Genomic DNA, 72,089 nt, shown 5'->3' with positions numbered 1-72,089 from the left:
ACAGAAGCATTATGACATCCATCATTTTATTTGTCATTCCCACCCTTGATTACTCTCCCTTTCAGTACTCAGATTCAGATAAATTTATTGGCATGACAGTTTTAAAAGTGTTGCCAAAGTAATATACACTAAATTCTCCATTTTCTCTCTTTGTCTTCCATTCCTCCTAATTTTCTACATCTCTGTTTCACGTCCTTCTACCATTTTTTTGGGACTCTGACTTCTCTATCACTCATTCTCTCCCATTAACATCTCATTCATCCAATTCTCTCTGTTTCTCTCTCCTCCAACATTCCTCCATCTCTTCTCCATCCACTCTAACATTCTTTCACCTTTCTTGGCTCTCACTGACCTCTTCATCACTCTCTCCCCAATTTCACTCTCCCCCTTCCTTCCCCCTCTTCTTGGGAATCTCCCCTCCACTTTATGTCCCTCTCCATTCTTGACTGTCTCCATTGCTCTACAATTTTGTTCTACCTCCCCTCACTCTCAATACTCTTCACACTGTCTCTTTGTACTCTCACTCTCAATACTCTTCACTCCCTGTCTCTTTCTATTCTCTCTCAATACCCTTCACTCCCTGACTCTTTCTACCCTCACTCTCAATAATCTTTACTCCCTGTCTCTTTCTACCCTCACTCTCAATACTCTTCACTCCCTGACTCTTTCTACCCTCACCCTCAATACTCTTCAATCCCTGATTCTTTCTACCCTCACTCTCAATACTCTTCACTTCCTGTCTCTTTCTACTCTCACTCTCAATACTCTTCAATCCCTGACTCTTTCTACCCTCACTCTCAATACTCTTCACTTCCTGTCTCTTTCTACTCTCACTCTCAATACTCTTCACTTCCTGTCTCTTTCTATTCTCTCTCAATACCCTTCACTCCCTGTCTCTTTCTACCCTCACTCTCAATACTCTTCAATCCCTGATTCTTTCTACCCTCACTCTCAATACTCTTCACTTCCTGTCTCTTTCTACCCTCACTCTCAATACTCTTCACTCCCTGACTCTTTCTACACTCACTCTCAATACTCTTCACTTCCTGTCTCTTTCTACTCTCACTCTCAATACTCTTCACTTCCTGTCTCTTTCTACCCTCACTCTCAATACTCTTCAATCCCTGACTCTTTCTACCCTCACTCTCAATACTCTTCACTCCCTGACTCTTTCTACCCTCACTCTCAATACTCTTCACTTCCTGTCTCTTTCTACTCTCACTCTCAATACTCTTCACTTCCTGTCTCTTTCTACCCTCACTCTCAATACTCTTCACTTCCTGTCTCTTTCTACTCTCACTCTCAATACTCTTCACTCCCTGTCTGTTTCCTCTCTCCTCTTTGCCTCTCTCCTTCCCATATTTCTCTCTCCTTTATTAGAACCAGCAATAAGACGATTTGTGTAAAGTATGAAGGTCCATGCAATCGTAAACGTATTGAGGTAATTTTCAGTAATAAATGTTTATTCATTTTCTTTAACCCTCCAACAGTTACCTTGAGTCATTTCCTGGGACAGGAAAACCAAGAGTGTGAATGTCCTGGCTATAATTCCAGCACTCACACACAGGAAAGCCCTTCAGGACCTTTCCTGGCGGAGGGACCCCCTCCTCAACTCTCTTCTCTTCCCTTTGGAGCTCACATTAATGCACATAAATCTCTTTGAAACATCTGTGGGTAAAAAAGTTACCACAGACTTTACCCTTTGAGGACTGCATGAAAGTGATTCTCCTGAAGACATCTCAGATAAATTACTTTATCCCCTTATACCTGAATCCTAAAACCTGCATCTACCACTGATAAATATATGTGTGTGACCTCAGGGAGAGTCACTTTATCCCCCTGTACCTCAGCTCTAATCCCAGCTCTGTCACTGACTCTCTGTGTGTGACCTCAGGGAGAGTCACTTTATCCCCCTGTGCCTCAGCTCTAATCCCAGCTCTGTCACTGACTCTCTGTGTGTGACCTCAGGGTGAGTCACTTTATCCCCCTGTGCCTCAGCTCTAATCCCAGCTCTGTCACTGACTCTCTGTGTGTGACCTCAGGGTGAGTCACTTTATCCCCCTGTACCTCAGCTTCTAATCCCAGCTCTGTCACTGACTCTCTGTGTGTGACCTCAGGGTGAGTCACTTTATCCCCCTGTGCCTCAGCTCTAATCCCAGCTCTGTCACTGACTCTCTGTGTGTGACCTCAGGGAGAGTCACTTTATCCCCCTGTACCTCAGCTCTAATCCCAGCTCTGTCACTGACTCTCTGTGTGTGACCTCAGGGTGAGTCACTTTATCACCCTGTACCTCAGCTCTAATCCCAGCTCTGTCACTGACTCTCTGTGTGACCTCAGGGTGAGTCACTTTATCCCCCTGTGCCTCAGCTCTAATCCCAGCTCTGTCACTGACTCTCTGTGTGTGACCTCAGGGAGAGTCACTTTATCCCCCTGTACCTCATCTCTAATCCCAGCTCTGTCACTGACTCTCTGTGTGACCTCAGGGTGAGTCACTTTATCCCCCTGTACCTCAGCTCTAATCCCAGCTCTGTCACTGACTCTCTGTGTGTGACCTCAGGGAGAGTCACTTTATCCCCCTGTGCCTCAGCTCTAATCCCAGCTCTGTCACTGACTCTCTGAGTGTGACCTCAGGGAGAGTCACTTTATCCCCCTGTGCCTCAGCTCTAATCCCAACTCTGTCACTGACTCTCTGAGTGTGACCTCAGGGAGAGTCACTTTATCCCCCTGTGCCTCAGCTCTAATCCCAGCTCTGTCACTGACTCTCTGTGTGTGACCTCAGGGTGAGTCACTTTATCCCCCTGTGCCTCAGCTCTAATCCCCAGCTCTGTCACTGACTCTCTGTGTGTGAACTCAGGGAGAGTCACTTTATCCCCCTGTGCCTCAGCTCTAATCCCAGCTCTGTCACTGACTCTCTGTGTGTGAACTCAGGGTGTGTCACTTTATCCCCCTGTGCCTCAGCTCTAATCCCAGCTCTGTCACTGACTCTCTGTGTGTGACCTCAGGGAGAGTCACTTTATCCCCCTGTGCCTCAGCTCTAATCCCAGCTCTGTCACTGACTCTCTGTGTGTGACCTCAGGGAGAGTCACTTTATCCCCCTGTGCCTCAGCTCTAATCCCAGCTCTGTCACTGACTCTCTGAGTGTGACCTCAGGGAGAGTCACTTTATCCCCTGTGCCTCAGCTCTAATCCCAGCTCTGTCACTGGCTCTCTGTGTGTGACCTCAGGGAGAGTCACTTTATCCCCCTGTGCCTCAGCTCTAATCCCAGCTCTGTCACTGACTCTCTGTGTGTGACCTCAGGGAGAGTCACTTTATCCCCCTGTGCCTCAGCTCTACTCCCAGCTCTGGCACTGACTCTCTGTGTGTGACCTCAGGGTGAGTCACTTTATCCCCCTGTGCCTCAGCTTTAATCCCAGCTCTGTCACTGACTCTCTGTGTGTGACCTCAGGGTGAGTCACTTTATCCCCCTGTGCCTCAGCTCTAATCCCAGCTCTGTCACTGACTCTCTGTGTGTGACCTCAGGGTGAGTCACTTTATCCCCCTGTGCCTCAGCTCTAATCCCAGCTCTGTCACTGTTTCTCTGTATGTGACCTCAGGGTGAGTCACTTTATCCCCCTGTACCTCAGCTCTAATCCCAGCTCTGTCACTGACTCTCTGTGTGTGACCTCAGGGTGAGTCACTTTATCCCCCTGTGCCTCATCTCTAATCCCAGCTCTGTCACTGACTCTCTGTGTGTGACCTCAGGGTGAGTCACTTTATCCCCCTGTGCCTCATCTCTAATCCCAGCTCTGTCACTGACTCTCTGTGTGTGACCTCAGGGTGAGTCACTTTATCCCCCTGTGCCTCATCTCTAATCCCAGCTCTGTCACTGACTCTCTGTGTGTGACCTCAGGGTGAGTCACTTTATCCCCCTGTGCCTCAGCTTTAATCCCAGCTCTGTCACTGACTCTCTGTGTGTGACCTCAGGGTGAGTCACTTTATCCCCCTGTGCCTCAGCTCTAATCCCAGCTCTGTCACTGACTCTCTGTGTGTGACCTCAGGGTGAGTCACTTTATCCCCCTGTGCCTCAGCTCTAATCCCAGCTCTGTCACTGTTTCTCTGTGTGTGACCTCAGGGTGAGTCACTTTATCTCCCTGTGCCTCAGCTCTAATCCCAGCTCTGTCACTGACTCTCTGTGTGTGACCTCAGGGTGAGTCACTTTATCCCCCTATGCCTCATCTCTAATCCCAGCTCTGTCACTGACTCTCTGTGTGTGACCTCAGGGTGAGTCACTTTATCCCCCTGTGCGTCATCTCTAATCCCAGCTCTGTCACTGACTCTCTGTGTGTGACCTCAGGGGGAGTCACTTTATCCCTCTGTACCTCATCTCTAATCCCAGCTCTGTCACTGACTCTCTGTGTGTGACCTCAGGGTGAGTCACTTTATCCCCCTGTGCCTCATCTCTAATCCCAGCTCTGTCACTGATTCTCTGTGTGTGACCTCAGGGTGAGTCACTTTATCCCCCTGTGCCTCAGCTCTAATCCCCAGCTCTGTCACTGACTCTCTGTGTGTGACCTCAGGGTGAGTCACTTTATCCCCCTGTGCCTCATCTCTAATCCCAGCTCTGTCACTGACTCTCTGTGTGTGACCTCAGGGTGAGTCACTTTATCCCCCTGTGCCTCATCTCTAATCCCAGCTCTGTCACTGATTCTCTGTGTGTGACCTCAGGGTGAGTCACTTTATCCCCGTGTGCCTCAGCTCTAATCCCCGGCTCTGTCACTGACTCTCTGTGTGTGACCTCAGGGTGAGTCACTTTATCCCCCTGTGCGTCATCTCTAATACCAGCTCTGTCACTGACTCTCTGTGTGTGACCTCAGGGGGAGTCACTTTATCCCTCTGTACCTCATCTCTAATCCCAGCTCTGTCACTGACTCTCTGTGTGTGACCTCAGGGGGAGTCACTTTATCCCCCTGTGCCTCATCTCTAATCCCAGCTCTGTCACTGACTCTCTGTGTGTGACCTAAGGGTGAGTCACTTTATCCCCCTGTGCCTCAGCTCTAATCCCAGCTCTATCACTGACTCTCTGTGTGTGACCTCAGGGTGAGTCACTTTATCCCCCTGTGCGTCATCTCTAATACCAGCTCTGTCACTGACTCTCTGTGTGTGACCTCAGGGGGAGTCACTTTATCCCTCTGTACCTCATCTCTAATCCCAGCTCTGTCACTGACTCTCTGTGTGTGACCTCAGGGTGAGTCACTTTATCCCCCTGTGCGTCATCTCTAATCCCAGCTCTGTCACTGACTCTCTGTGTGTGACCTCAGGGTGAGTCACTTTATCCCCCTGTGCCTCATCTCTAATCCCAGCTCTGTCACTGACTCTCTGTGTGTGACCTCATGGGGAGTCACTTTATCCCCCTGTGCCTCAGCTCTAATCCCCAGCTCTGTCACTGACTCTCTGTGTGTGACCTCAGGGTGAGTCACTTTATCCCCCTGTGCCTCATCTCTAATCCCAGCTCTGTCACTGACTCTCTGTGTGTGACCTCAGGGTGAGTCACTTTATCCCCCTATGCCTCAGTTCTAATCCCCAGCTCTATCAGTATCTCACAACCTTCATATTTTATACTTGCAGGCTGATTGTTCTTCATACGCACAGCGCAGAGGCTGCTTCCGAATTTATATACCTGTCTGCGGCAGTGATGGGGTATCTTATGGGAATATATGTTTATTCTGCCAAGAGAAGAAAGTGTGAGTATGAAGCGCCTGCTAAGGGTGAGGGAATGATTCAGGATATCACTGGATCCCCTGGCACTGGTGAAGGAAGAGTGGGTCCAGTGTATTTCTGCAGAACTGGGTGCTTATTCCTTCCCCTCCCCACCTCAGACAGCTTCACATTTACTGAAATTCACAAGAGGAGTCCAGTCCTCAAAACACAGAAACTTCATGACAACGAAATGAGTGTTCAGTGCTGTTACTGTACTCAGAGGGGACCGGGACTCCTCTGCCAGCTCTCTGCTGTTACTGTATTCAGAGGGGACCGGGACTCCTCTGCCAGCTCTCTGCTGTGACTGTATCCAGCGGGGACCGGGACTCCTCTGCCAGCTCTCTGCTGTGACTGTACCCAGCGGGGATTGGGACTCCTCTCCAGCTCTCTACTGGGACTGTACCCAGTGGGGATTGGGACTCTTATGTCTGCCCTCTACTGGGACTGTACCCAGCGGGGATTGGGACTCCTCTCCAGCTCTCTGCTGTGACTGTTCCCAGTGGGTATTGGGACTCCTCTGCAGCTCTCTGCTTTGACTGTACCCAGCAGGGATTGGGACTCCTCTCCAGCTCTCTGCTGTGACTGTAACCAGTGGGGAATGGGACTCCTCTCCAGCTCTCTGCTGTAACTCTACCCAGCGGGGACCGGGACTCCTCTCCAGCTCTCTGCTGTAACTCTACCCAGCGGGGATTGGGAATCCTCTCCAGCTCTCTGCTGTGATTGTACCCAGCGGGGACTGGGACTCCTCTCCAGCTCTCTGCTGTGACTGTACCCAGCGGGGATTAGGAATCCTCTCCAGGTCTCTGCTGTGACTGTACCCAGTGGGGATTTGGACTCCTTTGCCAGCCCTCTGCTGTGACTGTACCCAGCGGGGATTGGGAATCCTCTGCAGCTCTCTGCTGTGACTGTACCCAGCAGGGATTAGGAAACCTCTCCAGGTCTCTGCTGTGACTCTACCCACTGGGGATTGGGACTCTTCTGCCAGCCCTCTGCTGTGACTGTACCCAGCGGGGATTGGGAATCCTCTCCAGCTCTCTGCTGTGACTGTACCCAGCGGGGATTGGGACTCCTCTCCAGCTCTCTGCTGTAACTCTACCCAGCGGGGATTGGGAGTCCTCTCCAGCTCTCTGCTGTGACTGTACCCAGCGGGGACTGGGACTCCTCTCCAGCTCTCTGCTGTAACTCTACCCAGCGGGAATTGGGAATCCTCTCCAGCTCTCTGCTGTGACTGTACTCAGTGGGGATTAGGAATCCTCTCCAGCTCTCTGCTGTGACTGTACCCAGCGGGGATTGGGACTCCTCTGCAGCTGTCTGCTTTGACTGTACCCAGCAGGGATTGGGAATCCTCTGCAGCTCTCTGCTCTGACTGTACCCAGCGGGGATTGGGACTCCTCTGCCAGCCCTCTGCTGTGACTGTACCCAACAGGGATTGGGACTCCTCTGCCAGCCCTCTGCTGTGACTGTACCCAGTGAGGATTGGGACTCCTCTCCAGCTGTCTGCTGTGACTGTACCCAGCGGGGATTGGGAATCCTCTCCAGCTCTCTGCTGTGACTGTACCCAGTGAAGATTGGGAATCCTCTCCAGCTCTCTGCTGTGACTGTACCCAGTGGGGACTGGGACTCCTCTCCAGCTCTCTGCTGTGACTGTACCCAGCGGGGATTGGGAATCCTCTCCAGCTCTCTGCTGTGACTATACCCAGCGTGGATTGGGACTCCTCTGCCAGCTCTCTGCTGTGACTGTACCCAGCGGGGATTGGGACTCTCACACTGTAAATGTATCATGACTCTACAGTCTCTTTGCCTTTGCTGTGCCCAGGACTGGCTTAGTCAGTGAAAGACCAGCAAGGTTTAGGGCTCCCTTCCTCTGGCTGCATGTCTGACTTTTCCCCATGACATGAGATGCCCGTCTTCCACTGTGCGGGTATTCAGGGTCACGGCTGAAGGGTTAGTGGCCATTTGATATTGAGGTGCGGCTACTCCCCGTGGTTACTGTGCTTTGCTCATGGTGTCCCACTTCTCTCTCATATTCTAGTGAGCCGGACCTGTTCTTGATATCTGAGGATCACTGCTATTATCGTGAGAAACTCTGCTGAGCGGCGGACAAGACCACGTCGAGCGGTGAGGACGCCATCACAGCCCTCTGGGGATTCCTGCTGGTATGACAGGAGCTCCAGATTTATTCTTACAGAACATTAAATTATACCAGAAAAAGTGAACACCCGAGCAGGAGCTCCAACCCCCAGCTATTGTGCATTCATGCATCTTTCACATACGTTCATAAGTCGGACATCTGAAGAGTAAATCTGTCTAAAGTGGAGAGTGTGTCTCACATTTACTTACCCCCTGCTTGCATCAGTAAATAATCTTTTACTGCATCATGGCTGCTGCTGTCTGACTGATTTTTTTTAATACGCTGTTCTCACCCTGGGTAGCTCCTTACCAGTCTGCTGGAGATGGTTTCATCACCTACCAGAGTCTCTAGCATATCCTTCTTGCCCCCCTAACCCCCACTCTCTAGGACTTCCTGCACACCCCCAAGGCAACACTGTCCTTCCTCTTTCTCTTCCTTCCCATGGTCACAGAAAATCCGGATAAGAGTGTTCCCCTTATGCACGCGGCTTTGTCGCGCCGGCGGCGGCGTGCCTCACACCAGCCGACATTGAGGGCTCGCTCAAAGCGCTTCAGATGGCCTCAGCACGAGGGAATGGCCAGACTGTCCGCCTCCCTGCAGAACCTTGGGAGAATCTTCCAAGCCTGCTTTTTTTTTTTTTTTTATTTCTTTTGAATTTTAATCAAGATATACAGAACATTTGTTCTTGGATAATAGATAATTAGTAATATACTTTTAACTAACAAAATAATCCTATCAGGACCTAATATTTTTTATATCTGTAATAATCATAGGTAAATGGGGAGTCCAGTACACATTGAGCCGAGGAAAAGAAGAAATGTTTTTAACTTAATTATCACGCCCTAAAGAGTTAGGCTCCTGAGCATAACTAAATTACCGAATCCTGAAACATATTTCAGGAATGTGAATCTAAATATACACAATAGAGATGTGAATCGTGTGATCGATCGTCTTAACGATCGATTTCGACTGGGAGGGGGAGGGAATCGGATCGTGGCAGTTTGGGTTTTTTAAATATCGTGTAAATCGTGTAAATCGTGTAAATCGAAAACCGGCACACTTTATTGTCAGAAATACACTGAAAGGAACAAACATGAAAATCCCATGCAAAAAAAAAGATCACGAGGTAGCACAATGCAAAAATCCGATTCCAAACGAATAAAACGCAAGGCTTAAAGACTGCAGATGAATAATGGGGAAAAGAGCCACATTTAAAAACTATATAGGAGGCAAGATTCATAAAGCTCGTCACAAGATAATTAGGAGTGGAGAAGTCAGATTTCAGCGGGGTGGTCAGTGGCAGGTAAAGTTGCCAGATGTGACATCCCCCATGCTAGCACCAGAGTCACCCAGCTAACTTCCACTGCACGGTGTTCAATGTTTGGATCACAGGTTTAACTTAATCCCCAGCCATGCAATGTCCCGGAAGCCACCCCCGTTTCCTCCAGGTAATGAATTCATGCTGAGAGGGGGCCAGGAAACCGAAATGCCAGGATTTACCCAGCTAAGCCCCAAAGCTGGTCCCACAAACCTGCTGAATGTGGATATCTACATTCCCTAGACTAACCACATCTGGACATCCACACATCATGAGTAGACAGTTGTGCATTTTTCCAGTAATAATGTATGTAAGCTTTTAGCACAGATCTTCATAAAACAGCTGCTACAAGAACCAACAAGAGGGGAAACTATTTTAGACTCAGTCCTTAGTGGAACACAGGATTTGGTGCGAGAGGTAACAGTGACAGAGCCACTTGGCAATAGTGATCACAACATTATCCAATTTGACTTAATAACTGGAAGAAGGATCTTAAAGAAATCTACTGTGACAGCATTTAACTTTCAAAAAGGTGATTATGATAAAATGAGGAAAATGGTTAGGGGAAAAACTGAAAGGAGCAACTGCAAAGGTTAAGAGTTTATCTCAGGCATGGACGTTGTTTAAAAAAAACATCTTGGAAGCCCAGACCAGATGTATTCCACGCATTAGAAAAGGTGGAAAGAAGGCTAAACTATTAGCATGGTTAAAAGGTGAGGTGAGAGAGGCTATAATATCTAAAAGAACATCTTTCAGGAAATGGAAAAGGGATCCGAATGAGGAAAACAGGAAACAGCGTAAGCACTGGCAAGTCAGAGGCAAGGCATTGATAAGGAAGGCAAAGAGAGAATTTGAAAAGAAGCTTGCCGTGGAAGCAAAAACTCATAATAAAAACTTTTTCAGGTACATTAAATGTAAAAAGCCTGCAAGGGAGTAAGATGGACCATTAGATGATCAAGGGGTAAAAGGGGTACTCAGGGAGGACAAAGCCATAGCAGATAGACTAATTGGATTATTTGCTTTAGTCTTCACTAAGGAAGATGTAAGAGAGATACCCATGCCAGAAATATATTCAAATGTGATGATTCAGAGGAAATGAAACAAATCTCAGTGTACCTGGAAGATATAATAGGACATAGGGACAAACTAAAGAGTAGCAAAGCACCTGGACCAGATGGCGTACATTCCAGCGTGCCGAAAGAACTGAAAAATTACACTGCAGTTCTTCTGTTGATTATTTTATTTATTTATAGGTTCTTCTATACCGCGGTACGTATAGTAATACATCACCTCGGTTTACAGTGAAACATTAATTTAGCAACAGGCTTTACATGTAACAGTATAAAATAAACATTAAAACAATTAATAGCAACAGGCTTTACAGAAGCCTGTTGCTATTAATTGAAGGTATCATTAAAATCATCTTGTTAGATCATGCGGTCCCCAGCTGCTCCCTCCCAGCGTCACCCTTGGAAGATGTCACCCACCTCTGCCTATTTGCATTCATTCAGCCCTGCAGTCCTTGCCTTGGCAACAGGTCTCCTGAGTGATCTGCTCCTCAGTGCGTGTTGCTTATCCCTACGTTGTCTGCAGGTGTTCCTGTTCACTTGTGTTCCTGAGTTACTGCCTCCTTCTGTGATTCTGTGTTCTGGTCGGGCTCCCCCTACCTGGTCCTGCTCCTCTCTGTGGTGGTTTGTTCCCAACCTCACCCTGTCTCCTTGGCTGGACTTCCTTGTTCTCTGACCTTCCTGATTGCCTCCTGGACTTTGGACATTGGACATGACCCATGCCTGTCTGCTGCTTGTCCCCAAATTGTGCCTTCTCTACTTGATCTCACTGTCTGCTGCCTTCCCTGGCTGTTCACCTGGGCCTGGAATCTCACTCTCTGGCAATTACCCCAGGGGCCCTCCCAAAAGCCTAAGACCATCGGAAGCAAGGACTCAAGCTGTGGTGAGACGGTTGGTAGAGGTGAAGCTCCAGCTATTCCCACTCAGGGTATGTCTACCAGCCCTCAGTGTGGGCTGCACAGGCTCACCTGTCCAACTGCACTAACCACAACACCCCCAATCTCAGTATCTAATAATGCCATTGAGGGTGCCAGAGCCTCAGGACCCACCTAAAGAGCTCATGCAGGTGGATCACCTACGCCTCTATCCAGAGGTGCGTTAACAAATGCAGACTCCTCAATCTGTGCATGTATTTTGCTGCAGCTGGGCATTTCACTTGTAACTGTCCCATTAAGCTGGTAAATTCTCGGGCCTAGTATTGGTGGGAGAGGCCACCCTAGGTCGACGGAGATAGACTGCAGGAGGTCGTTCAGCGAGGGTTCCTGACCCCCGCTGAACGACCTCCTGCAGTCGATCTCCTGCCGGCGCCATTTTCCGTACGGAAAACGATTCGCGGCAGGAAATCGCTCCTTGACCCCCGCTGGACACCCAGGAACTTTTGGCCAGCTTGGGGGGGCCTCCTGACCCCCACAAGACTTGCCAAAAGTCCAGCGGGGGTCCGGAACGACCTCCTGCGTCGAATCGTTTTGGTCTATGGCCGCCGCCATTTTGCGGCAGCCATTTTGCAAAATGGCGCCGGCTGAAGACTACACGATTTAGTGTGCCGGTTTTCCTGCTCTCCCCCTTCCCCTGATTTAGCTACGGACCGCCGCTACGGAGGTAATTTAAGCTATGGACCGCCGCTACGGACCCCCAGGTAATTTAAGGCATTTGGGGGGGGATTTAATTTAAAGGGTCGGGGTGGGTTTTAGGGGGTTTTAGTTGCCGTGTTTTAGTGTGCCGCTGGACCCCCAGGTAATTTAAGGCATTTGGGGGGGGGTTCGGGAGGGTGGGGGATTTAATTTAAAGGGTCGGGGGTGGATTTTAGGGGGTTTTAGTGTGCCGGCTCACGATTTTAACGATTTTCACGATACTTTACACACCCAAACGGCAACAATACGATTCCCTCCCCCTCCCAGCCGAAATCGATCGTTAAGATGATCGAGGACACGATTCACATCTCTACTATCTATCCCCCCCCTTTTTTTGTTTTGCTACTTACTGCTTCTCCGGAGCAGAGGTAATCTCCGTGTGCAGGCCGGCTGCTGGCGCGCACTTCCCCGGGACAGTGTAGAACGGCGCTGTCCTGGCCCGCCCCCATCATTCTTCGGCCTGGCACTTCGGCACGTATCGGGGGGGGGGGGGGTGGGGGGTTATGTGCCTGGCTGGGCCTTTTGTAAAATGTACGCAGCTCATTCAAGCCCCGGCCACGCGTGAAACCCCCACAATCTTACGCATGCCAGGCTTTTAGAATTTGGGCAAATATGTCTAAGACAACCTGGAGAGAGATTTTACTCATCTGTCCTCCTCCCCTGAAGGGGCTGGAGTTTTCTTTTGGGGAAGAAAGGTGGTCTTTTCACCCGCGCATAGACTACCGTGGCCTTAGTGTGATTTCAAAGATGAATTGTTACCCATTCACCCCTCAGCACTGAACTATTTGACTTGCTGAGAGGACCTCAAATCTTTACTAACTGGACTTGCTGGGGCATATAACTTGGTCCAAATCTGTGGGCAATGATTGGAAAACTGCCTTTAATGCTTGGTCCTGCCTTTCAGACTATGCAATGCCCCTGCGGTCTTTCAGTCTTCAGTGACCTCCTTCACTCTCATATTGTTGCCCATTAGGATGATATCCTTGAGTTGTCAAAGACATTTCAAGCAACATCGGCTGCGAGTGAGACAAGTCCTGCAAGAACCAACTTTATGGCAAGCTAGAGAAGGGCTCTCTCCAGAAACTGGAGCTGTCAATTCCCAGACCTGCCTTTGCATGGCCCCCTAGCAAGATGGAAGCCATCCTGGACTGGCCCCAATCAATGGGACTGCAAACCCTACAATGATTTCTAGGCTTTGTCATCTATTACCGCCAATTTGTCCATACGTATTCCTCCTTGGTTAACAAAAGAAAAGATAAGACATGCCATACTGGGTCAGACAAAGGGTCCATCAAGCCCAGCATCCTGATTCCAACAGTGGCCAATCCAGGTCACAGGTACCCGGCAGGATTCCTAAATTACATTAGAACATAAGAAATTGCCATACTGGGTCAGACCAAGGGTCCATCAAGCCCAGCATCCTGATTCCAACAGTGACCAATCCAGGTCACTGGTACCCGGCAGGATTCCTAAATTACATAAGAACATAAGAAATTGCCATGCTGGGTCAGACCAAGGGTCCATCAAGCCCAGTATCCTGATTCCAACAGTGGCCAATCCAGGTCACAGGTACCCGGCAGGATTCCTAAATTACATAAGAACATAAGAAATTGCCATGCTGGGTCAGACCAAGGGTCCATCAAGCCCAGCATCCTGATTCCAACAGTGGCCAATCCAGGTCACAGGTACCCGGCAGGATTCCTAAATTACATAAGAACATAAGAAATTGCCATGCTGGGTCAGACCAAGGGTCCATCAAGCCCAGCATCCTGATTCCAACAGTGGCCAATCCAGGTCACAGGTACCCGGCAGGATTCCTAAATTACATAAGAACATAAGAAATTGCCATACTGGGTCAGACCAAGGGTCCATCAAGCCCAGCATCCTGATTCCAACAGTGGCCAATCCAGGTCACAGGTACCCGGCAGGATTCCTAAATTACATAAGAACATAAGAAATTGCCATACTGGGTCAGATCAAAGGTCCATCAAGCCCAGCATCCTGATTCCAACAGTGACCAATCCAGGTCACAGGTACCCGGCAGGATTCCTAAATTACATTAGAACATAAGAAATTGCCATGCTGGGTCAGACCAAGGGTCCATCAAGCCCAGCATCCTGATTCCAACAGTGGCCAATCCAGGTCACAGGTACCCGGCAGGATTCCTAAATTACATAAGAACATAAGAAATTTGTTACGCTTGGGCTCCGGTCAGGAGTCGTGAACACCACCCAGCAGGGTGGCTCCAGGTGGAGAGAGACAGGAATGGCTAGAAACAGTGTCTGGTTCCAGGCTGGGTCAGGGCAGGCAGCAAGTAGCAGTGTCTCGGTTCAGGCTGGGTCAGGGCAGGCGGCAAGTAGCAGTGTCTGGGTTCAGGCTGGGTCAGGGCAGGCGGCAAGTAGCAGTGTCTGGGTCTAGGCTGGGTCAGGACAGGCGGCAAGTAGCAGTGTCTGGGTTCAGGCTGGGTCAGGGCAAGGCAGGTCAGAAAGCCCGTAGGCCACACATACACACGGAAGGCCCGTAGGCCACACACCGTAGTCAGGTCAAGGCAGGTCAGAAGGCCCGTAGGCCACACACACACACACAGAAGCCCGTAGGCCACACACCGTAAGCAGAGCAGGCAGGTCAGAAGGCCTCGTAGGCCACACATACACAGAAGGCCCGTAGGCCACACACCATAAGCAGAGCAGGCAGGTCAGAAGGCCCGTAGGCCACACATACAGAGAAGGCCCGTAGGCCACACACTGTAAGCAGAGCAGGCAGGTCAGAAGGCCCGTAGGCCAGGTAAGAAAAGAGAGGAAGAAGGCCCGAAGGCCGCGCAAGGCAAGGCAAGGAAAGGCCCGAAGGCTGCGCAGGGCAAGGCAAGGAAAGGCCCGAAGGCCGCGCAAGGCAAGGCAAGGAAAGGCCCGAAGGCCGCGCAGGGCAAGGCAAGGAAAGGCCCGAAGGCCGCGCAGGGCAAGGCAAGGAAAGGCCTGAAGGCCGCGCAGGGCAAGGCAAGGAAAGGCCTGAAGGCCGCGCAAGGCTAGAGCAGGGAGCCCAGGTGAGCTCGATGCTGAAGCACCGAGGGAACTGTCAGGCAGGGTTATAAGGGCCAACCCAGAACATAGAGTGGACAGGGGAGATGGCCTGGGCCTGAGCCAGCACTAGAGGGACCCCTGGTGGTGAGGCGGTTGCACTGCAGCCAAAACTGTAACAGTACCCCCTCCGCAAGGCCTCCCCCTCCTCCTGGGTCCCATCTTAGCAGGGGGTACTCAAAAATGAAATCAGACCCCTCCGAGGGCAGCAACAGCTGGAGCAATTCAACAGGCTCAGATGGCTGAGTCAGAAAGTCTGTTAGTGGTACCGGTTTGAGCCCCTCCGGGGGTGGCAGCAGGACCGGTTTAGCAGGCTCGTCTCGGGGTAGTGCAGCAGGCTCGGGCCCGTCTCGGGATGAAACAGCAGGCTGGAACACCTCTCCGGGCGTTGTAGCAGGTTCGGACCCCTCTCGGGGCGATGAAGCAGGCTCGGACCCTTCTCGGGGCGATGAAGCAGGCTCGGACCCCTCTCGGGGCGATGAAGCAGGCTCGAACACCTCTCCGGGCGTTGTAGCAGGTTCGGACCCCTCTCGGGGCGATGAAGCAGGCTCGAACACCTCTCCGGGCGTTGTAGCAGGTTCGGACCCCTCTTGGGGTGATGCAGCAGGCTTGGATCCCTCTTGGGGCGATGCAGCAGGCTCGGCCCCCTCTTGGGGCGATGCAGCAGGCTTGGATCCTCCTCGGGGCGATGCAGCAGGCTTGGCCCCCTCTTGGGGCGATGCGGCAGGCTTGGATTCCTCTCGGGGCGATGCGGCAGGCTCGGACCCCTCTCGGGGCGATGCGGCAGGCTCGGACCCCTCTCGGGGCGATGAAGCAGGCTCGGACCCTTCTCGGGGCGATGAAGCAGGCTCGGACCCCTCTCGGGGCGATGAAGCAGGTTCTGACACCTCTCCGGGCGTTGTAGCAGGCTCGGACCACTCTCGGGGCGATGAAGCAGGCTCGAACACCTCTCCGGGCGTTGTAGCAGGTTCGGACCCCTCTCGGGGTGATGAAGCAGGCTCGAACACCTCTCCGGGCGTTGTAGCAGGTTCGGACCCCTCTCGGGGTGATGAAGCAGGCTCGAACACCTCTCCGGGCGTTGTAGCAGGTTCAGACCCCTCTCGGGGCGTTGTAGCAGACTTGGACCCCTCTCGGGGCAATGAAGCAGGCTCGGACCCCATTCGGGGTGATGAAGCAGGCTCGGACCCCTCTCGGGGCGATGAAGCAGGCTCGGACCCTTCTCGGGGCGATGAAGCAGGCTCGAACACCTCTCGGGGCGTTGTAGCAGGTTCGGACCCCTCTCGGGCGATGACGCAGGCTTGGCCCCCTCTTGGGGCGATGCGGCAGGCTTGGCCCCCTCTTGGGGCGATGCGGCAGGCTTGGATCCCTCTTGGGGCGATGCAGCAGGCTCGGACCCCTCTTGGGGCGATGCAGCAGGCTTGGCCCCCTCTTGGGGTGATGCAGCAGGCTTGGATCCTCCTCGGGGCAATGCAGCAGGCTTGGCCCCCTCTTGGGGTGATGTAGCAGGCTCGGCTCCCTCTTGGGGTGATGCAGCAGGCTTGGATCCCTCTTGGGGCGATGCAGCAGGCTCGGGCCCCTCTTGGGGCGATGCAGCAGGCTTGGATCCTCCTTGGGGCGATGCAGCAGGCTTGGCCCCCTCTTGGGGTGATGCAGCAGGCTTGGCCCCCTCTTGGGGTGATGCAGCAGGCTCGGACCCCTCTTGGGGCGATGCAGCAGGCTTGGCCCCCTCTTGGGGCGATGCAGCAGGCTCGGCTCCCTCTTGGGGCGACGCAGCAGGCTTGGCCCCCTCTTGGGGTGATGAAACAGGCTCAGATGGCAGAGCAGCAAGGTTAGAAGCAGTGCACATAGAAGACACAGATTGCACTGCTGTGGGCTTGATACCTCGAGCCAAACTCTGAGGCTCCTTATTTTGTTTCTGGAGGAGCAGTTTAGAGAAGGCACAGGCAGTTCTAGGACGTCTAGGGAATGTGCTCGTTAGTGTCTCAACAGCAGCTGTGGGAAGCAGAGCCCTGCTAGAGTTAATCAACTCTCTCCGTTTGAGAGAAACCTGTTCATGAGGCTCTAGCACTGGTGTCACAGAAGCCTTCTTGGCCAGGTAAGTCCTGGGTTTTTCTATCCACAAACTGCCAGCTAAAATGTCTGTTTTAGTGGAGCCAGAAGCAGAATACCGGTTAGGAGAGCTGATTGTTTTTTCTAATGGAACAGCTGATCCTAAAGCAGAACAATGGGGGCAGGGTTTGCCTGGTGGTAACAGACACGGAAGACAGGAGCATTTCCACCACCCTGGTTTAGGATTTAAACAATTTAAACATTCCTGATAGTACTGAGACGTTCCTCTTATGACAACCACTGCATACCCAGTGTTCTTGGTCTGAGAGTTGACAGGCAAGACAGTTCTTGTAACTGTGATAATTCAAAGTCTGGCAACAAGCACAGACATAAAAACTTGGAGGATGAGGCATAATGTGAGTAGAAGGAAAAAGAAAAAATTGGCTCACCGGTAGTACCAAGACCTATCTCTTCACCTGGAAATTTGGTGGCTTCGGCATACTGTTACGCTTGGGCTCCGGTCAGGAGTCGTGAACACCACCCAGCAGGGTGGCTCCAGGTGGAGAGAGACAGGAATGGCTAGAAACAGTGTCTGGTTCCAGGCTGGGTCAGGGCAGGCAGCAAGTAGCAGTGTCTGGGTTCAGGCTGGGTCAGGGCAGGCGGCAAGTAGCAGTGTCTGGGTTCAGGCTGGGTCAGGGCAGGCAGCAAGTAGCAGTGTCTGGGTCTAGGCTGGGTCAGGGCAGGCGGCAAGTAGCAGTGTCTGGGTTCAGGCTGGGTCAGGGCAAAGCAGGTCAGAAGGCCCGTAGGCCACACACACACACACAGAAGGCCCGTAGGCCACACACCGTAAGCAGAGCAGGCAGGTCAGAAGGCCCGTATGCCACACACACACAGAAGGCCCGTAGGCCACACACCGTAAGCAGAGCAGGCAGGTCAGAAGGCCCGTAGGCCACACATACACAGAAGGCCCGTAGGCCATACACCGTAAGCAGAGCAGGCAGGTCAGAAGGCCCGTAGGCCAGGTAAGAAAAGCGAGGAAGAAGGCCCTGAAGGCCACGCAAGGCAAGGCAAGGAAAAGCCCGAAGGCCGCGCAGGGCAAGGCAAGGAAAGGCCCGAAGGCCGCGCAAGGCAAGGAAAGGCCCGAAGGCCACGCAGGGCAAGGCAAGGAAAGGCCCGAAGGCCGCGCAAGGCAAGGAAAGGCCTGAAGGCCGAGCAAGGCTAGAGCAGGGAGCCCAGGTGAGCTCGATGCCGAAGCACCGAGGGAACTGTCAGGCAGGGTTATAAGGGCCAACCCAGAACATAGAGTGGACAGGGGAGATGGCCTGGGCCTGTCAGGAGAGCCAGCACTAGAGGGACCCCTGGTGGTGAGGCGGTTGCACTGCAGCCAAAACTGTAACAAAATTGCCATGCTGGGTCAGATCAAAGGTCCATCAAGCCCAGCATCCTGATTCCAACAGTGGTCAATCCAGGTCAAAGGTACCCGGCAGGATTCCTAAATTATATAAGGACATAAGAAATTGCCATACTGTGTCAGACCAAGGGTCCATCAAGCCCAGCATCCTGATTCCAACAGTGGCCAATCCAGGTCACAGGTACCCGGCAGGATTCCTAAATTACATAAGAACATAAGAAATTGCCATGCTGGGTCAGATCAAAGGTCCATCAAGCCCAGCATCCTGATTCCAACAGTGGCCAATCCAGGTTACAGGTCCCCGGCCGGATTCCTAAATTACATAAGAACATAAGAAATTGCCATGCTGGGTCAGATCAAGGATCCATCAAGCCCAGCATCCTGATTCCAACAGTGGCCAATCCAGGTCACAGGTACCCGGCAGGATTCCTAAATTACATAAGAACATAAGAAATTGCCATGCTGGGTCAGATCAAAGGTCCATCAAGCCCAGCATCCTGATTCCAACAGTGGCCAATCCAGGTCACAGGTACCCGGCAGGATTCCTAAATTACATAAGAACATAAGAAATTGCCATGCTGGGTCAGATCAAAGGTCCATCAAGCCCAGCATCCTGATTCCAACAGTGGCCAATCCAGGTCACAGGTACCCGGCAGGATTCCTAAATTACATAAGAACATAAGAAATTGCCATACTGGGTCAGACCAAGTGTCCATCAAGCCCAGCATCCTGATTCCAACAGTGGCCAATCCAGGTCACAGGTACCCGGCAGGATTCCTAAATTACATAAGAACATAAGAAATTGCCATGCTGGGTCAGACCAAGGGTCCATCAAGCCCAGCATCCTGATTCCAACAGTGGCCAATCCAGGTCACAGGTACCCGGCAGGATTCCTAAATTACATAAGAACATAAGAAATTGCCATGCTGGGTCAGATCAAGGGTCCATCAAGCCCAGCATCCTGATTCCAACAGTGACCAATCCAGGTCACAGGTACCCGGCAGGATTCCTAAATTACATAAGAACATAAGAAATTGCCATGCTGGGTCAGATCAAAGGTCCATCAAGCCCAGGATCCTGATTCCAACAGTGGCCAATCCAGGTCACAGGTACCTGGCAGGATTCCTAAATTACATAAGAACATAAGAAATTGCCATGCTGGGTCAGACCAAGGGTCCATCAAGCCCAGCATCCTGATTCCAACAGTGGCCAATCCAGGTCACAGGTACCTGGCAGGATTCCTAAATTACATAAGAACATAAGAAATTGCCATGCAGGGTCAGACCAAGGGTCCATCAAGCCCAGCATCCTGATTCCAACAGTGGCCAATCCAGGTCACAGGTACCCGGCAGGATTCCTAAATTACATAAGAACATAAGAAATTGCCATGCTGGGTCAGACCAAGGGTTCATCAAGCCCAGCATCCTGATTCCAACAGTGGCCAATCCAGGTCACAGGTACCCGGCAGGATTCCTAAATTACATAAGAACATAAGAAATTGCCATGCTGGGTCAGACCAAGGGTTCATCAAGCCCAGCATCCTGATTCCAACAGTGGCCAATCCAGGTCACAGGTACCCAGCAGGATTCCTAAATTACATAAGAACATAAGAAATTGCCATGCTGGGTCAGATCAAAGGTCCATCAAGCCCAGCATCCTGATTCCAACAGTGGCCAATCCAGGTCACAGGTACCCGGCAGGATTCCTAAATTACATAAGAACATAAGAAATTGCCATGCTGGGTCAGATCAAGGGTCCATCAAGCCCAGGATCCTGATTCCAACAGTGGCCAATCCAGGTCACAGGTACCTGGCAAGTACCCAAAAACTTAGGGGTGGATTTTCCAAGGGTTGCGTGCGTAAAATCTAACCCTGCCTCCCCCTGCATAAGTTCCAGGGCTTGAAAAATGGGTGTTGTGGGGGCGGGGCTGTGGGTGGGGCAAGTTACAATTTTTCAATAAATGTCGGGGGGGGGGGGGGGGGGGGGGTTAGATAGGGGAAGGGAGAGGAAAGTGTTGTGAGGGCCAGGCCCACATCCAGCACACATTAGTAATTCCCTAGGAGCTGCGAGCGCCTCCTTCTGGTTGGCAGCACAGCAGTGCATGTGAATATGTGATGCGTAGTGCAAGCGATAGCTGTGCCTCCCGCCACTGTACTTTTGAAGGTTATTTCTTCATGTAAAATCTGTTATAAATGCATAATGTGTGTGTGTGTGTGTGTGTGTGTGTGCATCTCTAGAGGGTGTGTGCATTTGTGCAAGGCTGTAAGGTTTGCCTAGGATACCTAATACCCTTCCCTTCAGCATGGGTTGCGGGGGGGTCTCCCGGTGCTCTTCGTCCACGGCAGGGTGTGGGTGGTGCGGTGGCAGCGTGCCAGATCTCCCTGGGCGGCGTGATGGAGCCTGAGAGTCGCGTTGACGCCAGGTGAACTCCCGCTGCTGCTGCTGCTGCTGCCGCCGCGGGCTCCTGACGAGCTGTGGGTTTGGACCCCGTGGCAGCAGAGGAGATGACGTTCCCTGCCCGCTGGCTGTCGGGGTGAGGAAGGGGCGGCTGGGGAAGGGGCGGCTGGGGATTAACTGAACCCCTTCAAGTCCCTGAAGAAACCTCACTGAACAGGTTCCTTAAACACGAGGTCCTGGGAGAGGTCAAATCGTTCCTGATGTTCTGCCCTGGTGCATTCCTTGATCTCCTCCTGTGATTAACTGACCGTATCCTCCTCCTCTATCAATCTTCCTCTGGTTTCTCCTCCCCTTATGGTATCAGCCTGGTAATTCCACCATTATGGAGGGGGAGGGACTGCCTGGGTGTATATTATGGAGGGGGAGGGACTGCCTGGGTGTATATTATGGAGGGGGAGGGACTGGCTGGGTGTATATTATGGAGGGGGAGGGACTGCCTGGGTGTATTTACAGCACAGGCTCTGTCTGCTGAGGGAGCCTGCTGACCTGTACAAAGGAGAACGAGAGAGAGCACCTGGCCTGGACCATGGAGGGGACCAGCAGCTTTCTGTTCATTGCTCTGGCACTTTCCTGCTTCTCAGGTACAGTCACCCCTGGGAGGGGTCATCTCTCTGACAATCTCAGGGACATTAAGATAGTTCTTCTTAGAAAGAGCTTTCTGTGCAGAGAAGGGTCAGTATTTTGCACAAACCTTGCAGGAAGGAGCCTCGCTCATAAGCCAGGGTGTGCTAGGAATGATCTCAGTCTCTCGTAGTCACTGCTAATGCCCTTCTGTGCAGAGGAGCCTCCTTCTGGAGTGCAGGAGGTGTTATATGCACAGGTAACGCGCCTGGATGTGCCTGGAAGATTTGTATACTCCATCCGGGGATTATGTCTGAATCTTCCTGCCACATTATTTTACTGTCTGATTACATCATTTGGGGTTTGAGGACCTTCTCTCTCACCAAGGAAGAGTTGCTAGGTATGGACACTTCTGTAGCGCTGCTGTTTTTTGTGTTTTTCTCTCTTACTACAATGGCTGTGTGGTAGCTGAGAGAGGATACGGCTTGTGAAACAGGCAGAAGGATAGAAGGAGGCAGACACTGGGCTGGTTCACACATATAAAGTTTTAATGACCCGTGTCGGGCCGATACAGTACAGTGCGCTCCGAAAGAGCACACTGTTAAAACCCTTGATTGGACACGCATTTTCGACGTGCTAGCATTATTCAGTAAGGGGCCGAAAACGCGCGTCCAACCCCTCCGAACCTAATAGCGCCCGCAACATGCAAATGCACGTTGATGGCCCTATCAGGTATTCCCGCGCGATTCAGAAAGGAAAATGTGCAGCCAAGCCTCACATTTTGCTTACAGAAATTAGCGCCTATTTATTAATGTATTATTTATTTAAATTCTTTTAATATACCAATGCTCAAGACCAAGTCTTATCGGACTGGTTTACAGTATAACTAGGGGGGAAAAAAACAATTAACAATGATATAGAAGGCAAAGTTACAAAAAACAGGGAGCATAAACATGGGCATTAGAAGAGAAGAAGAAGATCAGACGAGTACAATTGGAGAGCCATGTAACAAAATAGTCAGCGAACAAACTGATTGCATATAGAGAATCTGAATTTTTGACGGGTAGAATTGTCCTAAGCAGTTTCTAGCATAAAATTCTGTGGGTGACGGATCAGATGAGGTGAACGGGGGGGCAGGGGAAGGGCAGGGACCGGTGCGGAGGGACGGGGGAGAAGGGAATGGGTGGGAAGGTAAAAAGGTGAGTCAGTACTGGTTGGTCGAATGTTCCTTCAGCTGTAAGCTTGAGCGAACAGCCAGGTTTTCAGTTTCTTTCTGAAGGTGAGATGACATTAGCGCCTACCCAAAGGTAGGCGCTAATTTTTTCGGACACCGGGAAAGTGTACAGAAAAGCAGTAAAAGTTGCTTTTCTGTGCACCCTCCGACTTAATATCATGGCGATATTAAGTCGGAGGTCCCGAAAGTTACCAAAAGTAAAAAAAAAAAAAAAAAAAAATTTGAAGTCGGCCCGTGGCTGTCAGCGGGCTCGAGAACCGACGCCGGCAAAATTGAGTGTCAGCTGTCAAACCTGCTGACAGCCGCCGCTCCGGTCCAAAAGATGCAGTCCAATGACATCAAGCTGCAACTGAAGAGCAGGCCAATGCAGATGTTCCAGGCCAAGTGGATAAATCAGCAGATATGAAGAAATCCTTCAACTCACCGGTCCACTGCAAGGCACTTCTCTTTATGCAGCCAAGAGACACCATCTGGTAACATCAAGCTGCAACTTGGGAGAAGGCCAACACAGGTGGTCCAAGACAGGCAGGAAAATCAACAGGTATGAGGAGTTCCTTAAACCCCACTCACCATGTTGCATCTTATAGCTGAAGGGTTGTACAGCTAGGATCCACCTCATCACCTTTGCATTGGACTCATTGTTTCTATTTATCCATAGCAGTGGTAAATGATACATCATGAGAGAGAACTACCATCACATTAAGAAAGGTGGAAAGAAGGCAAAACGATTACCGGCATGGTTAAAAGGGGAGGTGAAAGAAGCTATTTTAGCCAAAAGATCTTCATTCAAAAATTGGAAGAAGGATCCAACAGAAGAAAATAGGATAAAGCATAAATGTTGGCAAGTTAAATGTAAGACATTGATAAGACAGGCTAGAGAGAATTTGAAAAGAAGTTGGCCATAGAGGCAAAAACTCACAGTAAAAACTTTTTTAAATATATCCGAAGCAGAAAGCCTGTGAGGGAGTCAGTTGGACCGTTAGATGATCGAGGGGTTAAAGGGGCACTTAGAGAAGATAAGGCCATCGCGGAAAGATTAAATGATTTCTTTTCTTCGGTGTTTACTGAAGAGGATGTTGGGGAGGTACCAGTACTGGAGAAGGTTTTCATGGGTAATGATTCAGATGTACTGAACCAAATCACGGTGAATCTAGAAGATGTGGTAGGTCCAGGTGATTTACTACTGAAGAGAAGCCTCTGCCATTAGCAATGGTAACATGGAACAGACTTAGTTTTTAGTTACTTGCCAGGTTCTTATAGAAACATAGAAATGACGGCAGAAGAAGACCAAACGGCCCATCCAGTCTGCCCAGCATGTTTTGCACTTTATTTTTTCATACTTATCTGTTTCTCTTGGTTCTTAGTAACCTTTTGGTTCTATTTCCCTTCCACCCCCACCATTAGGGGTAGATTTAAAAAAGCATTTACTCGAGCAAAACTGGTTTTTGCTCGAGTAAATACACTTTACTCAAGTAAGTGGGCTTTTCAAAATTGCTACAATATATGCCATTGAATTGTCCATAGGATTTACTCAAGTAAGTGCACTTTACTCGAGTAAATAGCTTTTGAAAATTGCTACGATAGTATGTCACATTTACATGCGTAACTCCTTTGAAAATGACCCCCTTAATGTAGAGAGCAGTGTTGGAGCTGCATCTAAGTGAAATATCTAGCTTAATTAGTTAGGGGTAGTAACTGCCACAATAAGCAAGCTACACCCATGCTTATTTGTTTACCCAGACTATGTAATTCAATCCTTGTTGGTTGTCTGTATATAGACCCACTTTTTTTCATTCCCCCTGCCGTTGAAGCAGAGAGCTATGCTGGATATGCGTGAAGTATCAGACTTTTCCCCTGCCGTTGAAGCAGAGAGCTATGCTGGATATGCTTGAAGTGTCAGACTTTCTCCCCTGCGGTTGAAGCAGAGAGCTATGCTGGATATGCTTGAAGTATCAGACTTTCTCCCCTGCCGTTGAAGCAGAGAGCTATGCTGGATATGCGTGAAGTATCAGTTTTACTTCTCCTCTGCCGTTGAAGCAGAGAGCTATGCTGGATATGCGTGAAGTATCAGTTTTACTTCTCCTCTGCCGTTGAAGCAGAGAGCTATGCTGGATATGCGTGAAGTATCAGTTTTTCTTCTCCTCTGCCGTTGAAGCAGAGAGCTATGCTGGATATGCATTGAAAGTGAAGTATCAGGCTTATTTGGTTTGGGGTAGTAACTGCCATAAAAAGCAAGCTACTCCCTGCTTTTTTGTGAATGCAAATCTTTTTTTTCCCCACATTCATTTCCGTCCTATAAACTTTATGGATCCACAGTGTTTATCCCACACCCCTTTGAAGTCTTTCACATTTCTGGTCTTCACCACTTCCTCCGGAAGGGCATTCCAGGCAACCACCACCCTCTCCGTGAAGAAATACTTACTGACATTGGTTCTGAGTCTTCCTCCCTGGAGCTTCAAATCATGACCCTGGTTCTGCTGATTTATTTCCAACTGAAAAGGTTTGTCGTTGTCTTTGGATCATTAAAACCTTTCAAGTATCTGAAAGTCTGTGTCATATCACCTCTGCTCCTCCTTTCCTCCAGGGTGTACATATTTAGATTCTTCAATCTCTCCTCATAAGTCATTCGATGAAGACCATTCACTCTTTTCGTCGCCCTTCTCTGGACCGTCTCCATCTTGTCTCTGTCTCTTTGGAGATACGGTGGATTGGATATACGGTGGATTGGCCACTGTTGGAAACAGGATGCTGGGCTTGATGGACCCTTGGTCTGACCCAGTATGGCATTTTCTTATGTTTTTATGATGGGAGGAAGTGTGGCGCTTTATGTCCGGGATGGCATAGAGTCCAACAGGATAAACATCCTGCATGAGACTAAAAACAAAATTGAATCTTTATGGGTAGAAATCCCTTGTGTGTTGGGGAAGACTATAGTGACAGGAGTATACTACAGTCCACCTGGTCAAGATGGTGAGATGGATAGTGAAATGCTAAGAGAAATTAGGGAACATACATTCATTGTTTAAAGAGTTTTCCTAACTTAGCTTAAAATTATATATGTATGAAAGAAATGATTGTTGTTCTCTATAATAATAATAATAATAATAATAATAAAAAATAAAAAACAGTTACGGTGTGGCAGCGATAGGTCCAGGCTGGGAGAGAGTGAGAGTTATTTCTCTAGGAAACATACATTCATTGTTTAAAGAGTTTTCCTAACTTAGCTTAAAATTATATATGTATGAAAGAAATGATTGTTGTTCTCTATAATAATAATAATAATAATAATAATAATAAAAAATAAAAAACAGTTACAGTGAGGCAGCGATAGGTCCAGGCTGGGAGAGAGTGAGTGTTATTTCTTTAGAAACATACTTTCATTGCTTAAAGAGTTTTCCTAACTTAGCTTAAAATTATATATGTATGAAAGAAATGATTGTTGTTCTCTATAATAATAATAATAATAATAATAATAAATAAAAACAGTTACAGTGTGGCAGTAAATTGTCTGGGCTGGGAGAGAGTGAGTGTTATTTCTTTAGGGTAACATACTTTCATTGCTTAAAGAGTTTTCCTAACTTAGCTTAAAATTATATATGTATGAAAGAAATGATTGTTGTTCTCCATAATAATAATAATAATAATATTAATAAATAAAAACTGTTACAGTGTGGCAGTGATGGGTCCATGCTGGGAGAGAGTGAGTGTTATTTCTTCAGGGTAACATACTTTCATTGCTTAAAGAGTTTTCCTAACCTAGCTTAAAATTATATATGTATGAAAGAAATGATTGTTGTTGTCAATAATAATAATAATAATAAATAAAAAACAGTTACAGTGTGGCAGTGAAGGGTCTGAGCTGGGAGAAAGTGAGTGTAATTTCGTTAGGGAAACATATTTTCATTGCTTAAATAGTTTTCCTAACTTAGCTTAAAATTATATATGTATGAAAGAAATGATTGTTGTTCTCTATAATAATAATAATAATAATAATAATAATAATAAATAAATAAATAAAAACAGTTACAGTGTGGCAGTGATGGGTCTGGGCTGGGTCAGAGAGAGTGTTATTTCTTTATGGAAACATACTTTCATTGCTTAAAGAGTTTTCCTAACTTAGCTTAACATTATATATGTATGAAAGAAATGATTGTTGTTCTCTATTATAATAATAATAAATAAATAAAAAACAGTTACAGTGTGGCAGTATAGGGTCTGAGCTGGGAGAGAGTGAGTGTTATTTCTTTAGGGAAACATACTTTCATTGCTTAAAGAGTTTTCCTAACTTAGCTTAAAATTATATATGTATGAAAGAAATGATTGCTGTTCTCTATAATAATAATAATAATAATAATAATAATAAATAAAAACAGTTACAGTGTGGCAGTGAAGGGTCCGTGTTGGGAGAGAGTGAGTGTTATTTCTTTAGGGAAACATACTTTCATTGCTTAAAGAGTTTTCCTAACTTAGCTTAAAATTATATATGTATGAAAGAAATGATTGCTGTTCTCTATAATAATAATAATAATAATAATAATAATAATAATAATAATAATAATAAATAAAAACAGTTACAGTGTGGCAGTGAAGGGTCCGTGTTGGGAGAGAGTGAGTGTTATTTCTTTAGGGAAATATACTTTCATTGCTTAAAGAGTTTTCCTAACTTAGCTTAAAATTATATATGTATGAACAAAATGATTGTTCTCTATAATAATAATAATAATAATAATAATAATAATAATAATAAATAAAAACAGTTACAGTGTGGCAGTGACGGGTCCGGGCTGGGAGAAAGTGAGTGTTATTTCTTTAGGGAAACATACTTTCATTGCTTAAAGAGTTTTCCTAACTTAGCTTAAAATTATATATGTATGAAAGAAATGATTGTTGTTCTCTATAATAATAATAATAATAATAATAATAAATAAAAAAACAGTTACAGTATGGCAGTGACGGGTCCGGGCTGGGAGAAAGTGAGTGTTATTTCTTTAGGGAAACATACTTTCATTGCTTAAAGAGTTTTCCTAACTTAGCTTAAAATGATATATGTATGAAAGAAATGATTGTTGTTCTCTATAATAATAATAATAATAATATTAATAAATAAAAAACAGTTACAGTTTGGCAGCGAGTTGTCCGGTCTGGGAGAGAGAGAAATCATACTTTCATTGCTAAAAGAGTTTTCCCTAAGTTATCTTAAAATTATATGGGGCTGATTTTCAAAGCCCTACGCGCACAAATCCAGATGTTTTATGAGTGTAGGGGGGTTTATGCGCACCGGTCCTATTTTATAAAGGGCCAGTGACCTGTGTAAAGCCCCGGGACGCATCCAAGTCTCGGGATTTTACAAAAGTGGCGGGGAGGGGGTGGGGCAGGGGTGGGGTGAGGCGGGGAGGGGAGGGGCCAGAGGCCTCCAGCACAGTGGAATTCTTCCGATGCGTCGGAGGATGGCGTGACGGCGGGTTGCCGGCGCACGCAACCTGCGCCTGCCTCCAGGCAGGCTCAAAACGTTTGATAAACATTTTGGGAGAGGTTAGAGTAGTGGGAGAGGTTAGAGTAGGGCTGGGGGGGGGGAAAGCTTAGGGGAAGAGGTGAGAAGGTTAGGTTAGGGGGGAGGGAACGGGGGAAGCCTGCGGGCATTGGCCGATTTTATCATTGGTTAGTAGGAAAGAAAAGGACGCCGAAGACATCCCTGATTGGCGGCCATGGCAAGAAAGATGTTTTTTGGTTTTCAAGGTGAAGATAAGTGGGTCATGCATTAACGTAATCCCAGGGCTGGGAGAAACCGAACACATGGGTGAATTACCTTGAAGTACCTTAAGGGGGTGGTAATCCGAGGGACAGATACTTATCACACGGTTTTATTTATATAAATATTCTGGTGATTAGAAGATAAAAATTTTCCTTCTGTAAAAAAAAAAACTTTTTTTTTTCTTTTTAACTGCCTAACCTGCCTAATGTTTCCACTGAATCCTGGACCCCCGTCTCAACCTGGGGCCACCAGTAAATTAAAAAAAAAAAAGTGCCCCTGCACCTTCACGGTGATGACCCTCCCTTCCAGCCCCCAAGGGACGCTCACAATACCCCGACCCTGCCCCCCATTAGTCATGACCCCCCCTTTCCCAGCACAATACAAGTCAAAGAGAGTGTCCTGGCCCCACCTGCCCACACCCACCACTCCCCTCCCCACCCCCCGGCGGGAATCCACCCCGACCCTCTCCCCCTCCCTCCACCTGCACCCCGAGGACCCACAAATGGATCCCACGTCTGGGTCTGGTGCCCCTTCGCACCCGGCCCGGTCAGCACCAGCCATAGGACTGGGGGAAGGTCTGGGGATCGGACCCGGGCCACGTGGCTCCCGGTGGGGGATGAGGAGGAGGAGGAGGAGGATCAGTTTATGTTGCTGGACAGATGTAACTGTGTGGCATTTGTTAAATTCTTGTCCATTTCATTCTTTCCTAGGTGTTCTTCCAAAAGAGAGTCCTGGATACAAGGTGAACGCAGGATATACTATCTAGAGATCGGTTCCGATTCCGGTTCCGATTCACACGTGGGGGTTTTTTCCATCGGGCCCAATCGCGGTTTTGTTTTATCAGCTGCGCCCGAGCCGATAAACAAAAAAACCAACCCCGACCCTTAAAACTAACCCCTTAGCTTCCCCCACCCTCCCGAGCCCCCAAAAACTTTTTACAGGTACCTGGTGGTCCAGTGGGGGTCCCGGGAGCAATCTCCCACTCCCGGGCCGTCGGCTGCCACTAATCAAAATGGCGCCGATGGACCTTTGCCCTTATCATGTGACAGTGTATCCGTGCCATTGGCCGGCCCCAGTCACATGGTAGGAGCACTGGATGGCTGGCGCCATTTTTAAATATGGCGCCGGCTGTCCATGGCGCCGGCCATAATGGACAGGGGCCGGCCAATGGCACGGATACCCTGTCACATGATAAGGGCAAAGGGCCATCGACGCCATTTTGATTAGTGGCAGCCGATGGCCCGGAGCGGGAGATTGCACCTGGGAGCGGGAGATCGCACCCGGGACCCCCACTGGACCACCAGGTACCTGTAAAAAGTTTTTAGGGGGGTCGGGAGAGTGGGGGAAGCTAAGGGGTTAGTTTTAAAGGGTCGTGGTGGGTTTAGGGGTTATTTTTGTGTGCCGTTTTTCACGCCCTCCCCCAAAACAATAAGAGAACCCCCACGATCAATACTGTGGGGTATTCCTATTGTTTTGGGAGAGCCCCCGATTTCTGACGATTTTGAAAATATCGACGATATTTTCAATCGTCCGAAGCCCGATTCACATCCCTAATACTATTCACTTTCCAGATTTCCTACTCAGCAATCACCTCCGTCTTAACAGGACAGATCAGAACATGGGTCATGCTGTATAATATGGGGGTTAGCAGGATTCTGGGGCTCTCTGTATAATCTGGAGGTTATCAGGAACCTGGGACTCTCTGTATAATCTGGGGGTTAGCAGGATTCTGGGGCTCTCTGTATAATCTGGGGGTTACCAGATCCTGGGATTCTCTGTATAATCTGGGGATTAGCAGGATCCTGAGATTCTCTGTATAATCTGGGGGTTAGCAGGTTCCTGGAACTCTATGTATAATCTGGGAGATAGCAGGATCCTGGGACTCTCTGTATAATCTGGGGATTAGCAGGATCCTGAGATTCTCTGTATAATCTGGGGGTTATCAGGATCCTGTGACTATCTGTATAATCTGGGAGTTATCAGGATCCTGTGACTCTTTGTATAATCTGGGAGTTATCAGGATCCTGTGACTCTCTGTATAATCTGGGGGTTAGCAGGATCCTGGAATTCTCTCTATAATCTGGGGTTAGCATGATCCTGGGACTCTCTGTACAATCTGGGGGTTAGCAGGATCCTGGGACTCTCTGTATAATCTGGTGTTAGCAGGATCCTGGGACTCTCTGTACAATCTGGGGGTTAGCAGGATCCTGGGACACTCTGTATAATCTAGGAGTTATCACGATCCTGGGACTCTGTATAATCTGGGGTTAGCAGGATCCTGGGACTCTCTGTACAATCTGGGGGTTAGCAGGATCCTGGGACACTCTGTATAATCTGGGAGTTATCACGATCCTGGGACTCTCTGTATAATCTGGGGGTTAGCAGGATCCTGGAAGTCTCTGTACAATCTGGGGATTAGCAGGATCCTGGGACACTCTGTATAATCTGGGAGTTATCACGATCCTGGGACTCTCTGTATAATCTGGGGGTTACCAGATCCTGGGATTCTCTGTACAATCTGGGGGTTAGCAGGTTCCTGGAACTCTATGTATAATCTGGTAGATAGCAGGATCCTGGGACTCTCTGTATAATCTGGGGGTTACCAGATCCTGGGATTCTCTGTATAATCTGGGGATTAGCAGGATCCTGAGATTCTCTGTATAATCTGGGGGTTAGCAGGTTCCTGGAACTCTATGTATAATCTGGGAGATAGCAGGATCCTGGGACTCTCTGTATAATCTGGGGATTAGCAGGATCCTGAGATTCTCTGTATAATCTGGGGGTTATCAGGATCCTGTGACTATCTGTATAATCTGGGAGTTATCAGGATCCTGTGACTCTCTGTATAATCTGGGGGTTAGCAGGATCCTGGAATTCTCTCTATAATCTGGGGTTAGCAGGATCCTGGGACTCTCTGTACAATCTGGGGGTTAGCAGGATCCTGGGACTCTCTGTATAATCTGGAGTTAGCAGGATCCTGGGATTCTCTGTACAATCTGGGGGTTAGCAGGATCCTGGGACACTCTGTACAATCTAGGAGTTATCACGATCCTGGGACACTCTGTATAATCTGGGGTTAGCAGGATCCTGTGACTCTCTGTATAATCTGGGGGTTAGCAGGATCCTGGGACTCTCTGTATAATCTGGGGGTTAGCAGGATCCTGGGACTCTCTGTATAATCTGGGGTTAGCAGGATCCTGTGACTCTCTGTATAATCTGGGGGTTAGCAGGATCCTGGGACTCTCTGTATAATCTGGGGGTTAGCAGGATCCTGGGACTCTCTGTACAATCTGGGGGTTAGCAGGATCCTGGGACACTCTGTATAATCTGGGAGTTATCACGATCCTGGGACTCTCTGTATAATCTGGGGGTTAGCAGGATCTTGGGAGTCTCTGTACAATCTGGGGATTAGCAGGATCCTGAGACGCTCTGTATAATCGAGGAGTTAGCAGGATCCTGGGGCTCTCTATATAATCTGGGAGTTAGCAGCATCCTGACTGTCTCTCTGTAATCTGGGGATCAGTGGGATCTTGAGATTCTGTATAATATGGAGGTTACAGATTCCAAGGCCTTTTTCTATAATGTGGGCGTTAGCAGGTTCCTGGGACTCTGTGTATAATCTGGGGGTTAGCAGGTTCCCGGGGCCCTCTGAATAATCTGGGGATCTGAACCACTCCCCCATCATCCTCTAACCCTCACAGACTGCAGCACACACTCCCATCCTCTAATACCCACAGACAGCAGCACAGGCTCCAATCCTCTGATACCCACAGACAGCGGCACACACTCCCATCCTCTGATACTCACAGACAGCAGCACACACTCCCATCCTCTGATACCCACAGACAGCAGCACACGCTCCCATCCTCTGATACCCACAGACAGCAGCACACGCTCCCATCCTCTGATACCCACAGACAGCAGCACACGCTCCCATCCTCTGATACCCACAGACAGCAGCACACACACCCATCCTCTGGTACCCACAGACAGCAGCACACACTCCCATCCTCTGATACTCACAGACAGCAGCACACGCTCCCATCCTCTGATACACACAGACAGCAGCACACACACCCATCCTCTGGTACCCACAGACAGCAGCACACGCTCCCATCCTCTGATACCCACAGACAGCAGCACACACTCCCATCCTCTGATACTCACAGACAGCAGCACACGCTCCCATCCTCTGATACCCACAGACAGCAGCACACACTCCCATCCTCTGATACCCACAGACAGCAGCACACACTCCCATCCTCTGATACCCACAGACAGCAGCACCGACTCCCATCCTCTGATACTCACAGACAGCAGCACACACTCCCATCCTCTGATACCCACAGACAGCAGCACACACTCCCATCCTCTGATACCCACAGACAGCGGCACACGCTCCCATCCTCTGATACCCACAGACAGCAGCACACACTCCCATCCTCTGATACCCACAGACAGCAGCACACGCTCCCATCCTCTGATACCCACAGACAGCAGCACACGCTCCCATCCTCTGATACCCACAGACAGCAGCACACACTCCCATCCTCTGATAACCACAGACAGCAGCACACGCTCCCATCCTCTGATACCCACAGACAGCAGCACACGCTCCCATCCTCTGATACCCACAGACAGCAGCACACGCTCCCATCCTCTGATACCCACAGACAGCAGCACACACTCCCATCCTCTGATACCCACAGACAGCGGCACACACTCCCATCCTCTGATACTCACAGACAGCGGCACACACTCCCATCGTCTGATACACACAGACAGCGGCACACACTCCCAGCCTCTAATACCCACAGACAGCAGCACACACTCCCATCCTCTAATACCCACAGACAGCAGCACCACATCCCAACATCCTCTGACTCCCTCCGACATCACCACCACTCCCCAACATCCTCTGACTCCCTCAGACATCATCACCACATCACAACCTTTTCTGACCCCCTCAGACATCATCACCACATCACAACCTCCTCTGACCCCCTCCGACATCACCACCTCTCCTCCAACATCCTCTGACCCCCTCAGACATCACCACCACTCCCCAACATCCTCTGACCCCCTCAGACATCACCACCACTCCCCCAACATCCTCTGACCACCTCAGACATCACCACCACTCCCCAACATCCTCTGACCCCCTCAGACATCACCACCACTCCCCCAACATCCTCTGACCCCCTCAGACATCACCACCACTCCCCAACATCCTCTGACCCCCTCAGACATCACCACCACTCCCCCAACATCCTCTGACCCCTCAGACATCACCACCACTCCCCCAACATCCTCTGACCCCTTCAGACATCACCACCACTCCCCCAATATCCTCTGACCCCTCAGACATCACCACCACTCCCCCACATCCTCTGACTCCCTCAGACATCAGCACCACTCCCCAACATCCTCTGACCCACTCAGACATCAGCACCACTCCCCAACACCCTCTGACCCCCTCAGTACCATGCCTCCAACATCCTCTGACTCCCTCAGACATCAGCACCTCTCCCCAACATCCTCTGACCCCCTCAGACATCACCACCACTCCCCCAACATCCTCTGACCCCCTCAGACATCACCACCACTCCCCCACATCCTCTGACTCCCTCAGACATCAGCACCACTCCCCAAGATCGTGATTCTCGACAGACATCACCATCAGTCCCCCAATATCCTCTGACCCCACTGACAGGACAACACCCCTCATACCTTGTGATCTGTGGGAGGTCCCTGTGAGAGATGAGATTTGATTTCTCTGTTATCTAATTACAGCCTAAATGTCCAGCCTCAGATGTGAAGAAACTGGCGACAGCATGTAGAGGAGAGACAATAAACCAGTCTGTGGCACTAATGGCGTCACCTACAGAAATATCTGCGAGTTGTGCAAAGCACAAATGTAAGTACAATGTGTATCTGCACCTACCATTCCCTCACCTCACCTAAACCAGCCCCTGTGAAAGCCTCAGCTGAGTGTGTCCATAAGTGCACGCAATGTGGACGGACACACGGATGAGTTTTATCTACAGCGAGTAGGATGATATTCATACTTCTCATGAGCACGAGGTCACTTTGAGAATTGTCCCCAGAAAAGTCAATCCTCACCTTCTCTGCCCAAGGTCAGGAAGATTAATCCCTCGCCAGGGTGACTGCCGTCACTTCACTGCTTTCATAGTGACAGTCCTTGGCCACGGGTCCTCGTTTCCCAAAGATGAAACCAGCAGAGGATCTTGATGGCTTTGCTGTAAGAATGGAGGCAGAGCGGTCCTGCACCGAAGACCCTCACTGGGGTCCTGTGCTCTCTCACCTCTGTGAAAGGAAGCCTGTGTGGGGTTCTCTCTCTGCAGCCTCCGCTCATCCTCTGGCCTCCAATGTGCCTGATGGAAGGTAAGAAGGACTTGTGTGATTCTTCCAGCACTTTCTCCAGGGTGAGCCCTGCACGTCCACACACCCAGTTTCACATAGATCTGTCCGAGCCATCCAGGAACTCTTCTGGGAGGATCTGTCTGGCTTCCTTGAGGCATGTCTTTGCCTCTCACTGCATCCATTTCCACCCAGCATCACTTAGCCGATGAAAGAGGCTAGGTAGGGTTTTACCGGACTGCAGGATATTCTTTGTAACTGCTGCCATTAGGTCTCTTTCGTTGAAACCTCTCTTTCCAGGATTGGCAGTTTTGACCAAGGAATAGTTAGTTCTCCCATTGGGATTGCCCTTTTGAAAGGCATCTTGACTCTTGCCAGGGTGTGCATTTGTTATGTGTACTCAGTCCAACTGGTTTCTGGCCACTCCATCAGAAGAGGAGATGAAGGCTGTGCCTCTGTCATTATGGTTTCCATTGCTTGTTGTTGCACCCGTCGGTTGAAGGCGGCTGGGACCTTTGTTGCTTACCTCCTTTCTTCCTACAGTACCGAGTCTATGGCCATCTTCCTACAGTACCGAGTCTATGGCCATCTCCGCTTCCATACGCAGACCTCCATGGCATGCCCAGGATGGCGTGGGCGCTCCCGGCAGCCATCTTGCATCTGGGGTAACCTAGGGCACGCGTGCGCCTTCCCCCTTCTTGTTCGCATCATGGCGGGAACCTCAGGGGAATCCCCACTGCATGACGTCATCCTCTTACTATACTTAATCTCAGCTGACCATCTAATCTACAAGTTAGCAAGGATTCATGTCCTGCTCAATTCCGCCATTCTGGGACTTGTCTCGCTGTTCCTGTCTTGGTGATCTCAGTACCCGCTCCTCGGGGGCCTTGTTACACCCAGGGCTATCCAGTCCTCAGAGAGCCATCCTACCTGTCTTGCCTTCCTTTTAGTGAGCTTCATCACTGTTCATCGGACGATTCTCCAAAGCTGAGTGAGTACTGTACCTATTTATTTATTTATTTATTTATTTAAATTCTTTTGATATACTGATGCTCAAGACCAAGTCTTATTGTACCGGTTTACAATGAACTCGGGGTAAACCAATTAACACTGAAAGCGAAAGTTACATTACAACAGGGAAAGTCAAACAGGGCTGTTAGAAAAAAGGATAGATTAACGATTTCTAACTGAAGAGCCGTGGCAGTAAGCACGGAGTGGTTGTTTACATGGTAAAAATAAAATACAATTTACACTTTATAATTTACACATGGAGAAGTTATGTACGATTTACACAGAGGGGTCGATTGGACAAGTTATATAAGAGCATAGTTGGCAGAAAACAGTTCCTTTGTGAGGTGGCAAGAGGTCGCAACGGTGGGGTGTTGGTCCATGTAAGTTACCATAATTATTTATTCAGGGAAATGCTTGGGCGAACAGCCATGTTTTTAATTTTTTTCTGAATGTGATATGGCAATGTTCCTTGCGGAGATCTGGCAGGAGAGAATTCCAGTGATGCGGACCAGCAGTTGATAGCGCACGTTTTTCAATGGCGTTATGTATAGCGGTTTTGTTCGGGGGAACCTGGAGGGAGTCTCTGTATGCAGATCTGGTAGGTCTTGCTGAGGAGTGAGGTTTGAGGGGTATGGAGAGTTGGAGAGAGGATTGCTGATATATGGTTTTGTGAATGATGGTCAGTGTCTTGAAGAGAATTCTGTAGCGGATGGGTAACCAGTGAAGTATTTTTAGAATCGGTGTGATGTGGTCCATACGGCGAGAGTTTGTGAGGATCCTGGCTGCGGCGTTTTGCAGCATCTGAAGAGGTTTGGTGGAAGAAGCCGGAAGACCAAGTAGAAGCGCATTACAATAGTTAATCTTTGAAAATAGAATGGCTTGAAGTACGGAGTGGTAGTCATGGAAGTGAAGGAGTGGTCTTAACTGTTTTAGGACCTGAAGTTTGTAGAAGCCTTCTTTTGTGGTGTTGTTGATAAATTTTTTAAGGTTCATTCTGGAGTCTACGATGGCTCCGAGGTCTCTCACTTGATTTACTAAAGGTGTATTTGTAGAGTTGGCTAGAGGGTTATTATCATTGGGGGAGATGACCAGCAGTTCAGTCTTGGACGTATTGAGAACAAGGCTGAGGCTTGTGAGAAGAAGATTGATAGCGTGTAGACAGCTATTCCAATGGTTTAGGGTGTCGGAGATGGGATCCTTGATGGGGATTAGGATCTGCACGTCGTCCGCATAAATGAAATAGGTGAGGTTAAGGTTATTGAGTAGTGGGCATAGGGGGAGAAGATATATGTTGAATAGGGTCGGCGAGAGCGAGGAACCCTGGGGAACTCCTTGCTTGGCGGCTATAGGGGAGACTCTTTGTTGATTATTTTCACTTTGTAATACCTGTCACTTAGAAAGGATTTTAACCAGAGGAGTGCAGAACCTGATATGCTTATATCCATCAGATGGTTGATGAGGATTGTGTGGTTAACTGTGTCGAACGCTGCCGAGATGTCAAGCAGAGCTAGCAAGTAAGATTGACCTTTGTTGAGGCCCAACAGGATATTGTCCATTAATGAGAGTAGGAGAGATTCTGTACTTCTGCGTTTCCTGAATCCGAATTGTGATGGGTATAGAATGTCGTGGGAATCGAGGTAGTCTGTAAGCCGCGTATTGACCAGTTTTTCCATTAGCTTGGCTATGAAAGGTAGGTTAGCAATGGGGCGGAAATTTACGGGGTTGGATGGGTCCAAGTTGGGTTTTTTTAGTAGTGGTTTCAGAGAGGCTGTTTTTAAAGCTTCCGGGACAGTTCCTTGAGAGAGGGAACAATTTATGATGTTGGCCAGATGTTTGGCAATGGTGTTTGGAATTGTGAGAAGGAATTTGGTCGGCAGTTGGTCTATTGGGTGTGAAGAGGGCTTCATTTTCTTTATAATAGATTCAATTTCCAAGGATGATGTAGGATCGAAAGATTCTAATGACCGTTTGTGTGCCGATGGGTCGTGGTTTTGGTCAAGTGGTGGCTGGGTGTTTGGAATAGGGTTGGAAGATGTCAGAGGATTAAGTACATTTTTTATTTTGTTGTCAAAGAAATTTGCCAGTTCAAAGGATTTGTTTTGTGCCTCTTCTTCCGGGATGATTGGAGGAATAGGGGTGGTGAGTGCTGCAACATATGAGAATAGAGTTTTGGGGTCATAAAGGAAGCCGTGAATTATTTTGGCATAGAAATCCCTTTTGGTACGATGAATGGTGGCCCTATATTAGCTCATTGCGGTTTTGTAGGAAGCCAGTGTGGAGGTGGTGGGATCCTTCCGCCAGTTTTGTTCTTTATGTTGGAGGTCCTGTTTGAGTTTTCTTAATTCTGATGAGAACCAAGGTTTTTTGTTGGTATGGGCAGGATTGATGTCTTTGGATGTTAAAGGGCATATTTTATCGGCTGCAGTACGGGTGATGGTTAGCCAAGAGTTCATGGCGGTGTCCGCATTTGTGAGGTCGAGGCTAGTTAGGTCCTCGGTGAGAATATTGCTGAGGGCTTCCGTGGAGCATGGTTTTCTAAATTGGATCGATGCTTTAGGGATGTTTGTGGTCGGTTTTTTCTTTATGGATAGTTCAGTTTCTATCATCGAAAGATTTATTTATTTATTTATTTATTTATTTTTGGTTTTTTATATACCGATCTTCTTACATTGTATGCAAATCAAATTGGTTTACAGAGAACAAATTTAAACTTGCTTGGTAGCATTACATAAAACAGAGGAACTATTAAATAACAAATAAAAATAAGAGAACATATAAGAGCAATAAATACCATGGAATTTGAAGATATTCCTAACTTATACAGATGCCTGGCAAGAGGCTGATGAAGTAACCTTAAATAGTTAAACGTACATGTGGATGAATCGAAGTAAATTGTGCTAGGTGCAGGGACGATAGGCAAAGGGAGGACAAGGGGGAAGGAGGGAGGAAGAGGGATAAACAGGGTGTCTAGAAAAGAAGGAGGGTTTAATGGGGAGGGAAAGGGGGTGGAGTTTATTGGGGAGGGAAAGTTTAAAGCTTTAAGAGGGTGAAGTTTAATGGGGGGGGAGGGGGTGGAGTTAATGATCTGACCATGGGATGGGGGTACAAGAAGGAAAAGAAGTGGGCGAGATCGGATCATTTGTGAATATTAAGTCTAGCGTGTGTCCTGCTTTGTGCGTGGGTTTGTTGATAATTTGTTTGAAACCCATGGCCTGGAAGGAAGAGAGGAGGGCTTCGTAGTTGGCGGAGGGAGATGGGGAGTCAACATGAATGTTGAAATCTCCTAGCAGGATCGCTGGTGAGTTGGTATTGATGTGTTTTGCTATAAGTTCTATGAGAGGAGATGGGTCGGAGTCTAGGAGCCCAGGTGGGGCGTAGATGAGGCAGATTTGGAGCTGGGTAGATTTGAAAAGTCCAATTTCAAGTTTGGTCGAAGTTTTAATTGCATGCTGGGCTAGTCTTAGTTCTTTTTTTGCTGCTAGTAGTAGACCTCCCCCTCTTTTTTTTGTTCTGGGGATAGAGAAAAAGTCGTATAGTTGCGTTGGTAGTTGGTTGCTTAGGGGTGTATCCGTGTTTTTCAACCAGGTCTCAGTTATAGCACACAGGTCCGGTTGAGTGTCCAGAAGGTAGTCATTGAGCAAGTGTGATTTTTTTGAAAGTGATTGGGAGTTGAGGAGGGTTAGTGTGATTAAAAATAGGCCTAGGAATTGGGTTAGAGGGGAAATCATGATGGGGATCAGAGATCTCTTAGACCGTTGTAGATTGAAAAAGGGAGAATTAACTCTGTTGAAGGATGAGTGTGAGATAATAGGGATGGGGAAGGTTTGTATCATGTTGATTGTTGTATGAATTGGGAAGATAGTTAAAGCTAGGGGGAAAGAGGATAGTATATTGGAGGCTAGACGAACTGAATGGTTGCTGTGCGAGAAATAGGTACTGGGAGGTTGGTTGGAGGATATAGTGGAGGCGGTGAAAGGCTGGAATGCCTGTGATATGACGTTGTGCAGGCTGGTTTAGGCTTCCATCACACGGTTTGTTCGGTGGCTGAGTGATGTCTCTGAAAGGCTGAGAGGGAGCCGGAGGAGGCGGTGGAATGAGTTTTCTCTCTTTTCCCTTCACTCAGAGGCTGCACGAAGGGGAGCACAAAGGGGCTTGCCCCTTTGACGCGCTCCTTCGGTGCGCGACGCCGGCGAAGGAGCCATGTGGATTTCGTGTGGATTCTCTCCTTCACCTGGTGGATTCTCGGATTACCCCGCTCTGCGGGCCACTACCGGATCCATACTGTCTTGTGCAACCATTACCATTGACGTCTGGCCTACCCCGCACTGCGGACCATTAACGGAAATCGCCAGCACAAGGCTTCATCAGTAAAAGGTACTCCCCGGGTTACCCCATGCCTCAGGCCACTATCGGATCTGCATTATCTTGTGCAACCACCAGCTTCAGCTCTCCAGCCTACCCACACTGCAGACCACTACCGGAGACCATCAGCACAAGTCTCATCTAGAGGAAGTATCTCCCTGATTACCCCGCTCTGCGGACCTCTACCAGAGAAGCCTGCTTGCAGGCTATTTACATGGACTGAGTTTATTAACCCACTCCTCGGGTTATTCTTGCTGTATAATAAAGCTACTAGCTCTGTTGTCAATCACTGCTGAGATCCCGCCTGTCGTGGTGAGTCCTCACAGGGCTCCTCCCTGTGGGTGGAGTCATCTCTTCCATGACCCAAGGGCCCACTGCCTAACTTTACACACAGAACATAACAGATTGCTAACTCCATGGAACCGGCTCAGCTCTCAGCCTTACAGGCCATTCCTGCCTGGTCCAGTGGATTATAGAGCAACAGAGAACTCTTGATACCTTGGCTACTGCCTTTAACCAGCTGAATTCCAGACTGAGTGACTCTACTACTTCTAACCAGAATGCTTCACCCCCGGTGGTTACTGGGCGAACTACAGTTCCTCTGCCAGCCCCTACTCACTTCTCAGGAGGCTCCCTGTTGTGTAGGTGCTTTCTAAATCAGTGCTGTATGCACTTCTCCTTACAAACAGCGTACTTCCCTATTGCCGCTTCCAAAACAACATATAGTTTGTCCTTCTTGGATGGGAAAGCCCTGGCCTGGGCTTCACCTCTTTGGGAATGCAATGATCCAGTCCTTGATGACTTACCTGGGTTTTTGACTCTCTTCAAGTTGGTATTTGATGACCCCGCTCGCCAGTCCATTGCCGGTTCTGCACTCCTAAACCTCCAACAAGGGACCAAGCCACTCCCGGACTACGTGATTGAATTCAAGACACTGTCTTCCGAGTTCCTATGGGATTCAGGTTGCCTAAGTGCTATATTTCTATGAGGACTCAACACCCGCATAAAAGATGAACTTGTTGCACTTTAAGCTCACTTATGGACCTTGATGGGCGTATTGATTGCTGTATACGAGAACGCTCTGTTGATGTTAAACCTCTTAAGAAGCATGTTTCCAGAGGAATCCGTTCTCGTCCCCTACCATCAGCTTCAGTCCAGTCTTTACCTAACCCAGAAGAGGAAGATGAACCAATGCAACTAGGCCATAGTCACTTGACTGCCAAGGAGAGGCGTTACCTCAAAAAGATGGGCCTCTGCATGTATTGCGGGAAGACCGGCCATGCAGTTCAAACCTGCCCCATCTGTCCGGGAAACATGCAGACCTAGGATCTGCCGGAGGACTTTTCCTAGGTCTGACTACTCCTTCTCCTCCACTGACTCTCCCTGTCTCCATCATCTCTGGGCCTCTCAAATTTGCCACTCAACTACTGGTCGACTGGTCAGTGGGAATTTTATTCTGAAGAAATTGGTAGAACACCTACGGCTTCCCACTGAGCCAGTACCCACGCCGCTGCTCCTCTCTTCCATTCACGATGAACCTTTGCCAGGAGAGGTTTCACTCACTACACAACCAATTTGCCTACGCACAGGATCCCTGCATAAAGAGACCATTATGTTCCTAGTTCTTGACAAGGCTATCTATCCCATAGTGCTTGGCATACCATGGTTACAAGACCACTCTCCCCAATTTAACTGGTCGTCTATAGAGTTATCACAATGGGGCCCTAAATGCCATGACAGATGTCTAAAAAAAATAACTCCATTGCCGTGTATGGCTACCACATCTACTCCTCCTGGACTATCACCGCAGTACACAGCTTGTCAAGATGTGTTTTCAAAACAATCTGCTGATGTACTTCCACCGCATAGACTGTTTGACTGTGCAATCAATTTGAAATCTGATTTATAGCCACCCAGAAGAAGGGTTTATCCACTCTCCTTATCAGAGATTGAGGCCATGTCGGCCTATATCCAAGAAAATCTGCAGAAAGGATTTATGAGACCCTCTAAGTCTCCGGCAGGAGCCGGAATCTTTTTCATTGGCAAGAAGGATGGATCCCTTCGTGCTTACATTGACTATAGAAGTTTGAACGAAATCACTATCAAAGACCAGTATCTCTTACCGTTAATTTAAAAGCTATTCAATTGGCTTCAGGGTGCAAAGATTTTCACAAAGTTGGATCTAAAGGGTGCCTATAATCTTGTTTATATTCATCAGGGGGATGAATGGCACTTCGATGTTTTTGGTGATGCCTTTTGGCCTGTTCAATGCCCCAGCCGTATTTCAAAATATGATGAATAACATCTTGCGAGATTTGTTATACCAGAGTGTGGTCGAATACTTAGACGATATCCTCATCTTCTCTCATGATGTACAAACCCACCAAGCAGATGTCATCACTGTCTTACAGAGGCTCCGGTTAATCGCCTATATGTCAAGCTCGAGAAATGTGCTTTCCATAAAGAGTCTGTTCCCTTCCATGGGTACACTGTGTTCAGTAGGGATGTGCATTCGTTTTCAATGAATGTGCAATCTGCTACGAGTAGGTCCCTGTTCGTTTGATTCGTGGTCCGCGAAACACATGGCGATCCCCCACAAATGAAACATATCATATTAGTTTCATTCTTTTGGTTCGCGCTTTCTTAGCAGCCATTTGAAAGGTCATGTGGGAGTATCCATAGCAACAACTAGCCCTTTCCTGTGAGTCAAAAGTGACCTCACAGAGTCGGTCAGACAGGTTGGCAAGGATACCAGAATGCCAACGTATCAGAGTGAAGCATTTTTCTAATTCAGCCAATCGCTGCTCTCAGTGCTCTGTGATGCTGTTCCTGCTGTATTTCTACCTTAAGCAAGCATAGGACGCGGCACGCCATGCACTTTCTTCTTGGATTGTGTCTGAGGAGGTTCCAACTTGCAGTACTCAGAGCTAGTCTCTGAGTGACTCAAATCTATATTCAATTGCTATTGCTTGCTACTTTGATATAATTTTCCATTAAAAATGATATTTGTTCATTTTTGCTGCTGTGGCCAGCCAGGCTTTTTTTTACTGCACCTTTTTTTTTAATTATTGAACTCAGACTGTCTCTCAGTCTCTCACACTGAGACAAGCTGCCAGCAGTGACATTTTGCTGCTGCGCGCGCCGGTAGGCCTATTGAACATAGGCGCACCGGCGAGCAGGGCTCTTAAAATCCGCCCCTATAATCAGAAGCAACACCCAACAGTACTTCCATCTGAGGATGGTGGCAGTACCAGTCAGGGGACCCCTTCCAAGCAGCATAAAGTGGTTGAAAAGGAGCAGAGTCATCCCACGCCCTCAGCCCCTTCTAGCAGTCAGGTGGCAGGTCATCAGCCCCCTGACATGTGGCAGAAGCGACAACTCACCATGGAGGAAATAGGGTGGTGTGCAGTATCGCTATCCTGAGGTAGGAGGCAGGCAGCCTCAAAAATTGTAACCAGGAGCATTGGGGAAATGATTGCCCTTGATGACCAGCCCTTGCAGGTAGTGGAGAATGTGGGTTTCAAGTGTTTGTTGCAGGTTGTAGTTCCAAATTACAAAGTCCCCTCCAGAACCTCATTTAGCAGAAAGGTAATCCCCAGGCTGTACAAGCAGTGTCTCAGTCGCATCCAAGTGCTGCTAGCTAAAGCAGAGGAGAGTGTGCATTTCACCTGCGATATCTGGATCGCCATGAATGCTGCACACTCTTAGCTCTCCCTGACAGCACACTGATGGGACCTGGCTGAGGCAGGGGCAGGCAGCAACTCTATTAGTGAACAAGTATCAGGGTGGAGGTGGGCTTTACTGCACACCCACCTGACGGACGAGGCCCATACCGCAGCCAATATTCTAGCATGCATCAGACAGATGCTGGCGGGCTGGCAGCTACACCAGCGAGACAGGAATCTTCAGGCAGGGTTCTTTGTCACAGACAATGGTGCAAACATGGTAAAGGCAATATCCGATGGGCACTTTCAGAACATCTGATGTTTTGCACACACTCTGCACCTGGTAGTGAAGCAACAAGAGAATGAATACCTGCATACGTTAATATACAAGTGCAGGAACATAGCAGCGCACTTCTACGGAAGTGTGAAGGTGGAGCAGGTTCTCCGACAAAAGCAGACTGATTTGTGTTACGATCCCGGTCACTAGCCTAGTGACCGGGCTCTTACCTTCCTCCGTGGCGCCGCGAACCGCCGGGTTTCTGGCCTCCAGGGCCGCATGGCAGCGGCGTCTCCTCGTGGAGACGTCGTCAGAAACTCCTCCCCCCAGCCCTGGTACGCGCGCGCGCGAAGAGCCGTGTTTTAAGGCGTCTGCACCCGGATGTGCAGACACGCCTCTTTTGACGTCAGCTGATTGAGCAGGGGATTTAAGCCGGGACTTTTGAAGTTGCAATTCGCCTTGCAACGAGGTTTCTCTTCGGAGTGCTAGTTGCCATCGTTTATCTGCCTGCCTGGTTCCTGACTTCAGCCTGCCTGACTCTGGTATCGTTTATCTGCCTGCCTGGTTCCTGACTTCTGCTTGCCTGACTCTGGTATCGTTTATCTGCCTGCCTGGTTCCTGACTTCAGCCTGCCTGACTCTGGTATCGTTTATCTGCCTGCCTGGTTCCTGACTTCTGCCTGCCTGACTCTGGTATCGTTTATCTGCCTGCCTGGTTCCTGACTTCTGCCTGCCTGACTCTGGTATCGTTTATCTGCCTGCCTGGTTCCTGACTTCTGCCTGCCTGACTCTGGTATCGTTTATCTGCCTGCCTGGTTCCTGACTTCTGCCTGCCTGACTCTGGTATCGTTTATCTGCCTGCCTGGTTCCTGACTTCTGCCTGCCTGACTCTGGTATCGTTTATCTGCCTGCCTGGTTCCTGACTTCTGCCTGCCTGACTCTGGTATCGTTTATCTGCCTGCCTGGTTCCTGACTTCTGCCTGCCTGACTCCGGTATCGTTTGCCAGCCTGGTTCCTGATCTCTGCCTGCCTGACTCCGCTCTCTGCTTGCTTGTACCCCGGTTCGTATCGCTTCCTTGGATTCTTCTGTTATCACCTAAGACCCAGCGGTCCGGGTCCCTACAGGCTCCTCCTGGGGGGATCTCGGGCTTCCAGGGCGAAGACTCCTAAGCCCTAGTGACCCGGGCCTCCACAGCTCCTCTGGAGGGGTCACGGGTTCCCAGGTGAAGATTCATCGTTTCATCTAGTCTGCCTCCCGTCCGTCTCCCTCCGGCGGTCGGCCCAAGGATCCACTTCCGGATTGGTCAATCACAACAGATTTGGACATGCATCACAAGACATTGCCACCTGGTGGAATCCACCTTTATGATGCTGGAGAGGTTAGTGGAGCTGCAGACACCCCTTCATGAACTTTCTGCAGAAATGGACATAGGTGTGCAGATTACCCTAGGGCATCATGATTGGTTAGTCATGAGTCATGAGTCAGCTGGTAAAAATCCTGCAGCCCTTCAAGGATGCCATGGAGTAGCTGAGTTCCAGAAGTGCCACCTTGGCTGACATCATATAGAAACATAGAAACATAGAAATGACAGAGAAGAAGACCAAACGGCCCATCCAGTCTGCCCAGCAAGCTTTATAAGAACATAAGAAAATGCCATACTGGGTCAGACCAAGGGTCCATCAAGCCCAGCATCCTGTTTCCAACAGTGGCCAATCCAGGCCACAAGAACCTTGTGAACAGCTTGTAAACTGTTCAAGTCTCTCTGTTTTGGAATTAGCTGGCACAAATAAGCTGTTCAAACTAAAAATTGGGGCATAAAGACTGTTTTTTAAAACAATTGACCTAAAAGCAAAGAGAGCCGTCCAGAAGTGTCCTGCTTTACCCAGCTTGTCCCAGGCTTAACTGTTTGACTCCCTCCCACCCTGCCCCTCTATCCACCCACCCCTGGGGCTTATTTTCTAATAAAGACTGCCTAGATTACCATTGGCAGCGAGATAAATTAGTGCATTGGTAAAAGTCAAGAAAATACAAATCACAAACTACCAAGATGAGGACTATCCAATGTAACTGCTGTGGAGCCTTTATTCTGAGGGAAAGCATCTGGACACTTAGAGCTTGCCCAATTTGTGCACAACTCTCTTCCTTGAAAATGGAGCTGACTGAGATAAAAGCTCAATTAGCTTCAATTAAAAGTATTACACCCACATTGCATTACACAGAACATAATTCCCCAACACCACAAAAAAACCAGGAGTCAAGAAAAGGAGATTCATTAGGCTCAGGTAGGCCCCACAGTCACCCATTCTTGACAGATGGACAGCCAACAGGTACACCCCCCCACTCAAACAGGTCATTAAGTTCTTTAAAATCCAGGAATACAGTGGGCTCAGGTAGAATTAGACCTGTGATGAGGAGACACACAATGTACCAAATGCAAAAAGAACAAAAAGCCTTCTCTATATTAAAAACTGAAGAAGTTCTTGAGAAAAATATTGAAGTGTTACCAGAAATGAGAGAAAAAACACAATGCATGCAGTATTTCAAGATCCATAACCAAAAGAAAAATCTAATTCAGATGAATAACTCTGTCAACAGTGGCACAACTGCAAAAGGAAAGAGTGAAGTGAATAGCAAATCTCAACTAATATCTCATAAGGAGTCCAGGAAAAGCAATAACCTTAAAGAGAGTACCTGGAAGGCTATGACCACAAATGCTCATAGTTTGGGAAATAAAATCCCAGATCTGCAGGCCCTAATGGCTGAGGCAGAATTGGACATTGTTGCTATCACAGAAACATGGTTCACAGAATCTCATGAATGGGATACAACAATACCAGGCTACAACTTGTTAAGGAAGGACAGAGAGGATAGAAAATGGGGAGGTGTGGCTCTTTATGTCAGAAACAACATCCAAACATCTGAGCTACAAGGAAGTTGGGGTATTGAAGAAGCTCTATGGGTCAACCTAAAAAAAGATGATGGAGCGTCCATTTATATTGGAGTGGTTTACAGGCCTTCAAACCAAAAGGAAGAGCTGGACAGAGATCTGATTGAAGACATCCATAAGATAGGCAGGAAGGGAGAAGTGGTGATCGTGGGTGACTTTAATATGCCAGATGTAGACTGGAAAATCCCATCTGCAGAAACTAAAAATAGCAGAGCGATAGTGGATGCCATGCAAGTATCTTTGTTCAAACAAATGGTGTTGGAACCCACCAGAGAAGGAGCTATACTCGACTTAGTGCTCACTAATGCAGATAATGTCTCAGATGTCCAGGTGGGCGCCCACCTCAGCACCAGTGATCATCAAACGGTATGGTTTAATATCACTAAAAGAATAGGGAAAAGAACCACAAAGACCCGAGTTTTACAGTTCAAAAACACAGACTTTGAGGAAATGGGGAACTACCTGGAGGAAGAACTTAAAGGATGGGAGAACGAGAGAGATGTGGATCAGCAGTGGAACAATCTAAAAGGAGCAATCGCCAAGGCAACTGCTCTATATGTTAGAAATGTAAAGAAAAGCAAAAGAAAATTGAAACCTATCTGGTTCTCAAAGGAGGTGGCTGACAAAATTAAAGCTAAAAGAACAGCATTCAAGACATATAAAAGATCCCAAAGGGAGGAACACAAAGAAGAATATTTGTATCAATTGAGGGAGACAAAGAAATTAATCAAGTTGGCAAAAAGTCAAGCGGAAGAGAGGATTGCCAAGGAGATAAAAAATGGTGACAAAACATTTTTCAGATACATCAGCGAAAAGAGAAAGGTCCAAAGTGGTATAGTGAAATTGAAAGGTGGTAATGATCAATGTGTGGAGGGAGACGAAGAAATGGCAGAAATATTAAACGAATACTTCAGCTCTGTGTTCTAGGGATGTGAATCGTGTCCTCGATCGTCTTAACGATCGATTTCGGCTGGGAGGGGGAGGGAATCGTATTGTTGCCGTTTGGGGGGGTAAAATATCGTGAAAAATCGTGAAAAATCGTGAAAAATCGAAAAATCGAAAAATCGCAAAACCGGCACATTAAAACCCCCTAAAACCCACCCCCGACCCTTTAAATTAAATCCCCCACCCTCCCGAACCCCCCCCAAATGACTTAAATAACCTGCGGGTCCAGCGGCGGTCCGGAACGGCAGCGGTCCGGAACGGGCTCCTGCTCCTGAATCTTGTTGTCTTCAGCCGGCGCCATTTTCCAAAAAGGAAAGGTCGTTCAGCGAGGGTTCCGGCGCCTCGCTGAACAACCTCCTGCAGTCGATCTCCTGCTGGCGCCATTTTCCGTACGAAAACGATTCGCGGCGGGAAATCGCTCCCTGACCCCCGCTGGACCTCCAGGAACTTTTGGCCAGCTTGTGGGGGGCCTCCTGACCCCCACGAGACTTGCCAAAAGTCCAGCGGGGGTCCGGAAGGACCTCCTGCCGTCCAATCGTGTTCGTCTATGGCCGCCGCCATTTTTCGGCGCCATTTTGGAAAATGGCGCCGGCTGAAGACAACAAGATTCAGGAGCAGGAGCCCGTTCCGGACCGCTGCCGTTCCGGACCACCGCTGGACCCGCAGGTTATTTAAGTCATTGGGGGGGGGGGGGTTCGGGGGGGTGGGGGATTTAATTTAAAGGGTCGGGGTGGGTTTTAGGGGGTTTTAGTGTGCCGGCTCACGATTCTAACGATTTATAACGATAAATCGTTAGAATCTCTATTGTATTGTGTTCCATAACGGTTTAAGACGATATTAAAATTATTGGACGATAATTTTAATCGTCCTAAAACGATTCACATCCCTACTGTGTTCACTAAAGAAGACCCTGGAGAAGGACCATCTCTACACAACAAGAAACTGGAGGGAAGTGGAATAGATGAAATCCTTTTACAGTAGAAAATGTGTGGGAAGAGCTAAAGAACCTGAAAGTGGACAAAGCCATGGGGCCTGATGGGATTCATCCAAGGATATTGAGGGAGCTCAGAGATGTTCTGGCGGCTCCGCTGTGTGACCTGTTCAATAGATCCCTAGAAACGGGAGTGGTGCCGAGTGATTGGAGAAGAGCGGTGGTGGTCCCGCTTCACAAGAGTGGGAACAGGGAGGAGGCTGGCAACTACAGACCGGTCAGCCTCACTTTGGTGGTGGGAAAAGTAATGGAGTCACTGCTGAAAGAGAGAATAGTGAACTATCTACAGTCCGGAGAATTGATGGACCAGAGGCAACATGGATTCACCAGGGGAAGATCCTGTCAGACAAATCTGATTGACTTTTTTGACTGGGTAACCAAGGAATTGGATCAAGGAAGAGCGCTCGATATCATATACTTGGATTTCAGCAAAGCTTTTGACACGGTTCCGCACAGGAGATTGGTGAATAAAACGAGAAGCTTGGGAGTGAGTGCCGAGGTGGTGACCTGGATTGCAAATTGGTTGACGGACAGAAGACAATGTGTGATAGTAAATGGAACCTTCTCTGAAGAGAGAGCGGTTTTTAGTGGTGTACCGCAAGGATCGGTGTTGGGACCGGTCCTGTTCAATATCTTTGTGAGCGACATTGTGGACGGGATAGAAGGCAAGGTTTGTCTTTTCGCGGATGACACTAAGATCTGCAACAAAGTGGACACGCCGGAAGGAGTGGAGAGAATGAGACGGGATCTAAGGAAACTGGAAGAGTGGTCGAAGATATGGTAGCTGAGATTCAATGCCAAGAAGTGCAAAGTCATGCATATGGGGAGTGGAAATCCGAATGAACTGTATTCGATGGGGGGGGAAAGGCTGATGTGCACGGAGCAGGAGAGGGACCTTGGGGTGATAGTGTCTAATGATATGAAGTCTGCGAAACAATGCGACAAGGCTATAGCAAAAGCCAGAAGAATGCTGGGCTGCATAGAGAGAGGAATATCGAGTAAGAAAAGGGAAGTGATTATTCCCTTGTACAGGTCCTTGGTGAGGCCTCACCTGGAGTACTGTGTTCAGTTCTGGAGACCGTATCTACAAAAAGACAAAGACAAGATGGAAGCGGTACAGAGAAGGGCGACCAGGAAGGTGGAGGATCTTCATCGGATGACGTACGAGGAGAGATTGAAGAATCTAAATATGTACACCCTGGAGGAAAGGAGGAGCAGAGGCGATATGATACAGACTTTCAGATACTTGAAAGGTTTTAATGATCCAAAGACAACGACAAACCTTTTCCATAGGAAAAAAATCAGCAGAACCAGGGGTCACGATTTGAAGCTCCAGGGAGGAAGATTCAGAACCAATGTCAGGAAGTATTTCTTCACGGAGAGGGTGGTGGATGCCTGGAATGCCCTTCCGGAGGATGTGGTGAAGACCAGAACTGTGAAGGACTTCAAAGGGGCGTGTGTTACGAAGGACGAAATCCGGAAGTGGATCCTTAGGCCGACTGACCCGAGGGGGCAGTCGGGAGGCAGAACTCCCACTGGGCAGATGGAGCTTCACCCGGAAACCCGTGACTCCTCCAGAGGAGCTGTGGGAGCCCGGGTCGCTAGGACTTAGGAGTCTTCGCCCTGGAAGCCCGAGGTCCCCCCGGGAGGAGCCCGTAGGGACCCGGACCGCTGGGACTTAGGCGAGGACGGAGAAACCCAGGAGTGGAATACGAACCGGAGTCTAGGCAGGCTGCGGACAAGCAGGAATCGGAGTCACGGACCGGGGTCAAGGCAGGCTGAAGACAAGCAGGAATCGGAGTCACGGACCGGAGTCAAGGCAGGCTGAAGACAAGCAGGAATCGGAGTCACGGACTGGAGTCAAGGCAGGCTGAAGACATGCAGGAATCGGAGTCACGGACCGGAGTCAAGGCAGGCTGAAGACAAGCAGGAATCGAAGTCACGGACCGGAGTCAAGGCAGGCTGAAGACAAGCAGGAATCCAGGAACCAGGCAGGAATCAAGCAGGCAGGCAGGCAATCAGCGGGGAACAGGAACGACGGCAACTAGCTCTTCAAAGAAGGAACCTCGTTGCAAGGCACTTGGGTAAGGAAAGAGCCCGGTTTAAATCCCCCGGTCGGCGTCTGACGTCACGGGGGGCGTGTCAGCACATCCGGGTGCTGACAGCACAAAACGCTGCCCTTCGCGCGCGCGCGTTCCCTCGCCGAGGGGAGGAGTCTCCGGCGACGTCTCCCTCGTGGAGACGCCGCAGCCAAGCCGCGTGGAGGGCCCCGAACCCGGCGGTTCGCAGCGCGGGTGAGAGAGGTAAGCTCCCGGTCACTAGTCTAGTGACCGGGATCGTAACAGTACCCCCCCTCTTACGCCCCCTCCGAAGAGGACCGGCCTTCCCGGGATTGTCCAAATGAAACTGTGTCAACAATGACTTATCCAAAATATTACGGGCAGGTTCCCAGGAGTCCTCCTCTGGACCGCAACCCTCCCAGGACAGTAGATACTCCCATCGACGGTTAGCGAAGCGCACATCCCGAACTTCATGAACTTGGTACACAGGTTCCCCAGGAGAGGAAGCAGAAACATCATCTGGAGTAGGCCGATGAAAACGTGAGTATACTACTGGTTTCAGGAGGGAGACATGAAACACATTGTGAACTCTCAGACGAGACGGGAGGCGTAACCTGTATGATACCATGCCAATTCGTTCTGCCACGGAGAAAGGACCACAGAACCTGGGTTTTAACTTGTGACTGTGGCCTGGGAAGCGCAGGTTCTTGGTGCTCAGCCAAACCTTAGTACCAGGGACCAATTCTGGCGCAGATCGCCGATGACGATCTGCCACTGTACGAGTTCTCTGAGCTGCCATCGATAGTCGCTGCTGAAGGACTTTCCAGAGTCGATGGAGCTGGGAAGCTATAGACTGAACCGCTGGTGAGGGAACCTCCAAGGGAAGCGGTATTGGAGGCTGAAGATGTCTTCCAAAGACGACTTGGAACGGAGTATGACCCGTAACGGAGTGTTGGTGATTGTTGTACGCAAATTCAGCCCAAGGCAATAGAGAGACCCAATTATCCCTCTTTTCGGTGATGAAGCTGCGAAGAAACAATTTGAGTGACCGGTTCATACGCTCCGTTTGCCCATTACTTTGGGGGTGGAAAGCGGTAGATAGATTTAGCTGCACTCCAAACTTCTTGCAGATAGCACGCCAATAGCGCGCCGTGAACTGTGAACCACGATCCGACACGATACTCTGTGGAAGACCATGTGCTCGGAAGATGTGCAGAATAAAGAGACGTGCCAACTCCGGGGCCGATGGAAGTTTGGGCAGCGGTACCAGATGGACCATCTTGGAGAACCGGTCCACCGTGACCCAGATCACCGTATGTCCCTCCGACGGAGGCAGATCCACCACGAAATCCGTGGCGATGTGGGTCCAGGGTTCGGCAGGAATAGGCAGAGGCTGCAGCAGACCCCAAGGACGTCCAACCAGCGGCTTTTGTCTGGCACAAACGGGGCACGAAGCCACATATTCGTGTACGTCCTGTCGTACTCGGGGCCACCAGTAGTACCGATTCAAAAGTGTCAAAGTTCTCCCTTGACCGGCATGACCTCCCGAAAGGGAGTCGTGGGCCCATTCCAGCACCCTCCTCCTATCTCGGCGAGGAACAATTACTTTGTCGGTTGAGGAAATACCGGTGCCTGCAAGGGAAACTTTAGCTGGGTCGATGATATACTGTGGAGGATCATCTTCCTCCTCAAGGATGGAGTTCCGAGACAATGCATCAGCACAAACGTTCTTAGTAGCCGGACGGTACTTAAGGATGAAATTAAATCGGCTGAAAAATAGAGACCAACGAGCCTGCCTTGGGTTAAGGCGTTGGGCTTGTGATAAGAATTCCAAATTCTTATGATCGGTATACACCGTGACCTGATGTTGGGCTCCCTCCAGCCATTGCCTCCATTCTTCGAAAGCCAGCTTAATGGCCAGGAGCTCCTTATCGCCGATCCCGTAGTTGTTCTCGGCAGGTGTAAACTTCTTAGAGAAAAAGGAGCAAGGTAGCAATTGACCAGATGCAGAATGCTGAGACAAAACTGCTCCTACCGCCACACTGGAAGCATCTACCTCCACTACGAAAGGACGTAACGGGTCCGGATGACGGAGGCAAGTCTCTTGCAGAAACGCATCTTTCAAATCTTGGAAAGCTTTGCAAGCCCCCGGAGTCCAGTGTTGTGTGTCTGCTCCTTTTTTAGTCAGAGCGGTCAGAGGTGCCACTAATCGTGAATATCCGGGTATGAAGTGCCTGTAAAAGTTTGCAAAACCTAAAAAACGTTGTAATGCCTTTAGGCCCACAGGCTGAGGCCACTTCTTGATGGCGGAGACTTTTTCGGGGTCCATGCTGAATCCGGTGGCGGATACAATATACCCAAGGAAGGGCAACGAGTCCCGCTCAAAGATACATTTCTCCAATTTGGCGTAGAGCTGATGCTCTCGGAGGATTTGGAGTACTTGTCGGACTTGACTACGATGCGAATCCAAATCTCGTGAAAAGATAAGAACGTCATCCAAGTATACAATAACGCAGGAGTTGAGCAACTCCCTGAGTACCTCATTCATGAGGTGCTGGAATACTGCTGGTGCATTGCATAGACCAAAGGGCATAACCAGATACTCGTAGTGTCCGTCCCGGGTATTGAAAGCGGTTTTCCACTCGTCGCCGGGACGGATGCGCACCAGGTTATAGGCCCCCCTTAAGTCCAGCTTAGTAAACACCCGAGCCCCCTGAAGCTTGTCCAGTAGCTCGGGAATCAGTGGCAACAGATACCGGTCCTTCTTGGTGATAGCATTTAAGCCCCGGTAATCAATGCAAGGGCGTAAGGAACCGTCCTTTTTAGCGACAAAGAAGAATCCGGCCCCGGCAGGTGATTTGGATGGACGGATGAATCCTTTGGCGAGATTCTCCTTAATATAATCGGACATAGCTCTTGTTTCGGGCAGAGAGAGAGGGTACACCCTACCTCGTGGCGGAGTCGTATCAGGGAGCAGCTCAATAGAGCAATCGAAAGGACGATGGTGAGGTAATAATTCCGCCTTGTCTTTGGAAAACACGTCAGAGAAGTCGTTGTACTGGTCAGGAAGTTTCAACCCAGCATGAGCCAAGGGGATAGGCGGAACCACCGTGGCCTTGATGCAATGCTGTAGGCAATGAGAACTCCACTGTGCGATCTGCAGGTCGTCCCAGCGAATCACGGGTGAGTGAAGTTGTAACCAGGGCAGACCCAAAACTATGGGATATACAGACTTCTCCAATACCAGGAAAGAGATCTCTTCTTCATGTAACAGACCAGTGCGAAGGAAGATCGGAGTGGTGACAAGAGAGATACTGCCCGGTAAAGGTGTTCCTTGAATAGAGGTAATGCAGAGAGGTGGGTCACGGGGAACTGTGTCCAAGTGAAGCTTTTGTACCAGCTCTCGAGTGATAAAGTTACCCCCAGCCCCGGAGTCAATCAAGGCCTGAGTAGAAAAAGTGTCCTCTGAGAACCTCAGAGTTACAGGCACTGTACATTGAGGAGCAGCGTTGAAACAGCCCAGGAGGTACTCCTCCTTCCTTCCTAGGCGTGGGCGTTTCCCGGCCGTTCCTTACACTGGGAAAGGAAATGCCCCTTACCACCGCAGTAAAGACACAACCCCAGTGTCCGCCGGCGGCGTTTCTCTTCTTCAGTTAGGGAAGTGCGTCCTAACTGCATAGGTTCTTCAGCAGAAGCCTCGGCCGAGGCGACCGTCGACCTGGGCATCGGAGTGAGCGGTCTCGAGAATGCCGGAGCTAGCGGGGACAGGCGTCTCGGAGGGCGTACTTCCCGAGCTCTCTGTTGCAAACGTAGGTCGATACGTCCAGCTAGCTCTATGAGTGAGTCTAATCCTTCGGGAAGGTCCCGGGCGGCTAGTACGTCCTTGATCCGACCAGCCAATCCTTCAAGGAAAATTCCCCGAAGAGCATCGTCACGCCAACCCACCTCAAGAGCGAGGGTGCGGAACTCCAAGGCATACTCGGCCAGAGTACGGCCCCCTTGCCGGAGTTGCAATAATTCCGATGTGGCAGAGGTCTGACGGGCTGGCTCGTCGAAGGCTGCACGAAACCCAGCCACAAAGAGATCCAAATTGGTGAGAGTAGGATCACTTTTCTCCCACATCGGTGAAGCCCAGTGCAAAGCCTTCCCATCCAGTAGGGAAAAAATATAAGCGACCTTGACAGAATCCGTAGGGAACTGATTCGGAAGCAAGGCAAATCGCACGAAACACTGATTCAAAAACCCGCGACACCCCTTGGCGTCTCCAGCGTAGCGTGAAGGAGCAGGCAGCTGTGTAGGCGTCTGGAGCGTAACTACCGGCGTAGGTGCGACCACAGGAACTGGTGCCGGAGGTTCTGCGTCCATACGGGTAGCCATTCGCTCCACCGTGGCTACCAGGGAATCCAGAACCTGTTGTTGTTGTACCAGGCGCTGAGCCAGGCCCGGAATGGCCTGGAGACCAGCGAGATCCGCCGGATCCATGGCCTTGCAAACTGTTACGAAGGACGAAATCCGGAAGTGGATCCTTAGGCCGACTGACCCGAGGGGGCAGTCGGGAGGCAGAACTCCCACTGGGCAGATGGAGCTTCACCCGGAAACCCGTGACTCCTCCAGAGGAGCTGTGGGAGCCCGGGTCGCTAGGACTTAGGAGTCTTCGCCCTGGAAGCCCGAGGTCCCCCCGGGAGGAGCCCGTAGGGACCCGGACCGCTGGGACTTAGGCGAGGACGGAGAAACCCAGGAGTGGAATACGAACCGGAGTCTAGGCAGGCTGCGGACAAGCAGGAATCGGAGTCACGGGACCGGGGTCAAGGCAGGCTGAAGACAAGCAGGAATCGGAAGTCACGGACCGGAGTCAAGGCAGGCTGAAGACAAGCAGGAATCGGAGTCACGGACCGGAGTCAAGGCAGGCTGAAGACAAGCAGGAATCGAAGTCACGGACCGGAGTCAAGGCAGGCTGAAGACAAGCAGGAATCCAGGAACCAGGCAGGAATCAAGCAGGCAGGCAGGCAATCAGCGGGGAACAGGAACGACGGCAACTAGCTCTTCAAAGAAGGAACCTCGTTGCAAGGCACTTGGGTAAGGAAAGAGCCCGGTTTAAATCCCCCGGTCGGCGTCTGACGTCACGGGGGGCGTGTCAGCACATCCGGGTGCTGACAGCACAAAACGCTGCCCTTCGCGCGCGCGCGTTCCCTCGCCGAGGGGAGGAGTCTCCGGCGACGTCTCCCTCGTGGAGACGCCGCAGCCAAGCCGCGTGGAGGGCCCCGAACCCGGCGGTTCGCAGCGCGGGTGAGAGAGGTAAGCTCCCGGTCACTAGTCTAGTGACCGGGATCGTAACAGTGTGGGATAAACACTGTGGATCCATAAAGTCAAGAGGCCGCCAATGAAGAGTGGGTGACTCGCCAGAATGATGGCTACTGCCTGGAGACAATACCCTTATTCAATAAACGTACACATGCTTACTGTGACTCCAACATCGTTCTAGCTTCAACAGCAAGAGGAAATGTGGAATAAAGGATTTGCACTCACAAAGAGGGGAGTAGCTGGCTTGTTACGGCGGTTACTACCCCAAACCAAATAAGCCTGATACTTCAAATTCTATGCATATACAGCATAGTTCTCTGCTTCAACGGCAGGGGAGAAGAAAAACTGATACTACACACATCCAGCAGAGCTCTCTGCTTCAACGGCAGGGGAGAAGAAAAAAGGGTTCGCATTCACAAAGCGGGGAGTAGCTGGCTTGTTACGGCGGTTACTACCCCAAACCAAATGTGCCTGATACTTCACTTTCGATGCATATCCAGCATGGCTCTCTGCTTCAACAGCATGGGAGAAGAATAAACTGATACTTCAAGCATATCCAGCATAGCTCCCTGCTTCAACGGCAGGGGAGAAGAAAAACAACCAATAAGGGCTGTATAACATAGTCTGGGTAAAACAAATAAGCATGGGTGTAGCTTGCTTATTGCGGCGGTTACTACCCCTACTACCCCTAACTAATCAAGCTAGATATTTCACTTGGATGCAGCTCCATCACTGCTCTCTACATTAATGGTGGGGGTAGAAGGGAAAGAGAACCAAGAGCTAAGAGAAACAGATAAGTATGAGAGAAAAAATGTGTGAAGCTTGCTGGGCAGACTGGATGGGCCGTTTGGTCTTCTTCTGCCGTCACTTCTATGTTTCTATGTTTCTATTAACCTGGCAAGTACCCAAAAACTAAGTCTATTCCATGTAACCATTGCTAATGGCAGTGGCTATTCTCTAAGTGAACTTAATAGCAGGTAATGGACTTCTCCTCCAAGAACTTATCCAATCCTTTTTTAAACACAGCTATACTAACTGCACGAACCACATTCTCTGGCAACAAATTCCAGAGTTTAATTGTGCGTTGAGTAAAAAAGAACTTTCTCCGATTAGTTTTAAATGTGCCCCATGCTAACTTCATGGAGTGCCCCCTAGTCTTTCTACTATCCGAAAGAGTAAATAACTGATTCACATCTACCCGTTCTAGACCTCTCATGATTTTAAACACCTCTATCATATCCCCCCTTTCACACCTATTTTTTCATACTTGTCTGTTATTCTTGGCCCTTATAAGTAACTTTTTGGTTCTATTTCCCTTCCACCCCCGCCATCGATGTAGATAGAAGTACTGGAGCTGCATCTAAGTGAAGTATCTAGCTAATTGGTTAGGGGTAGTAACCGCCGTAATAAGCAAGCTACTCCCACGCTTGTTTACCCAGCCTGTGCAATTTGGTCCTTGTTGGTTGTCTGAATATAAACCTTCTTTCTTCATTCTCCCCTGCCGTTGAAGCAGTGAGCTGTGCTGGATATGTATTCCAAGTGAAGTATCAGGCTTAATTGATTCGGGGTAGTAACTGCCATAATAAGCAATCTACACCCATGCTTATTTGTTTACCCAAACTATGTAATTCAGTTCTTGTTGGTTGTTGTCTGAATATAAATAATCTTTTTTTCATTCCCCCTGCCGTTGAAGCTGAGAGCTATACTGAATATGATTTGAAAGTGAAGTATCAGGCTTATTTGGTTTGGGGTAGTAACCGCCGTAACAAGCAAACTACTCTCCTGCTTTTTTGTGGATGCAAGTCCTTTTTTCCACATTTCCTCTTGCCGTTGAAGCATAGAGCAATGTTGGAGTCACATTAACCATGTGTTTGTTTATTGAATAAGGATATTAATCTCCAGGTAGTAGCCTTCATTCCCACAAGCCACCCCATGCCTCTACTCTTCATTCACATCATCTAGACTTTATGGATCCACAGTGTTTATCCCATACCCCTTTGAAATCCTTCACAGATTTAGTCTTTACCAGTTCCTCCAGAAGGGCATTCCAGGCATCCACCACTCTCTCCGTGAAGAAATAATTCCTGACATAGGTTTGAGTCTTCCTCCCTGGAGTTTTAAATCGTGACCCCCTGGTTCTGCTGATTTTTTTTGCAACAGAAAATGTTTGTCGTTGTCTTTGGATCATTAAAACCTTTCAAGTATCTGAAAGTCTGTATCATATCACCCATGCTCCTCCTTTCCTCCAGGGTGTACATATTTAGATTCTTCAATCTCTTCTCATAAGTCATTCAATGAAGACCATCCACCTTTTTGGTCGCCCTTCTCTGGACCGCCTCCATCTTGTCTCCATCTCCATCTCCATCTTCGGAGATACGATCTTCAGAACTGAACATATTACTCCAGGTGAGGCCTCACCAAGGCCCTGTACAAGGGGATAATCACTTCCATTTTCTTACTCGATATTCCTCTCTCTATACAGCCCAGCATTGTTCTGGTTTTAGCTATCGCCTTGTCACATTGCTTTGTCGACTTCAGATCATTAGACACTATCACCCCAAGGTCTCTCTCCTGCTCCTTACACATCAGCCTTTCTCCCCCCATCGAATACAGTTCTTTCGGATTTCCACACCCCATATGCATGACTCTGCACTTCTTGGCATTGAATCTCAGCTGCCATATCTTCGACCACTCTTCCAGCTTCCTTAAATCCCATCTCATTCTCTCCACTCCTTCCAGTGTGTCCACTCTGTTGCAGATCTTAGTGTCATCCGCAAAAAGACAAACGTTACCTTCTATCCTGTCCGCAATGTCGCTCACGAAGATATTGAACGGGACCGGTCCCAATACCGATCCTTGCGGTATTCCGCTCAACATCGCTCTCTCTTCAGAGAGAGTTCCATTTACCGTCACACATTGTCTTCTGTCCTTCAACCAGTTTGCAATCCAGGCCATCACCTCGGCACTCACTCCTAAGCTTCTCATTTTATTCACAAGCCTCCTGTGCAGGGCTGTATCAAAAGCTTTGCTGAAATCCAAGTAGATGACATCGAGCGCTCTTCCTCGATCCAATTTCTTGGTTACCCAGTCAAAAAAGTCAATCAGATTTGTCTGACAGGATCTTCCCCTGGTGAATCCATGCTGCCTCTAGTCCAGCAATTCTCCTGCCTGTAGATAGTTCACTATTCTTTCTTTCAACAGCGACTCCATTACTTTTCCCACCACCCTATAGTTAATTTTCTGGATGAAAATTTGGAGGGCTTTAAACAGGAAGAGGGAATGACAGCTGAGGTGCTGCATTGTCTGGGCATTTTGCAGAAGCAGGTGCAAGAGAGATTAAGACCTTTAACAAAAGACCACAGATACATGCACGCCACAGTCTGTGATCCGCCATGTGAATGGGAAACTCGCCCTACAGTCCAATTGTCTCTCATTTGTGAAGGAACTGCTGTTAGCAAAAGTCCGTGATCAGGAGCTCCATAGGCAAAGACAGAATAGGCATGAAGCAGAGGAGGAAACAGCGGGCACTTCAGAGAGTAGTGCTAACCCAAGCAGGAGCAGCACTCTGCCAGCGACAGCTAGTACTTCCTCCTCCTCTTCAATACGCCAAAGCCATGCTGCCCCTAAAAAGGCATCTGTTCTGGAATGGGCTATTTATTTATTATTTATTTAGTTAGTTTTCTATACCGATATTCGATTCAAAATATCACACTGGTTTATATACAATAGGATGTCTAAAGGCAAGCCTTTTGGTGACATGATACAATATAACAGATTAACCGAGTAAATATAAAGAAAACTTGCTTTACATAATAACTTTACTAACAGTATATATGTTCTGAATTTAACTTTCTATGTACAATGGCAGAGAGGAGCGGGGGGACCTGGCTTTGCCAAAGGAGGGGGACAGGGAGCTGAGGATTAATTTTCTGGAGGGAAAGGGCTAGAATGAAAGCAGCTGGCAAAAAGGACTCTCAGCCCACCGAAGCAAAGGAGAAACCAGCACAAATGTCAGTGACATGGTATCTCACAGAGCCCATAGAGGACATGTAGACAGATCCGCTGGCATATTGGGCACACAAGTCCACTGTCTGGCCACACCTAGCCAAAGTGGTTCAGCGATATCTATCATGTCCACCAACCAGTGTGCCCAGTGAACGTGTATTTTCAATGACAGGGGATATCATGAGCCCTCACTGCTCAAGGCTGGCACCAGAGTTGATGGAAATGCTAGTGTTTTTGAAAATAAACATGCCTTTGCTTGGATTTCCAGATTTTCCCTGTGAATGCAAGATGAATAAAAGCAATTTAAAACCTTGCAGCAGCTCCAACTGCCTCATATGCTCCAGATAATATCAACACATGTACCTGACCTCAACCGCTGTGCCTGTCTGTCCAACCCTTATGTCACTACAAGGTCCTGACCTCAACTGATGTGCCTGCCCATCCAGCCCTTACGTCACTACAAGGGCCTAACCCCAAACGCTGTGCCTGTCTGTCCAGCCCTTACATCACTAAAAGGGCCTGACCTCAACTGATGTGCCTGCCCATCCAGCCTTTAAGTCACTACATCAACCCAATTCCAGTAAAATTCCTTAAGTACATACCAAACCACATTGCAAAACCAATAGCAAATATAGTCAACCTATCACTCGACCAAGGCATATTCCCATATAAGCTGAAATGTGCCTCAGTCAATAATATCCTCAAGAAACCATAACTAGATGAAACCGACCTAACAAACTTCAGACCAATCTCCAACCTTCCCTTCATAGCCAAGATCCTTGAAAAAACTGTAAACCGTCAACTTACGGAACACCTGGAAACACACAAAATACTATAATCCAACACAACATGGGTTCAGAACATCCCTCAACACCAAAACCTTGCTATTCTCCCTATCTGACACAATTCTGAGAGGACTGGACCAAGAACACTCTTACCTACTCATCCTCCTTGACATCTCAGCGGCCTTCGACACCGTCAATCACAAAACCCTATTACAAAGACTAAGAGAAACTGGTCTACATGGTGCAATGCTCAACTGGTTCAACTCATACCTCCCTAACAGGTCTTACAAGTCAGATTCAACAACTCCGAATGCACACAGATCCCCCTTCTTCACGGTGTCCCCCAAAGCTCCTCCCTTTCGTCCACACTGTTCAATATCTACATGACCCCCCTGTGCAAACTCCTAAATGGATTAGGACTCCTTCACTACATTTATGCCGATGACTTGCAAATTCTACTCCCAATTAAAGTCTCAATTGAACAAACCCTAAACCAATGGAACTCCCACTTAGGATAAAACAACTACTCTCTCAAATCTCCCTCTCTCTCAACCACGACAAAACTGAAATCCTGTACATATCTAACAAACCCAACCCCCCCCCCCCCCCCCACCCACCACTGACCACACCACTCATCTACCAAGAAACCAAACACTCTCCGCAGAAAAAAAAAACCTGGGCATCACTCTGGACAGCCAAATAAACTTCAAAAAACACATAAACAATCTGCTAAAAGACAAATTCCACAAATTCCAAATCCTAAGAAAACTCAAACCTCTTCCCTACCCACAAGACTTCCGAACCGTCCTCCAAGCCCTCCTGTTCTCCAGACTTGACACTGCAAATCCCTCCTTCTAGGAATCCCTTTGTCCACCTTTAAACCCATCCAACTACTTCAAAATGCTGCCACCAGAGCCCTCACTAACACCAGAAAATCAGATCACATCACTTCCACTCTCAAAGACCTGCACTGACTGCCCATCCAGCAAAGAATCCAATGTAAGGCACTAACCATTATACACAAAACTATCTACAACAACAAACACAGCTGGCTGACTACAGCCTTTCAACTCCACACTCCATCAAGGAACCTCCGCTCCGCAAACACTGGACTCCTTCAAACATCACCCCCGAAAAACACAAACAGAGCGTCAACAACACAACGAGCCATTTCACTTGCAGGCCCCACCCTATGGAACAAACTCCCTATTGGACTAAGGATTGAGCCGTCAACTCAAATTTTCAAAAAAAATCTCAAAACCTGGCTATTTCACAAAGCCTTCACAGCAATAACATAACCAATCCCACTCAAGACCCTCTTCTCCTCACACACCCAACTGAAACTTAACATACAAAACTTGTTCTGCCTAACTTCTAATACCAAACAACTAGTCGAAGCGATTATAATGTTCCTGTACTAAACAAAAGTGACCTTCCAACCATCAATCATTTGTACCAAGCGATATTTAATCTAATTTAACTTTTTACCTGTTATCCGTTCAAGACACTTTATCTGTTAACCGTTCAAGAAATTTATTAACGCTCAATGTATTTATCTGTTAACTGTTCAAGATATTCAGAAACGTTCAATATATTTAATAATTTTTATCTGTTAACCATTATAAACGTTCAATGTATTTGAAAAAAGGAAACTCCCCGTTTCCTGCAACACCCATTGTCTGTAAACAGATGTGATATGCAAAATCGAACATCGGAATATAAAAAAAACAAACAAACGAACAAATAAATAAATACAAGGGCCTGACCCCAAACGCTGTGCCTGTCTGTCCACTATCCAGCCCTTATGTCTCTACAAGGGCCTGACCTCAAACGCTGTGCCTGTCTGAATTTAGTTCTAGTATCTCTAATTTCAGTTTCATGTATTTGTGCATCACTTCTTTCCAGAAAATTATTTTTCCTGTTTTGCAACATTTGGAATGTAAGAATATAAAAAGCTGACATAAGATGTTTGGAGCTTGCATATTTCATATGCTCAATAGTTTTCATGACCTTCATAATATGGGCCATTTTACCTAAATCTTTCTTAGGTACCAACATTAATGTTTCTAGTACTGTAGAAAACTGGTGGTAGTTGTACTCTAGTTCATCCTCTGTGTTCCCATAGTTTACAGAGGCACTGTGTAGGGTACAAAGTCAACATAGGTTAAGAAAATAAGAATATAAGAACATGCCATACTGGGTCAGACCAAGGGTCCATCAAGCCCAGCATCTTGATTCCAACAGTGGCCAATCCAGGCCATAAGAACCTGGCAAGTACCCAAAAACTAAGTCTATTCCATGTTACCGTTGCTAGTAATAGCAGTGGCTGTTTTCTAAGTCAACTTAATTAATAGTAGGTAATCGACTTCTCCTCCAAGAACTTATCCAATCCTTTTTTAAACATAGCTACATTAACTGCACTAACTACATCCTCTGGCAACAAATTCCAGAATTTAATTGTGCGTTGAGTAAAAAAGAACTTTCTCCGATTAGTTTTAAATGTGCCACATGCAAACTTCATGGAGTGCCCCCTAGTCTTTTTATTATCCGAAAGAGTAAATAATCGATTCACAACTACCCGCTCTAGACCTCTCATGATTTTAAACACCTCTATCATATTCCTCCTCAGCCATCTCTTCTCCAAGCTGAAAAGTCCTAACCTCTTTAGTCTTTCCTCATAGGGAAGCTGTTCCATTCACCTTATAATTTTGGTAGCCCTTCTCTGTACCTTCTCCATCGTAATTATATCTTTTTTGAGTTGTGGCAACCAGAATTGTACACAGTATTCAAGGTGCGGTCTCACCATGGAGCGATACAGAGGCATTATGACATTTTCCGTTTTATTCACCATTCCCTTTCTAATAATTCCCAACATTCTGTTTGCTTTTTTGACTGCTGCAGCACACTGCACCGATGATTTCAATGTGTTATCCACTATGACGCCTAGATCTCTTTCTTGGGTTGTAGCACCTAATATGGAACCCAACATTGTATAACTATAGCATGGGTTATTTTTCCCTATATGCATCACCTTGCACTTATCCACATTAAATTTCATCTGCCATTTTGATGCCCAATTTTCCAGTCTCACAAGGTCTTCCTGCAATTTATCACAATCTGCTTGTGATTTAACTACTCTGAAAAATTTTGTATCATCTGCAAATTTGATTATCTCACTCGTCGTATTTCTTTCCAGATCATTTATAAATATATTGAAAAGCACGGGTCCCAATACAGATCCCTGAGGCACTCCACTGCCCACTCCCTTCCACTGAGAAAATTGTCCATTTAATCCTACTCTGTTTCCACGAAAGAACATCGCCACCTATCCCATGACTTTTTACTTTTCCTAGAAGCCTCTCATGAGGAACTTTGTCAAACGCCTTCTGAAAATCCAAGTATACTACATCTACCGGTTCACCTTTATCCACATGTTTGTTAACTCCTTCAAAAAAGTGAAGCAGATTTGTGAGGCAAGACTTGCCCTGGGTAAAGCCATGCTGACTTTGTTCCATTAAACCATGTCTTTCTATATGTTCTGTGATTTTGATGTTTAGAACACTTTCCACTATTTTTCCAGGCACTAAAGTCAGGCTAACCGGTTTGTAGTTTCCCAGATCACCCCTGGAGCCCTTTTTAAATATTGGGGTTATAATACCGTGTTTCCCTGATAGTAAGACACCCCTGATAGTAAGACGTAGTGGGAATTTTAGGGGGGTCGGCTAATGTAAGACATCCCCCGAAAGTAAGACGTAGTGTTCAAAAAAAAAATAAAAATTTTTAAATACCTGTCGGAGGGCCGCGTGGGTCCAGGCGGCTGGCGGCGGGAGCCGGGTGGTCGCGTGTTAAATCTAGGCCGGGTCGCACAGGCGCGCATTCATTCACTGCCGGTGGGGGCTGCCTCGGCAGCCCCCCCCGGCAGCCCCCACCGGCAGTGAATGAATGCGCGCACAGGCCCACAGCGCCTGTGCGACCCCTGCAATTCGGCGCTGGGGGCTGCCGGTGGGGGCTGCTTTCGGCGCTCAAGGCAGTCACATGCTGTGACGTTACGGCATGTGACTGCCTTGAGCGCCGAAAGCAGCCCCCACCGGCAGCCCCCAGCGCCGAATCGCAGGAGTCGCACAGGCGCTGTGGGCCTGTGCGCGCATTCATTCACTGCCGGTGGGGGCTGCCGGGGCTGCCCCCACCGGCAGTGAATGAATGCGCGCCTGTGCGACCCGGCCTAGATTTAACACGAGACCACCCGCCGCCCTTCTCGAACTAACGCGCGTCCCCCCGCCGCCTGGAACAAGCGCCCACCCGCCCGCGGCCTAGATTTAACACGCGACCACCCGGCTCCCGCCGGCCGCCTGGACCCACGCGGCCCTCCGACAGGTATTTAAAAAATTTTATTTTTTTTTGAACACTACGTCTTACTTTCGGGGGATGTCTTACAGGTTTTTTCCAATATAAGACATACCCTGAAAGTAAGACATAGTGGGACTTTTTGGGGTAAAAAGAAAGTAAGACGCTGTCTTACTTTCGGGGAAACACGGTAGCTATCCTCCAGTCTTCAGGTACAATGGATGATTTTAATGATAAGTTACAAATTTTTACTAATAGGTCTGAAATTTCATTTTTTAGTTCCTTCAGAACTCTGGGGTGTATAACATCCGGTCCAAGTGATTTACTACTCTTCAGTTTGTAAATCAGGTCTACCACATCTTCTAGGTTCACCGTGATTTGATTCAGTCCATCTGAATCATTACCCATGAAAACCTTCTCCAGTACGGGTACCTCCCCAACATCCTCTTCAGTAAACACCGAAGCAAAGAAATTATTTAATCTTTCTGCGATGGCCTTATCTTCTCTAAGTGCCCCTTTAACCCCTCGATCATCTAACGGTCCAACTGACTCCCTCACAGGCTTTCTGCTTCGGATATATTTAAAAAAGTTTTTACTGTGAGTTTTTGCCTCTACGGTCAACTTCTTTTCAAATTCTCTCTTAGCCTGTCTTATCAATGTCTTACATTTAACTTGCCAATGTTTATGCATTATCCTATTTTCTTCTGTTGGTTCCTTCTTCCAATTTTTGAATGAAGATCTTTTGGCTAAATTAGCCTCTTTCACTTCCCCTTTTAATCATGCCGGTAATCGTTTTGCCTTCTTTCCACCTTTCTTAATGGGTGGAATACATCTGGACTGTGCTTCTAGGATGGTATTTTTTAACAATGACCACGCCTCTTGCACACTTTTTACTTTTGTAGCTGCTCCTTTCAACTTTTTTCTAACAATTTTTCTCATTTTATCAAAGTTTCCCTTTTGAACGTTTAGCATGAGAGCCGTGGATTTGCATACTGTTCCTCTTCCAGTCATTAATTCAAATTTGATCATATTATGATCACTATCGCCAAGCAGTTCTTACTGTAGATTTGGAGTTGAGTAGCAGTTTTCTTATTTCTGAGAGCTCTTCAAGTTCCTTTGTCATCAGCTGAAGTGCATAAATACAGTTAATAGCTTCTGGGTATTCACAAATAATCTCCAGCTCAGTTCTCGCTCCACAAATGGCAGGCTCTATTGCTCTAAAAGTATCCTCTGTTGAATTATCTTTCACAAATGAAAAAGATGCCATTTTCTTCTGGCAGTGAACCAGTTCAGAAAGAAGTGACAGATCAAACCACAACATATCTGCACAAAGGAAAGGGAACTCTCCCCGGGTATCACCTATCTCTTAACACCCCCTGACACATGTTGAACCGCTGTTCACATGGAAAATTCCTCCACATCACAATACTTTCCAAATCTCGTGCCCCACTCTGGGGTGAACCCATTCCAAAGAGCCCTTTCCTGCGCAAAGGAAAGGGAACTCTCCCCGGGTGTCGCCTATCTCTTAACACCCGCTGACCCATGTTGAACCAGAACCGCTGTTCACATGGAAACCTCCTCTGCCTCGGCCTTCAAAATTCTCATTTGTATATCTGCTACGTCCACCAGATTTTAAAAGACCAGCGAGAGCTCACTAGACGCCAATGGAAACACCACACTCTAGGGGCGAACCCATTCTAGGGAGCCCTTTCCTGCACAAAGGAAAGGGAACACTCCCTGGGGCACTACTACCGGCCTGATACCATCCATGGGCTGAGCCTCATCTTGTCTTGCCTCCTTGTCTTTCCTCTATCAACACCACAGTGACCTGACTACCTCAGCTCTGCCAGCCTGTCTTGCCCCTATCAACTTTCTGCCACTCTGCCTTGCTGCCATACACCAGACGACTCACTCTACTCCTTGCGGTGTACTTGCCTCTATCATGGTTCCAGTTATGGTCCTGAAAGTGGATCCTTTGTCTGAGGTACAGTTGGCGCTACCTGAGAGAGAAACCCCTTTTAGGTCTGTTTTTCGCGGGTATTCGGAAAGCACCTTCAGACAGCTTTATGATCTAAAAGACAAATTTATTGATAGCAATACAAAGACAATATAGAAAGAGGAACAAGGAATAAGAGGAAGTCGTTGTTTCTCTGGAGACGCAGGTCAGTGGCAAAGGACATTCAGCTTGCTTCTCAAATGCGGAGGTCTCGGGATGGGACTTTTAAACTTTTTGCATTGTCCAATAGAAATACATTGATGCGCATCCTGGGTGTATTATCTTCTTCTAATATCCAATTATGAACGTTGCTTTATAGTCCAATCAGGTACCGTCTCTGGGGTGTTGCCTTCTTCCGGTATTGAGCTTGCCAAAGCACATGGTTGCGAAATATGTTGCCAGCAAAGTCAGGAAATACATAGCTCAGGCCTAAGGCCTATCTACATCCCCCCCTTGAATCGTTGGGAAACGATTCACCAATGAAAGGCTGAGATTGTATTTCCTGGATTGAAATGGTCATAGCATCAATTTAGTATGACCCACCTTTTGGACTGTTAAAAATGGCTTCCATATTCTTTATGGTGTTGAATCATTCCTTTTACATAACTCACATTCACAATCACAATCACAATTGTTCAGGCATACTCATTTTGTACTTTGTTTTATTGTCATTCAATCTCACATTCATCCTTCATTCAGGTATTGTTCTGGCCTTCTTCCAGTTGATCCAAGATTCTGTAGTGTGCTCCTATTAGCAGCATATAAATCAATTAATCCACTTAATGATTGATTATTGATTATCAATGAATGGTTAGAATAGTTGAAGCAATAATCCATCATTCTACTCAGGGTTAATGCCACTGTCTTAGGTTGCCCACGGTACGCAATCCTAATGATTTGCTACCTGGTGCTTACCCGTCATCGTTAAGCATAACAGCCTGAGGAGATAACATTGCTGCTGTTATTGATGTCATCTTCACCGATGATGTCATAGGCCATTAAAATAACAAACTTCATTCATTCTCACAATTAACCATTGCAAACTCACTTAGAAATGTAAGCCACTTTAAACTGTGTTTCCCGTCAATTAAACCAAATTCTGTGAAAATACAACCTTATCCTTTAGAAAATCTCACTCATTAGTTTCAGAAGAAGATTCAATCATGTCCATCATTAGGTGTTGTCTAACTGTAGCAGCTTGAGAGTGTGCTACAGATGTAGAATTTACCATAATATTGAGTACTGGCACTTTAGGCATAGCAGAAGCAAAGGTGCTTCCAAAGCGGCGGAAACAAAGACAAATGCATTATGTCTTAGCCTACCATGCATTTGAACACTATGAGAATATAAACAAATGCTTCAAATCTAAATTAGGAATAGGATGTCGAAGGAGACATCCATATGGATGAGGGATAAGAAATCTCTGTAACCAATGGGATGGTATCTACAAACTCTACTAAATGTGATGTTTTTTAGAAGACCACAATGTCCTCCACACTAAACAGTTCGGTTTTCGTAAAGCCCGAAGCACCGAAACCCTACTACTGGCCATGACAGACACCATACTCAAAGGTATGGATCACGGAAACTCGTACCTCCTCGCCCTACTAGACATCTCAGCTGCCTATGATATAGTCAACCATCAAATACTAATGGCCCGCCTAGCAGAAATAGGCATCGCAGGTACAGCTCTATCATGGCTCTCCTCCTACCTTACAAACAGAGAATACGTAGTAAAAATCGACAAGCACGAATCCTCACGCATACCTATCACGCAAGGTGTACCCCAAGGCTCATCCCTATCCTCCACCCTCTTTAATATTTACCTCCTACCCCTATGCCACCTCCTCTCCGACCTAGGCCTGAATTTCTTCCTATATGCAGATGATGTGCAGATTCTCATACCGTTTCAAGAATCCATAAGCGAATCCTTGCAACGATGGGAATCCTGCCTCACCACCATAAGCGCCTTGTTATCTGAACTCCATCTAGCTTTAAACACTTCTAAAACAGAATTACTTATCATCTCCAACCAACCTGAACGTTTCACTCTCCCCATGCAACAGAACACTCCTCAAAATACTACCACAACCCTATCACAGACCCAGTCTGTAAGAGACCTGGGCGTTTTCATAGATCAACACCTAAGTTTTAAACCCCACATCAAAACTCTACTTAAGGGGGGTTTCTATAAACTTAACATCCTAAAAAAACTCAAACCCCTCCTCCACACCAATGATTTCCGCACAGTCATACAGACCACCATGCTCACAAAATTAGACTATTGCAACTCCCTGCTACTAGGACTCCCCGCCACCACCATCAAACCCCTTCAGATTCTACAAAACTCCATGGCCAGAATCATAACCGGTACGCGCAAAAGAGACCACATCACCCCCATACTAAAGGACCTACATTGGTTGCCCATCTCCTTCCGCTCACAATACAAAACCCTCACCATCCTTCACAACACCCTACATAAACACAACCACACCTGGCTCGATGAAATGCCTCATTACCGCTCCTCCAACCGCCCCACAAGAACAACCCATACAGGTACTCTCCACATCCCATCCCTCAAAACAGCACACTCAACTCATACCAGAGGGAGAGCCTTCTCTGTCGCCGGCCCCACCCTCTGGAACTCCCTCCCCACCCTCCTACGCCAAGAGACATCCTTTCACAAATTTAAGAAAGGAGTCAAGACATGGCTTTTCCGACAGGCCTACCCCGACACAAATCAAATTTAACATCCCCTTTAGCCCCCTTGCTCTACCTTATACCCCTTGCTCCCCCCCTTTCCCAGGTCCTTCCTCTGAAGAAAACCTTTTACCCCATTGAATACCACCTACTTCAACTCTCCATAATCCTACCTAGTTAAGCGAGTCCATGTATATTAGCCATCTGTACATGGTATCCCTCTTTTCTGCCTTTCTCTCCCCTCACTTCTTCAAACAAGCCTTTTCTCCCCCTCCTTTCCTTTTCCCACTTTCTCTCCCCGTTTTCCTCAATCTATACCTTTCTTTTCCCTTACTTATCCCCCTTTTCCCACCCTTCCTACCTTCTACCCCTTACCCTCTCCCCCCCCTCGCCCTACCCCCCGGCCTACCCTTCTTACAAACCTACACTCCTCGTTTTCCTTTAACATTATTTATTTTGTTGTATTTTGCTTTTGGTTTTTCTGTTTGTTGCTTCTCGTTTTAGTAACATCCTATTGTTTCAATGTCATACTGTTATATTGTTATATTGTTATACTGTATTTCCCAATTGAGTTCTATGTAAACCGGCATGATGTGTTTCACGAATGTCGGTAAATAAAAGTTAATAAATAAATAAATAAATAAATAAAATAAATGTTTAAGAATAGGGAAATCAAATGAAAGTCGTAATTCTGTCTTCAATTACCAAGAATAACTATATAAACATTTGGGACTACATTAAACCTTTAGACTTACTAAATGTACTCGAATTGAAGAGGACATACTCATCTGCGCAGCCTATTCACATGAGCTGCCTAAGAACGGTGTGAAGGCTGAACTGACAAACTATGCTGCGGCACATTGCGCCGGTCTGCCACTGGCTCGCAGACATCTGAACAAGTCTGGACTAGGAAGGGCAGAGTGTAGCAACTGGAGATGAATATAACGTGGAAAGCAATATTGAAATCATAGATGGTAAGTCAAACCAGTTATCTATGGGACCTAGGGATGAATGATCATCTTAATTAATCATATAATGGATATGAGAGAACTGGGAATAGCAGTAAAACTTTAGTACTGGGAATAGCAGCAAAACTTTAGTGTTTCTAGGGTAATGTAATGTGTAGCGTGTAGGTGTATGTAGATGTATGTAGATATCCAAATCATAACATTTGCAGAATGTCATATGGGCTTGGAGTATATGGCAATCAATTATCAAGGACATTTGACAAAGCATATTGTGGTGTAATGCATAACAGTTAAAGAGATGACAATAATTGGGAATGGATCTAATCTGATCAGGGCAATAAGATTCACACAATCATGAGAACTGCATTAATGTAGAGTACAACAACATAAAGGCAAAATATAATCAAGCAAGAGTAGTAAAGTTCAATGATGAGTGGAAGATGAATTCTGTGTTAAGGCTGAGACTTCCGTAGAAGGGATGGGAAGAATGGAGTAAGTCCCATAAATGTCGTTTTCAAGCTTTCAGTAAGGTGTAACAGCTTTTCATTCATCACGGCCTAATGGGGATATGTGCTTCTTTAATGGTTTCAGATACCTAATATGGTAAAGTAGCATAAAAGCAAATTAAGCATTTAAAGAAAAGTCATCTGTGGTAAGCTAAACCACAAATAACACGTGTTTCAGACATGACATTGAACATATGTTACACTAGACTGACACATACTCATCCATCCAACAAATATACATTCCTTGTCTTCATCACATAGGACAAACAACAGATAACATATAATTTGAGCTCAAAATTCATATCAAAATATGTATCAAAAGAAAAGTGGATCAAAAATCAAAAATGTATATGAAAAATAAAAGTTCAGAATTCTGTCCAAAAGGTAGAAGTCCTATCCAAAAGGTAGAAGTCCTTGAAGACCT

General features: G+C 47.9%; 1 long non-coding RNA gene across 1 annotated transcript; it reads left to right on the top strand.

Moving 5' to 3' along the window:
* The first annotated feature begins 21,369 nt into the window (after positions 1 to 21,369).
* LOC115086009 lies at positions 21,370 to 34,268 on the top strand. Its single transcript, XR_003855005.1, has 3 exons — positions 21,370 to 21,455; positions 29,132 to 29,163; positions 34,215 to 34,268. It is a non-coding gene; the product is annotated as an uncharacterized LOC115086009 (long non-coding RNA).
* Positions 34,269 to 72,089: the final 37,821 nt, after the last annotated feature.

The sequence above is a fragment of the Rhinatrema bivittatum genome, chromosome 2, assembly GCF_901001135.1.
Source record: "Rhinatrema bivittatum chromosome 2, aRhiBiv1.1, whole genome shotgun sequence".
In the NCBI taxonomy this organism is placed as follows: Eukaryota; Metazoa; Chordata; class Amphibia; order Gymnophiona; family Rhinatrematidae; genus Rhinatrema; species Rhinatrema bivittatum.
This window is presented reverse-complemented; position numbering and strand designations above follow the sequence as displayed.